The sequence below is a fragment of the Cajanus cajan genome, chromosome 2, assembly GCF_000230855.2.
Source record: "Cajanus cajan strain Asha chromosome 2, NIPB_CcT2T_4, whole genome shotgun sequence".
Classification (NCBI taxonomy): Eukaryota; Viridiplantae; Streptophyta; class Magnoliopsida; order Fabales; family Fabaceae; genus Cajanus; species Cajanus cajan.
The window spans coordinates 51,582,425-51,654,102 of NC_138518.1; the positions used below are offsets into that span (position 1 = coordinate 51,582,425).

Consider the following 71,678-nt stretch of genomic DNA (forward strand, 5'->3'; position numbering starts at 1 on the left):
GTAGTACTCCAAGGGATAGATCTAGATTGTACAAGCTATCTAGAAGATTGTTATTTATGATCTTAGTATTAATGCCTAAATACTATGTAACTCTCTACTCTCCACAAGTTGAGTTATACATTGTTGCAAATGGGTTGATACCCCTATTATCAGTTATAATATAATTCCTTTGCAGTCCAAAAAAAAAAAAAATCCATTTTTCAAGTGTGTAGAACAGAAAAAAGAACTTTGCTAGATAAAAGCTTCAAGCTTGCACCTAGAGCTGTCAAAATGGGCCAGCCCAGCCCGTTTGACCCGGCCTACCTCAACCCACTTTTTAAGTGGGTCGACCCAACCCGGCCCACCAAATTTATTATGCAAATTTTTCTAGTCCAGCCCAGCCCACCACGGGTTGGTGGGCTAAACGGGCCAGCCCACTAACCCACCTTTTTTTTTATAAAAAATTATAATTTAAAATAATTTTCAATATAAAATAATCTCTAATCTAAAATAAAAATTATCAAACTAAGTATCATGGATACAACATTAAACTTAAATTAAAAAGTGTAAAATTTTAAAAACTCGAAACAAAAAAATAAAAATACTTTCATGAGAGTGATTATTCATCAATATTAAATTTTATTGGAGGTTTAGGTAGATAAATTTATAGTAATTTCATATTGTTTAACATTAATTTTATCTTTATCTATAAAAAAAATGATATCTTATTAAAATAATACATATATAATAATAAATAGTTAAATGAGTTGTTAGTAAGTTGTTAGTGGGTTAGGTTGATGGGTTGATAGTGGGTCAGGTGGGCAGCCTGGCCCACCACGGGTTCAAATTGAGTGGGCCGGGTCACATTTTTTGACCCATCATAAGTTTTTTCATTTTTTTGGCTCGGCCCGTTTTCAAGGTGGGCCGGGTTGACCCACGGGCTAGAGCCCACTTTGATAGCTCTACTTGCACCCAATATAGGGAATGACATTTTCAGCCAGTCCTTGAAGCCTCAAAATAAGTCACGTTGTAGGAAAGACCTGTCAATGTAAGAAATTGGTTAACGAATAATAAGTTTGGTTAGGCAAATAAATGCTCTAAACTTTTTTGTTCCACGTCTCACTTGTGAAACTCGTTGATAAATAGATCGATATGTAGATTCAATGAAAATTTGAAATTATTTTTTTTTCTTCAAAAAGAAAAAACCTACCAAATTCAAAAGATTTGTTTTTCCTTTCTATTTTAAGCTAACCAAAGAATCCCACATGGTTGTCTTTTATAAGAGCAACTCCAATGGGAGTTGCTTCTCCCATTTCTTGTTTCAAGCACCTGTTTCTTCCCATTGGAGAACTCTGACGTGTCAACAAGAGTTGCTTGAAGAAGAGAGAGAGTTGCTTCCTCAAGCAACTGTTCCTTACTGGATTTTGGAGGGGAAGAGATTCGCGGAGTCACCATGACCACCTCGTCGGCATCTTCCACGACCACCTCGTCAGCACCATGAAGTTCCTCATCAACAACATGCACTCCTTCATCGACCTCGTCGCCATGGTGACGGAGAGGTTCGGGTTCCCCGCACTGGAGAGAAGATACAACAGCGGAGGAAAAAGGAAAACGAACTATTTGAAGAAAAAGTAAAAAAGCACCGTTGGAAGAAAAAGAGACGTTGGGATTAAAGAATAAATAAATAATAAATAAATAGATAAATAAAATAAAATAAAAGTACCATTGGAACTTTGAAGTAGCCATTGGGTATTTTTTTTTAAAAAGAAAAATATCACTATAAATATTCATCAACTCAATTAAAAAATTTGGACCTCTTTAAGTCTCTTCTACTTTTATTCTCTTTCTTGATTTTATCTTGCTTGTTTTGCTCTCAAAAATGGATCCTAACCAATACAATCATCAAATTTTTTTAAATTCTTTCCAAAACCAACCACCACCGAAGAGTGCAAATTCTCAAATTCCTCCGCAATATGTTATGTATCCACCATCTTATTTTAGTGAAAATTATCAAAATCCACCACCTTATTGATCAACACCACAATATTATATGTTTCCAACACATCCACCTAGTGGTGATAGTTCTCAAGGACCACAATTTTTTAGTCAACCACCTCCTCTCACCAATCCAAATGCATGTTATAGGCATTCTACTCTACACAATATTGACACTCCTAATAGTGAACCTGAATCACCAATTGGGCTCGATGGAATTCAACTAGATGGAAGAGCAGGAAATTTGTCAACAAAAAAAATTCATGTTCCATTCACAGTTCAAGAAGATATTACTCTCGTGAGGTCATAGGTCAATACGTCGAAGGATCCAATCATAGGAGTTGATCAAACGTTACGACAATATTGGTCGAGAATCACAGAATCATACAACAACGATGAAGACCGTGGCGAGTTCACAGAGAGAGAGTCGACTCAAATAAAAGCACGTTGGAATCGAATTCATCCTGTAGTTCAAAAGTTTATTGGTTGCTACAAACAACCAATTAGTCAAAAGAAAAGCGGGAGTTCGGAGAAAGATGTCATGGCATTCGAACATAAGATTTACACTCAAGATACAGGTAAAAATTTTGATATGGAGCATGCATGGTTCATTTTGAGAGATGAACCTAAATGGAAATTTGATTTCGTGCAACATAATTCAAAAAGAGGGAAGGTAACGTCTGCAAGTGGTTACTCTTTGTCTTCTAGCACAAAGACACCCATTGAACTTGATGAATATGAGATACCAACGCCAACATCCCGTCCGATAGGACAAAAGGCAACGAAAAGGAAGGGTAAAGGAAAAGAAACTTCCAATACTAATGTTGTTGATTTTTCTGGCATAGAAAATGCAATAAATGAGAAAATGCCTATGCATCAAGATTAATTAAGTTGAAGGAGGCAAAGAAAGATTTTTGGCATATGAAACCATAATGAAGGATACTTCCAACATGAATGAGATCGACTCAACGTGAAGCTCATGAGAAGTATTGTAACTATTTTAAACAACAATATGGGTTTTAATTTCTTTTGGGGTTTAGGGAAGTATTTGAGTTTTAATTTCTTTTATTATTGTAATTCAAATTCTGTTGTTATGAAACTAGTCATTGTAAAACTAGCCGTTGTAAAACTAGTCGTTGTAAAACTATTTATATGTAGACTTTGTCATCCAATCCTACTCATTCTCACATCTTCTCACACAAAATACCTATCTATTCTTCTTCGATTTTTAGATAGATACGTAATGGATCAAAACAATAATTTAGATAATCCAAACATCAATTTAGATGATCTTTTGGATCAATTCATAGATGATGAACTACACGACAACACCAACGAAGAATTGATCCGTTTGATGATAGAAACCTATCAACAACGACTTCCCAACACCACAAGGTCAAACAAAACAAGGAGGGTAGTTCATCGAAATCGTGAGGAAGGTCATGAATGATTGTTCAATGACTATTACTCTAAAAATCCAGTATACACAGAAACTCAGTTCTAAAGACGGTTTCGCATGTGACGACATGTGTTTCTCTGAGTTGTAGATGTTGTAAGCAATCATGATGAGTACTTTCGAATGAGGCTCGATGCAACACGTAGAAGGGGCCTATCACCATTATAAAAGAGCACAACTTCTCTTCGTATGCTGGCTTATGGGACACCTGTTGACTTTGTGGACGAGTATATTAGAATTGGTGAAACTAGTGTAGTGGAATGCTTACAAAGATTCATGAAAGGAATTTGTGAAAAATTTAGGGGTGAGTATCTGAGACGCCCTAATAACGAAGACATTCAACTACTACTATGGGTGGCAGAGGCACGTAGGTTTCCTGGAATGCTAGGTTCAATTAACTGTATGCATTGAGAATGGAAGAATTGTCCAGTTGCGTGGAAAGGTCAATTTTGTCAAGGTCATCATGCCAATCCAACAATCATTCTTGAAGCTGTTGCATCACAAGACTTGTGGATTTGGCATGCATTTTTTGGAACTATAGGTTCAAATAATGATATTACTGTCTTAAATGCATCTAATGTATTTAACGAAGTTCTTTTAGGAACTGCTCTGACAGTGCAATACACCGTGAATAGAACCCAATATAATATGGGTTACTATCTAGCAGATGGCATATATCCAGACTTTGCTACATTTGTCAAGACCATCTCCATGCCACAGGGGAAAAAAAGGAAATTATTTGCCGAACGACAAGAATCAACGAGAAAGGATGTAGAACGTGCATTTGGAGTGCTTCAATCTCGATTCGCAATCATACGAGGTTCGACACATTTTTGGGATGCTGCAATAATGAAAAATATAATTTATGCATGTATCATATTGCATAACATGATTATCGAGGACGAGCGAGACACCTATCAAAATTATATTGATTATGATGGTGTAGATGATGACATGTCAAGATCTGAAATATTTATAGGTGTTCATCCCAATTTTAGAACAACATACCTTCAAAGGAGAGCATACATTCATGATAAACGAATACACCGCCAACTTCAAGCAGATTTTATTGAACATATTTGGGAATGTTTTAGAAATAATAAGGAAAAAAATTAATTTCATATAATGTTTATGCATTTACTATTGCTTTATTTTATTTTTAATATCTACTTATTGTGTATTTTTTCTCATAATTTATTTTCTTTCATTGTAGTGCAGTTGTCCTTTTTAATAAAAATTTAAATTTGGTTCATAAATAATTAGAAAAACAATTCTAAAAGTTGAATTTCTTAAAGTTTCTTACTATTAGAGTAAATTTGCTTAATGAGTTGCTTCCATTGGAGATGTCCCAAGTATCCTTCACCTTTGTCCTTATGTCACCCGAGGCTCAATGATCATCGTCCCTTACTTTGAAGTAGACCCAATATATATTTATTTTATTTTGGAAATGTTGGGGTCACTCGAATAAAAGACTCACTACTCAAAAATTTGGCACCAACGGGATACCTACCATATGGAATCAGGATGGGTTATAGGCATAGGTATTCGAGGTTGGCTCAAAATGATAAAATGGAGAGAGGTTGTTAGAGGTTGCTTGGGTACATTAAGCAGTTACGACATAGAAGTTACTACGTTAGGTGTCGAAGGGATAAAAGCACGTGGGACAGGTGGTTACGAGGAGTTACACTAAAAGCCAAGCGGTTTACATAATGGATAGTGGTTATGCACCCACGATGAGCCCACACAAGATTAACCGCTCTCGATCATTTCTATAAATGGAAGAGGCAATCTTGTGTACAAGGGTCAAAAGAATCATACTTGTACTCTCATAAGCATTCACCGCTTGCGCATATGGCTTCTGTGCATGGAATTGTTTGGTATGACAACTTCTTGGCCATATTTTCTTTCTATTTCTAGGATTAATTTAGTTTCGTTTAGTTCCGTAGTGTAGTTCGTAGTTCATAGCCTGCTATTCTTAAAATCGTTACACTTTGTAATCCGCATTTATGTGATTTGGATAATGATTTGTATTGTCGATCTATGTATCACTCACTCAATTTATATAAGTGTTTACATGCATGAAAATTATTGTTTTATAATCGTTGATGAATATCTGGAAATAGGTTCCTATTAGTTGCGTTAATTCTGTCATTGTCTCCATTCTTAATAGGCTTAATTTCGTATGTACCTAAATTGAAACAACTTTGTGCTAGTTCAAATAAAAAGAACTCATAAACGTAACTTCCCCACAAACAAATTGGCACGCCCGGTGGGACTTGTTTTGTATTTGAAACATAATTGAAACTAGTTTTAGGTATGTTGTATGAGACTTAGGAGTGGAAGAACCATGTCTACATCTAGAGAGGTGAATAACGATGTTCCAGTAGATATGGAAAATAGAAATTCAAATCCTAATTTGGAAAATGTAACTGTCTTAACAACGGGGGCAAAGCCGCCTCCTGTAGTACCTAAAAATGTGGCTAGACAAATAACTGTATCTTAAGAATTTTTAAATGCCACTCGAGAATACCCATGGGGTATGCCTCCAAATTGGCGAACCACCCAACCCATACATGTCGAGATGCCTTTGCCTTATTTAGGGCTAAATCCACAACTGCACGTATCCCCACAAGGGTACAATCCTGCTCCACACGGAATGGGTTTTGTTATGCAAGATCCTTACGAACATGTGGGTACTAGGCAAGAAGGGTCTCTGGTTCGACAAAGTAACTATGTCCCCACAGGTATAAGTAATCAAGCTATGATAGCCCTTCGACAACAAATGGACCATAGTAATCATGACATTATATGAGTTAATAAACAAATTAGGAGATAAAGTGAGAGATAATTAGCCTTCGAGATGAAGTAGAAAATCATGTTGGGAATGGAGGTTTTCCCCAAAATCTAGGTAGGCCTCATAGGAACCGCGAGAAAAATTTAGATCAAGTTGTAGAGAGGATATTAAACAGGCATGGGTTCAAGATAGGACGAAATGAGCGTCCTTATTTTGTATCTGCCTTCCCAGAATACATAACCCAAGTAGAACTGCCTAGAGGGGTAAAAACCCCAAAGTTCTCGAAATTTGTGGGAGAATTGAATGAGTCTACTGTCGAACATATAGCAAGGTATTTAGTCGAATGCGGGGATTTAGGGAACAATGAATATTTAAAGATGAAGTATTTCCCAAGTTCTTTGACTAAACATGCGTTTACATGGTTTACAACTTTACCTCCTAATTCGATAAATACTTGGGCTCAATTAGAATGAAATTTTCATGAGCATTTTTTTAAGGAGAAACTAAAGTGAGTCTAGTTGATTTAATGAACATAAAAAGGAAAAATCATGAAACATTAGACGACTATTTGAATAGGTTCAGGCAATTAAAATCCCGATGTTATACCAACATACCTGAACATGAATTGGTTAAAATTTCTACTACAGGGTTAGATTTTTCAATTCGTAAAAAACTAGTGAATGAAAAGTTAAGGGATATGGCCCAGTTAGAAGAAAAAGTGAGAAGGATCGAACAGATTAAGATAGAGAAAGAAAAATTAAGAAAGTTCGATAGGTTCATTTGAAAAGAAAAAGTTGCTTATATAGAGAATGCAGAGATCAGTGAGGACGCTAATTATGAGGGTATGAGTGAGGATTTCGAAGTAAACATAGCTGAATTACGTCCTGGTCCTACATATCAATGTCAGATGGTAAAATCAGGAGATAATTTAGAAGGGGGCACAACAAAATGATATAGTTTCGATGTAACAAAAGCTGATAAAATATTTGATATTTTGTTAAAAGATAAACAGATTGTACTCCCAGAAAACCACAGTGGCCGAAGTGGATGTTGCAGAAGAAGCCATAGTAACAACGAGAAGCAAGAAGAGCAGCAAGAAAAGCAAGACCGGAAAGAGTTGGAGAAGAAAGAGATCCGTGTGCATAATGAAATTGGTAAAAGTAATTTTACCCTAAGTGAGACTTTTAAACAATGCTAACGGGCCTAAGTAAAATGGGCCAACAGGTCAGATCAACCATCAAACGTTTCAAATCACGCTTCAAATCAACGGACAGGAGTATAGAAAAACGCGAATGGGCCCCGTCAAATTTATGAGGGGTAGTAAAATTTTAAATACAACGGTAACCACATTTAATGGTGCTTCAAATTAGGTTTCTGTCGAAAAGTTGAAATATGGAGTTTGTTCTTTAGCCAAAAGGAGAAATCGAATCAATGTCTATCGAAAAGGAATAGGAATTCAATCTTCCCTCGCCCTGGCACAAGACTAAATTCCTAGGGGGGCATTTGTTGGGGTCACTCGAATAAAAGACTCACTACTCGAAAATTTGGCACCAACGGGATACCTACCATATGGAATCAGGATGGGTTATAGGCATAGGTATTCGAGGTTGGCTCGAAATGATAAAACGGAGAGAGGTTGTTAGAGGTTGCTTGGGTAGATTAGCAGTTACGACATAGAAGTTACTACATCAGGTGTCAAAGGGATAAAAGCACGTGGGACAGGTGGTTATAAGGAGTTACACTTAAAGCCAAGCGATTTATGTAATGGACAACAGTTATGCACCCACGTTGAGCCCACACAAGATTAACCGCTCTCGATCATTTCTATAAATGGAAGAGGCAATCTTGTGTACAAGGGTCAAAAGAATCATACTTGCACTCTCATAAGCATTCACCGCCTGAGCATATGACTTCTGTGCATGGAATTGTTAGGTATGACAACTTCTTGGCCATATTTTCTTTCTATTTCTAGGATTAATTTAGTTTCGTTTAGTTCTATATATGGCTTCTGTGCATGGAATTGTTGAGTATGACAACTTCTTGGCCATATTTTCTTTCTATTTCTAGGATTAATTTAGTTTCGTTTAGTTTCGTAGCGTAGTTTGTAGTATTCATAGCCTGCTACTCTTAAAATCGTTACACTTTGTAATCTGCATTTATGTGATTTGGATAATGATTTGTATTGTCAATCTATGTATCACTCACTCAGTTTATATAAGTGTTTACATGCATGAAAATTATTGCTTTATAATCGTTGATGAATATCTGGAAATATGTTCCTATTAGTTGCGCTAATCCTATCATTGTCTCCATTCTTAATAGGCTTAATTTCGTATATACCTAAATTGAAATAACTTTGTGCTAGTTCAAATAAAAAGAACTCATAAATGTAACTTCCCCACAAACAGGAAAGTAAAGCAATGCAAACAATAGCTCTACGGCTCTAGTGCATATTTCGCAGTCAAACATTACATAAAGTGCTACGTGCTAAGCAATGACGAAATCTTCTGGGTTTGTATGAAACAATGAATAGAAAAAACCCATGTTAGGTATTGCCGAAAGGGACCGCGTTATGGAAAGTACTAAGCAATTTTTAATAGCGCAGAAACAAGTATACAAGTTTTCACCTAAAGTATTTTTTTTTCCAATCTATTCCACATATTAAATCATTAGAATGAACTAGAAAACAACATTATCTTGAGTTTTATTAGTAAATGATAAAATTTAGTATATCATGCATATTTTTGTCCAACGTAAAAACTACTTTGATTACTTCAACCACAAATCAATTTTTCATTCAGAATTAATTTTCCAACGTAAATAGAATATTTATATATAATAATTAAGTGTTACTTCAATATTTTTTTTATAATCATATTATTAATGTGAATTATTAACCGATTTTGTAAATAAAAATTATTTAAAAAAAAAAAACCTCATTAGTCACCTTTATATTTTCTTCTAATTTGAGATTCAAAATTGAAACCTTAATTAACAGAATTGATATCGGTTCCACTCAAACCGACAAACATAACTTCAGTTGACGTAAGGTGAAACTAAAAGTCATCACGTTCAAAATCTCATTTATAGGTCAAAAATTTCATCCTATTTAATTAACTCAATCAAAGTCTTAAAAGATGCAACTTGTAATTGTCAACTTTACCCAGTAAAGGTGTGCGTTCAAATTAATTTATATGTTGAGATTAAGATATTTTTTATTTAATAACTTTCTGGAAAAAGAAACCATTTATTTTAAAAAATAACAATACGAGTTGTTTTAAGCATCAAAGCCGCCCTCAACATGATGCCAATTCACCAAACCCGCCGGCGAATTTTAGTTGTCTATATAAAGGAATAAGGATCATATTCAGTAGCCGTAACCAACAATTAACCACAACAAGAAGAAAACAACATATTATGAGTTCAGAAAATTGTACACAAAGGAAGCATTATGTTCTGGTGCATGGGGCATGCCATGGAGCTTGGTGTTGGTATAAGCTCAAGCCACTCTTGGAATCTGCAGGACACAAGGTCACAGTGCTTGATCTTGCAGCTTCTGGCATCAACATGAAGAGAATAGAAGATGTTGTTACTTTCTCAGAGTATTCTGAACCTTTGTTGCAGCTATTGGCCACACTTGCCCAAAATGAGAAGATAGTTCTAGTTGGCCACAGCCTTGGAGGACTCAGCATAGCACTTGCAATGGACAAATTCCCAGAAAAGGTAGCTGTTGCTGTTTTCTTAACAGCTGTAATTCCAGACACTGAACACAAACCATCCTATGTCTTGGAAAAGGTTTGCTTCTCATCCACTTCATCATGCTAAAAAAATTCCTCATTTTTTCCACCCCACGCAAGTGCTACCATTGAAATATGTCATCACATATATAGATTATCTTCAAACGACTCGTTAAAATTTTTTTAAAAAAAATACTCATGCCACCTAAATCGTTATGGACATTATATAAAATAGTCTCAAAAACATAAAAAAAAAATACAAAATAATTCTATTTACATAAATAATTTTAGAAATTACCTACAAAGTTCAAAAAGTCATATACAATGAAAAAGAAAATAATGCACATGTAGTTTGACTATTTTGAGCGAATAATTCGACCTTTTGCAAACAAAAAGACGCCAAAGACACAATTCAGTACTGTCTATACAAAGTACCCTCTGGAAAAAAAGAAGAAAAAAAAACATCATGGGTTAGGAAATTGTATGGATAGGAAGCATTATGTTCTGGTGCATGGGGCTTGCCATGGAGCTTGGTGTTGGTATAAGCTCAAGCCACTCTTGGAATCTGCAGGACACAAGGTCACAGTGCTTGATCTTGCAGCTTCTGGCATCAACATGAAGAGAATAGAAGATGTTGTTACTTTCTCAGAGTATTCTGAACCTTTGTTGCAGCTATTGGCCACACTTGCCCAAAATGAGAAGATAGTTCTAGTTGGTCACAGCCTTGGAGGACTCAGCATAGCACTTGCAATGGACAAATTCCCAGAAAAGGTAGCTGTTGCTGTTTTCTTAACAGCTGTAATTCCAGACACTGAACACAAACCATCCTATGTCTTGGAAAAGGTTTGCTTCTCATCCTAATCTTAATACTTAAACATTTCGTCAGTTTTCAAACCCCACGCATGTGCAAAATGTGATAAAATAAAAGAATATGAAAACTCATCAGTTTACAATGGTGCAAAAGTATTTGACTTTGTACTCATTTGCTGATATTTTATCATATAATTATTTTGTAAAATTGATCTATTCTTAGATCAAAATATTTTCACATTTAAAAATATGAAAATAAAAATTGTTGTATTGTAATTAATGTTTAATTTTAAATCTATAATCAAGATATTCACCATATTTTTTAATTCCAATACAAGTTAATTTCATATATATATATATATATATATATATATATATATATATATAATATAGAAAATATCAACCGTTAAATTATAAATTCATATATATCACATCTATATTTATATTAAATTTTATTAAAATTGAATAATAATTAAAAATAATTTAAATATTTATAATTTAATATATTTTAAAATACATATATTATCTTAATTTTGATTTATATGAATGTAGTATCAATTAAAAAGTAATCTAATAAATAATTTTTTTTAGTGACAAGATTTAAGAGAAAAAAACGTACATTTAACAGATGTAATAATTTTTTTTTATTTTTAATATAAAATTATTAAAAGATGTAATAATTAATAAAAATTATATCGATAACATTTAATCTCTTTGTATGTATATATATAAATTTTAATTTTATTAGATAAAACCTATATAAAGTAATGGAAGACAAATCTAACACAAAGTATTGGTAAACAATTATTTTTGGGCTAAATTATAGAAAAAATACACTTGTCCTTACCATTTTATTTTTATTTTTTTTACTTCAATAGTACTACGAGAGTAACCGAGCAGAAAATTCGCTAGACAATTGTCGTAACCGGGATCACGACGGGATGACGCTAACATTTTTATTTTTCAATGGAGCCGCCACCAATATTTTATTTTAAGGGAAAAACATTAGAAAACCCTTTAAAAGATAATCTTTAAAATTAAAGTTAGGTTCGGGAGTCGATTACGTGTAGGGAAGGTATTAGCACCCTACAACGCCCGTAAAAACAGTACCTTTAATTAATTGCGCAAAATTATATGAATTTATAAATATTTAATTTATTCCTCAAAAACGTATGTGACATATATTTTCTTTAATCTAAGATGCCCCCTTTTTTTATTTTTTATTATTAGAAAATTATAGAGATTTGGGTTAGCAAATGGCTAATCAATAAACCCTTCCAATAACATGAAAGATAGAATTGTTATTCAATCCATGTTATTGACTTTATTTGTTGATACTAAAATATGTTTAAAGTGTAGGACAATGAATAAGTATTATATTAACTTTTATGATTTACATGATATTAAAGAGTAGAAGTTCTACTCAATTAATATCATTAACCATAAAAATAAATGTACATAAGAAAAATTATGTTTATATTTTTATTTAAAGAAATAGATTTTGCACAAGGATCCAAGTTAGCAAATGGTTAATCAATAAATCCCTTCAATAACGATAAAAATAGAAATGTTATTTAATTAACGTTATTGGTTGCAACAGATCTTTACTCTTTAGAAAGAAATTTCATATATGAGAGTTTAAGCTAGCAAATGATGACTAGTCATTAAACCCCAGGACCTAATAATGTTAAAGATAAAAATGTTATTCAATTAACATTATTATTGGTCGTATATTAAATATTTTTTTTTAAATAATAATCTTAAAGGCAACAAATCGTATTCACTATATACAAACAATAAGCAAAAATAAATAAACAAACAAATAAAAATAAAATAATAATAATAATAAATAAATAAATAAAAGAAAAATTAAGAGAAGAAACGATATCAAATGAGTTGAATCTTTGAATATAATGATCAAGAAGGTGCTTTTTGGCTACCTTTCACACTACAGAGGTGTCTCAAAGATTTTAAGAAATACAAAAGAGAGGGGGAAGAGAGAGAAAAAAAAATTCGAGCTCTGAAGAGTACTGGACGAAATTTTTCAGGTCCTCGAGAAATGAGCCCCAGCTGTCTATTTATAGACTTCGGGAAGGGGTCCAGAACGGCCCGTTCCAAAATCGGAACGGCCGTTCTGGACATGGCCGTTGTGTGAAAAATTCGTATACTGGAACGGCCCGTTCTGAAATCAGAACGGCCCGTTCCAGCATTGAGAATAACACCCAATTTTTTAGACCGGAACAGCCATGGAACGGCCCGTTCCAGATGTAGGAACGGCCCGTTCCTTTTTAGGAACGGCCGTTCCAATATTGGAACGACCCGTTCCAATTTCGGAACAACCCGTTCCAAATTAGGGTTTTTGGCCTTTTTGGAGCCTTGGAACGGCCCGTTCTGGACCTTGGAACGGCCCGTTCCGGGCCCAAAAAAAAAATACTTAATTTGTGCTTTTGGGCCCTCTAAAGTCCTGTCTTCTTGTCGACATGTTTCGGGATCCTTCCCTTCATAGTAGATGTCTATTTCATCACTTTTGTGAGTCCGGATAAAATTGATTATTCACAGTTGCCCTCTTTATTTATTTCTTATTAAATAATCTAAATAAGGTAATTTAGATCATTTATGATAAGAAAGAAATAAAGATGTGAATTAATTTTATCCAGCTATTGTTGATGAAGTAAGTTCTTGAAAGATTCAATGCTTTTGCTTGAAGCTAGTCAAATGCTAGAATGTTGTGTTGGAATCATCAAGTGCTAGTGCTGGATCATCCGAATGTTAATGTTGAATGCTTGTGCTTGATCAACCGAATGCCAATGTTTGATGGAGTGGTCGAATGCTTGTGCTAGATCGACTGAATGCGTATGCTGAAGTAGTTGAAAGCTTGTGCTTGATGAAGTGGTCAACTGCTTGTGCTGCATCGACTGAATGCTGGTGCCAATTCAATCAAATGCTGGTGCTGGATTGATTGAATGTTGATAGACTGAATGCTACTGCTGGAGTGGTCAAATGCTTGTGCTGTATCGACCGATTGTTGGTGCCAATTCAATCAAATGCTGGTGCTGGGTTGATCGAATGTTGATATTGGATCGACCAAAATGCTTGTGATGGATTAGTCGATGGGTCGCGCCAGGTAAATACTGGGCTTATAAAAAGAAATTGTAACTTGTGCCAGGTAAGTACTGGACTTTATACAAAAGAAAAATGTAACTCGTGCCAGGTAGATACTGGGCTTTAAAAGAAAAATATAACTGGTGCCAGGCAGATACTAGGCTTTAAAAGAAAAATGTGATTGGTGCCAGACAGATACTGGGCTTTAAAAAGAAAAATGTAATTGGTGCCAGACAGATACTCGGCTTTAAAAAGAAAAATGCAACTTGTGCCAGGTAGATACTGGGCTTTAAAAGAAAAATGTAATTGGTGCCAGGCAGATACTGGGCTTAAAAAGAAAGTCATATATGAAGTAAGTGCTTAGCCTAAAAACTCTACGTCATAAGTTCTAGGAAGCAAGAGATGCAAATGAAATGTGATGTGATGCAAAAAGAATGTTATGAGACACATCTTTCAAGACTTAAACTTTTGTTTATTTTCGTTTTTATTTTTGCTTTTGCTTTATTTTTCAGAAATTCCTCATCGTGACACACAGTCAAGGATCATGGATGAGTGAGGTCTTTGGATACTTTCGTCTTGAATGATAGTTGGCTACTTCCTGTGGGTTACCCTTAAGCTGTTGTAAACACTTATGAGTTGAAACAACATTATCCTGTTGGTTGCGCTTTGTAACATTTATCAAGAAATTATCAAGCATACTGTGGCTTTTAAAACTCATAAAAATAATTTGTAATGCCTTGAATTTTCCTTTTTTAGATGTAACATGCATTTCCTTTCAGTATATTATCATAAAATGCAAAAAGAATTGGCAACAAAGAGGTAGGATAATCTTATTTAAGAGAGTAAGAATGTGTTTATAAAGGAAGTCATTGTATGACAAGAATGGAAAATAAGTACAATGGTAGCAATAGGAGGTAACTGTTATGTGAGTGACATTTTCCAGATGAATAATGCTAGTACTACACTTCAATAACCTTGATTGCTCGCTAATAAACTTGAGAGGATAATTCAACGTATTTTCCCCAGTTTGTTTTGCTCTACCGTGTCTGGCCCCAATTGATACCTTGAAATTTGGCGTGATGCTTATCTGCTAGATTGCTTTTTCGAGTTTTCAACCTAGCATGTCGCTTTCAATTTGCTTAGATCGCCTTTTCAGGTTTTCAATCTAACCAGCTCTCTTTTTTTGTGTTTTTTTTTTTACCCTAATTTTTGCCTAGATCGCCCTTTCGGGTTTTCAATCTAGCGAGCTTCCCCCTTTTTTTTGTTGACCCTAATTTTTGCCTAGATTGTTCTTTCAAATTTTCAATCTAGCGGGCCGCTCTAACTTTTGCCTAGATTGCCCTTTCGGGTTTTCAATCTAGCGAACATTTTTTCTTTTGTATAAATGGCCATGAAAAATTGCATTCAACTTTTCTCCTTAATGAGATTTAGTTGATCCAAACGGGTTTGGACCCATTCTGCTTCTTCTAATTTGGCTTCCGTCAATACTCTTAAAGATGGAATTTCAACCTTGATTGGAAGGACTGCTTCCATTCCATAAACTAAGGAAAATGGGGTTGCCCCAGTTGATGATCCTCTTGATATTCTTGTTTGCTGCTCATGTAAAGCAAATGGAAGCATCTTATCCCAATCTTTGTATGTCACTACCATTTTCTGAATGATCTTCTCGATGTTCTTGTTTGCTGCTTCAACTACCCCGTTCATCTTTGGGCGGTATGGGGAAGAGTTATGGTGCTGAATTTTGAAGTCAACACATAATTCTGTCATCATCTTGTTGTTCAAGTTGGTTATATTAATAGTGATGATTCTGCTTGGCACACCGTAACGAAAAATTAATTCCCTTTTGATGAACTTTACAACCACATTTCAAGTCACATGGGCATATGAAGCGGCTTCAACCCATTTGGTGAAATAGTCAATAGCAACCAGAATGAAGCGATGTCCATTTGACACTTTCGACTCAATAGGGCCAATAAAATCCATTTCCCACATTGAAAATGTCCAAGGTGGTGAGAAAACATTAAGAAAATTTGGTAAAGCATTGATGTTATCAGCATACATCTAGTATTTAGAGCAATCATTTTCCATTTCCTCACAAGTCTGATTAACTGCACAATCAAAATTATTTGATGCAACACTAGCATTATCACTTTTGAGCGCATTTTTTGCATTCTTTAAAGTTAGAATAAGATTGAGTAAAAAGATTAAGGAGAAAGGAAGAGGTAAAAGGTGAAAGATGAGTGAATGTTTTTTTGAGATTAAGGAGAAAGGAAAGGGTAAGAGATGAAAGAAGAATGAATGCATTTTATTTAATATTTAAAAGGAAAAACATGAGCCCTTATTTAAAGAAATAAATCTTAAAGCCTTGGGAAGAGAAATAAGACTGACATTACAAGAAAATTACTTAAAATTTGAATTAAAAACCAACAGGCAGCTTGACAATCTCCCAATTGTTAAGTTCCACGTTCAGTGGACAAGCGTGAACCAGACTAGCATGTTCATTCTCGCAAGAGTCTTGCTCAACAATAGCTATTGAGTTTGGAAACTCAAACCCATCACACCAAAAGCTTTCTCACAGATCACTGAGAGGGACCCCATCTACTCTCCTCAATAGAATTAACTGTCGGCCCTCCATGACCTGGTAGAGGGTTATTCCCAATGTTAGGATTGTCCTCTTTAAAGTTTAACCACCCAGCCTTAGTCAAACTTTGTACCTTGGTTTTTAGTGCCCTGCAATTTTCAATGGAGTGACCAATAGCTCCCGCATGATAATCACATTTGGCATTAACGTCGTATCCCCTAGGATATGGTGGTTCTATGGGCTTCATCGGGCAACGTACTACTAGTGAATTTTGTAGTAGGAGAGGGAACAAGTCAGTATAGGAGATAGGGATAGGGTCAAACTCAATTGGTTTCCGATCTTGGGTATTTTGTGACCTCACATGGTTAGAATTTTGGTTCCATGGCTGGGTAGATTGAGGTGGTCGTGCGGTAGGTATTGTGGGTGAAGCTTGCAGAGCTTGATGGATAGGTTGTTGAGGATGTGATGAGACGGCAGTGATATTTGGGTAGACCATGTGAGGGGTATAAAAATAAGGAGGTTGGTTGTTAGGTGACCTAGGGGAGTTGAATGTCACTGCATTTGTATCTCCTTCTTTTTTCTTTCCTGCACCATTTGAAAATTTTCTTAAACCAGTTATTTCAATAGAGTTAACCGCAATCTTCCCACTCCTCATGCCATTCTCAATCCTTTCCCCGATGATGACTATATCAGAGAAATTTGATAAAATATTCCCAATCATTTTATCATAGAACGGTGCTTGTAAAGTATCAATGAACAGGGCTACTGCTTCTCTATCAGACAAAGGAGGTTCCACTTGTGCTGCCACTTCTCTCCATCTCTGAGCATATTCCTTAAACATTTCACCATCTTTTTTAGACATGTTACGTAGTTCAAACCTATCTGGAACCATGTCAAGATTATACTTATATTGTTTAAGGAAAGCATCAGCTAAATCCTTCCAGGAGCGGATATAGGCCCGTTCAAGATGCATATACCAATTTAAAGCTGCCCCAGTTAAAGAATCCTGAAAACAATGAATAAGCAACTTATCATTGCGAGCATACGCTGCCATCTTTCTGCAGTACATGGTCATGTGATTCTTTGGACAACTTGTTCCTTTATATTTATCAAATTTAGGAACTTTGAACTTTGGGGGGAACTCTATGTCTGGAACCAAACAAAGATTGACAGCTTCACCAATATCATAGCTACCTCCTTCCACAACCTTTAGCCTCTCTTCTGTAACATCTCAGTTTTCAACATGATTATTACTATTATTATTATTATTGTCATTATTACTATGTGGTATTTGGTCATAATTTGGTGGTTATATTTTACTTCAATTATAGATAATTCACACTCCATTTATGCTTAGAAAGATATGTGTGTTGTTAGATCTAATTAGATAGTTGTGAAATTTTTTTTTTTAGAATCATTTCTCGCTGGGCTGACTGACTAGTCTCAGTGTCCGAGGCATAACTTGGGCTGTGATGGTCCAAATGATGCAAAATTGGTGTCAATGGAAATCTAAGAGAAAAACGCACAAATTTTGCAGAAATAGCCATTTGCAAAATCGGTCGTTTAGGAGGTCAAAATTGGACTTTTATTAATACAATTGTTTCTCGCTGGGCTGATTGGCAAGCCTCGGTGTTTGGGGTATAACTTGGTCGGTGGTTGTTCAAATGATACAAACTTGGTGGCTATGGAAAGATAAGAGAAAATCCTACAACTTTCATGAAGGAAATATTTTCAGATTCGGCTGTCTATAAGGTCCAAATCAGTAGCCAAAGTCGGTGCGGAAAAGAACATGGCACCAACTCCATTAATTCACACCAACTCCATTAATTCATCCCACCAACTTCTATAATTCATTCCACTAATTCATTCCACTTAGTTTTGTCTATCTTTTCTCCATTATTTTACATTTTTTTAATGTGTTTTGGAGGCTATAAATAGGCCTTCACTTCTCCATTGCAAACCATCCCAAGAAACACTTCTCATTCTCATCCTCTCTTCTCTCATACTCTCTTCTTTCCCTCTTCTTCTCTTTGAAGACCAAGGGAAAATCTAGAGGAGGAGGTTCTGTCCTAGTTTTAGCTCCGGTCCCTGTTTTAGACGGAAGGAGCCTTGGGGAGGCAGCTGTGCTATAGTCTCAGTTTCTGCCCGAGTTTCAGTTCAGAATTATCCAAGTAAGGGTGGCATTTATAAAATTAATCTAGTATGGGTAGTACTTATAAGACTTAATCTAGTATACATGAGCATGATAGGAGTAGTATAACTTTTAATATGCTATTTTGTTTGTATGAAGGTTGTTATTTATTTAAATTGATGGTTGTTATTTATTCAAGTTGGTGGTTGTTTTGGATATTTAATTTGACATGGTTATGATTATGTTTATATATATAATTATGAAGTATGTGTATGTGGTTTGGAAAAGTAAATAGGACTGAGAGGAGTAAGGTTATGGCTGGGAGATCTCTTGGTGAGATCAGGGATATAATCTTTGGAGAAAATATGAAATTTCGGAATCCCATTGTGAGGATTTCCAATTTGGAACTTTTCCAAGGATTATATAGTAAACCACTTCAGATGTTAGGTGGATTCTGAAGTACTCCTCTAAGTATCTATTTGCTACCGGTATGGGTCTGGGTCGAGTCATACCGATGGATGAGGTGACCCCACCAGGGTTACGTGACGACGTAATCCAACTGTATACTTTCCATGAGAGGTTAGGCGTGAGACATGGGTTGCTGACATGTTTCACCGTATCAACACTTGGTTTGGATAGGTGTTGAGGCCAACATTTGGTTTGGATGTGTTGGTTACATCATGGATTATACGGTGGTGTGACTTTGCTTTGGATGTGGATTATGTATACATATGGTATGGATTGTATACTAGGGTTATGGATTTCTTTAATTAATATGTATGCTATTGGTTTATATCTATCTTGGAAATACATGTTGGTTTGAACAAATAATTGTTAAATGATATTTATACTATGGTTGGTTTTATACGTGCTAACCCTTATGTTTCCATGTGGTGGAACTGTGATGATCTCACTATGTGGGGGAGCAGATCAGGTGTGAAGCCATAGGATAGCAAGGAGTCTTCTGGGTAGCTGCTTTGAGAAGTGGCTAGGCTTAGAGCTTGACCAGCACCTAGGGTGTTTCTGTTAATGGTTAATGTTAATATATTTTGGATGACTGTATGATTTTACTGAGAATGACTAATATACTTATGTTTGCTATTATGAAAACAATTTTTACACTCTAGCGTAGCTGGCTTTTGCTCTATTTTTTTTATTATAAATGCTCTTTTATTTTGGTTGGTTATTGATGTGATGACCTAAGGTGGGTCGTTACAATTTTGGTATCAGAGCCTGGTCAAGTCTCTTTAGGATTTGTGGGGAATGGTCTTGTTATGTTTCCGTTGTATGGAAACGAATTTTGAAAGGAACTTCATGAGTAACTCATGAGTTTCTTAATCTTGATTAGGAATTTCTTATGAGTTTCGTGTAAACTCATAAAGTTCTTTGACCTTTTTAGGATGACTGGTAGGGGAAATCATTCTAATTCTTCTTCAAGCATGGATGGGCGGCAAATTGCTCGAGCTATGGAGCTAATTGCTGCTACTATTGGATAATAGAATACTTTATGGTGAGCTTAGGTACCAATAGTATGAATAAAGCCTTGATAATCAACTAGAAATTATTGACACCTTAGATTTAGGTGAGACATTGATTTGGCAAGAGTTTACAATTAATGGAATTTAGGAATCTATAGTAGTAGTGATTGAATCCAAAGAGGTTGTATCTGAGAATTGAAGTTTTGATGGGAGATTGGAACGTTCCTTGAGTGTTGGTGCTTGCATGATAACTTTTATGGTTGAGGTAGTATGTGAATTTTATTTTGTGAGCTGTTTTGGTTTAGGATTGTAATGAAAAGCTTGAATATGAGTTTAAGGTGGAAAGGAGTGAGTTTGGAATGATTAAGGTATGTTAGTACACTAATGCTGTATGATATGGGGATTATTTTTGTTGAAATTTTGTTGTACCAGTATGAGTATCATATTGATAGAATCTGATTTTGTGGTCTTTATGAGAATTATGGCTTTAGATACTATCTTTCTAATGGAACTGGAATCAGGTAAAAAGCAGGTCTAGAACTCTAGTTATGACTGCTTTGGTGATCAGAAGTCTAGTTGTTAGAGCTGAATATACTTGAAGTGATTGTTGAAATTTTAGTTAGGAAGGTGATCTTTTTGAAATCTTAAAAGTTGTAGCTTATTCATTTAGCTTTCATTTAAGACAGGTTTGAAATCATTTGGATGAGTATAACTCTATAGATATATACTGTCATGATAGGCATAACAAGGATAAAATAGATTTGGTGATGTTTTGAGGTTTGGTCATTGAAAGGTTGATTAAAATGATATGCTTGGTTCATGGTGATCAATTCATATATGCTTAGGGATAGTATATGTGAAGGAAGTATTCTAATATGAATTGATATGCAAGTATGTGACCTTATGGATCAATTAGTGGATATTTGTGTGTTAATGAAAGGTTTTGATCTTAGGATGTGATACCATCATATTAGAGTTAAGTGTGAAGATATATCCAAGATAAACTTAGGCTAGATTATCTAAGTATGACTCTGATTGTATTAGGTGCGTGTTTTAGGCCATGTAATTTCTTGTGAAGGTTTAACATAGAGCTACCTAAGGTAGAAGTTGTAGTGAGAGATACCTAATTCAATTAGTAAAATTAAGAGTTTTCTTAGGATAATTTATAGGAGATTTATTAAGTAAATTTCTAAGATAGCAGTTCGAGGTTTAGGCTACTCTCATCTCACTCGCCTCTACTACAGGAATCGCTTTGCTTTCTTTTCCTATAGCTACTAAGATAGATTCGGGAAGAGTGTTGATGCATGAAGGAAAGATAGTAGCTTGTGATTCTAGGCAATTGAAAATTCATGAGAGGAATTACCTTATCCATGACCTTGAGTTAGCAATTTTAATTAAGATTTGGAGACACTACATATATGATTCTAAGCTAGAGGTTTTTAGCGATCATAAGAATTTTAAATATCTATTGACAAGAAGAGATAATTGGAATTTTTAAGGACTAGGATTTTGATCTTAATTGTCATTTGGGCAAAGCTAGTATGGTGGTTGATACTTTGAGTAGAAGACCTCTAGATATATCTTCCCTTATGGTTAGAGAGATAGATCTTTTGGTTTGGTCTAAAGATTTAAGTTTGGCTTATGAGGTTACCCTTAGTAGTATGAGACTAGGTATGACTAAAGTAACAAGTGAATTATTGAAGGAAATTGGAGAAGCATAATTAGTTGATTCATTTTGAAAACAAGACAAGAGGATATAGGACAAGGTAGTGGATAAGAGCTGCCTTCGGTATAGATGAGGTGGTAAGACTTGGAGATTGATTCTGTGTAAAACTTACGCTTAGGCACATGATTTTTGGAGAGGGTCGTAGAAATGAAAATATTATTATGGCAGATACCTTGAGTAGGATGATCTTTCGCCTACCACATTTGATGATTTAAGGGTTGGATTTGACTAAAGAACTTAGAGACTTAAGCGTGATGTGTGAGCTCACCCTTAGGAGCATTGAATTTAGTATGTTGAAAGTAACTAATGAATTAATGGACGAGATTAGAGAAGCCTAGGAGTTAAATTCTTTCTTAGTGAACCAAGTGGAGAGGATTAGTAGGGGTGGGTATAAATAGCCCTTTACGAGTGGAAATTGATGATGTTTTGGGGTTCAATAATAGGATCTATGGCCTAGTAATCTTGAATTTAGGAAGATGATCTTAAAGGGAGGACACAAGTGTTCTCTTAGTATCCATTGAGGAGCTACTAAGGTGTATCAAAGTCGTGCAGTGGAAGCATGGTGGCCTTAAGTGTAGAGAGGAATAGAGGATGGTGTGTACTCATATTTAGTATAGTATAAGTCTGAGACAGAACATTAGGTGCCTTTTAGGACTTTTGTAGCCTTTAGATGTTCCTATTTGAAAATGAGATAATGTGTATAGACTTTGTTGTGGGTTTTCCTAGGAAGTTTAGGAAGAATCTTGAACAAGATATGGATGGAGTTTTAAGGTACAAGTGCAGAATTTGTATTCCACAAGATGCAGAATTGAAGAAGTTGATACTTGAGGAAGGTCATAAAAAGCAAGTTGAGTGTACATCAGGGTATGACAAAAATGGTGGAATGGTATAAAGAGGGAGGTGGCCGAGTATGTTGCATCTTGCATTGTGTCAGAAAGCTAAGGTAGAACATCAAAAACCAGGAGGTTTATTATAGATGATGGAAGTGCCAGAATGGAAATGGGATAGTATAACTATGGATTTTGTTGTTGGATTTCCAAGGTCTATTAAGAATTGTGATTCTATTTGGGTGATTGTGGATAGATTAACTAAGTGTGCTCATTTTATTCCAGTGAATATAAAGTGGTCCTTGGAAAAGTTAACTCAGTTGTATATTAAGGAGATTGTTAGATTACATGGTGTGCTCTCCAGTATTATTTCTGATAAGGATCCTCGTTTTACTTCTCGATTTTGGCAGAGTTTGCATCAGGCATTAGGGACTAAGTTGAGACTCAGTTCTGCTTATCACCCACAGACTGATGGACAGTCTCAGAGAACTATCCAATCTTTGGAGGATTTGTTGAGGGCTTGTATTTTGGATTATCTAGGGAGTTGGGAAGAAATGTTACCTTTGGTCGAGTTCACTTATAATAATAGTTTTCACGCAAGTATAGGAATGACACCATTTGAGGCTCTATATGGGAGGAAATGTAGAACACCTTTGTGTTGGTTTAAAGAGGGAGAACATGTATTTTGAAGGTGACTCCTACCACAGGTGTGGGAAGAGCTATTAAAGCTAAGAAGTTGAATCCTAAGTTTATTGGGCCGTATCAAATTCTCAAGGGGATTGGATCAGTGGTATATCAGATTGCATTACCTCCATTCCTGTCTAATTTGCATGATGTGTTTCATGTTTCACAACTGAGAAAGTATATTCACGATCCGAGTCATGTTTTGGAATCAGAGGCAGTACAATTTAAGGAGAATTTAACTTTTGAGAAACAGCCAGTCTCAATGATAGATAAGAAAGTTAAACATTTGCGGAGAAAATCTATCAATTTGGTAAAGATTATTTGGAATGAGGTTACTAATGAAGCCAGTTGGAAGATAAGATGAAGGATCAAATCTCTTTTCAAGTAAGTGAATTTTCGAGGACGAAAATTTTTGTTGTTGGGGAGAATTGTAACATCTCAGTTTTCAACATGATTATTACTATTATTATTATTATTGTCATTATTACTATGTGGCATTTGGTCATAATTTGGTGGTTATATTTTACTTCAATTATAGATAATTCACACTCCATTTATGCTTAGAAAGATATGTGTGTTGTTAGATCTAATTAGATAGTTGTGAAATTTTTTTTTTTAGAATCATTTCTCGCTGGGCTGACTGACTAGTCTCAGTGTCCGAGGCATAACTTGGGCTGTGATGGTCCAAATGATGCAAAATTGGTGTCAATGGAAATCTAAGAGAAAAACGCACAAATTTTGCAGAAATAGCCATTTGCAAAATCGGTCGTTTAGGAGGTCAAAATTGGACTTTTATTAATACAATTGTTTCTCGCTGGGCTGATTGGCAAGCCTCGGTGTTTGGGGTATAACTTGGTCGGTGGTTGTTCAAATGATACAAACTTGGTGGCTATGGAAAGATAAGAGAAAATCCTACAACTTTCATGAAGGAAATATTTTCAGATTCGGCTGTCTATAAGGTCCAAATCAGTAGCCAAAGTCGGTGCGGAAAAGAACATGGCACCAACTCCATTAATTCACACCAACTCCATTAATTCATCCCACCAACTTCTATAATTCATTCCACTAATTCATTCCACTTAGTTTTGTCTATCTTTTCTCCATTATTTTACATTTTTTTAATGTGTTTTGGAGGCTATAAATAGGCCTTCACTTCTCCATTGCAAACCATCCCAAGAAACACTTCTCATTCTCATCCTCTCTTCTCTCATACTCTCTTCTTTCCCTCTTCTTCTCTTTGAAGACCAAGGGAAAATCTAGAGGAGGAGGTTCTGTCCTAGTTTTAGCTCCGGTCCCTGTTTTAGACGGAAGGAGCCTTGGGGAGGCAGCTGTGCTATAGTCTCAGTTTCTGCCCGAGTTTCAGTTCAGAATTATCCAAGTAAGGGTGGCATTTATAAAATTAATCTAGTATGGGTAGTACTTATAAGACTTAATCTAGTATACATGAGCATGATAGGAGTAGTATAACTTTTAATATGCTATTTTGTTTGTATGAAGGTTGTTATTTATTTAAATTGATGGTTGTTATTTATTCAAGTTGGTGGTTGTTTTGGATATTTAATTTGACATGGTTATGATTATGTTTATATATATAATTATGAAGTATGTGTATGTGGTTTGGAAAAGTAAATAGGACTGAGAGGAGTAAGGTTATGGCTGGGAGATCTCTTGGTGAGATCAGGGATATAATCTTTGGAGAAAATATGAAATTTCGGAATCCCATTGTGAGGATTTCCAATTTGGAACTTTTCCAAGGATTATATAGTAAACCACTTCAGATGTTAGGTGGATTCTGAAGTACTCCTCTAAGTATCTATTTGCTACCGGTATGGGTCTAGGTCGAGTCATACCGATGGATGAGGTGACCCCACCAGGGTTACGTGACGACGTAATCCAACTGTATACTTTCCATGAGAGGTTAGGCGTGAGACATGGGTTGCTGACATGTTTCACCGTATCAACACTTGGTTTGGATAGGTGTTGAGGCCAACATTTGGTTTGGATGTGTTGGTTACATCATGGATTATACGGTGGTGTGACTTTGCTTTGGATGTGGATTATGTATACATATGGTATGGATTGTATACTAGGGTTATGGATTTCTTTAATTAATATGTATGCTATTGGTTTATATCTATCTTGGAAATACATGTTGGTTTGAACAAATAATTGTTAAATGATATTTATACTATGGTTGGTTTTATACGTGCTAACCCTTATGTTTCCATGTGGTGGAACTGTGATGATCTCACTATGTGGGGGAGCAGATCAGGTGTGAAGCCATAGGATAGCAAGGAGTCTTCTGGGTAGCTGCTTTGAGAAGTGGCTAGGCTTAGAGCTTGACCAGCACCTAGGGTGTTTCTGTTAATGGTTAATGTTAATATATTTTGGATGACTGTATGATTTTACTGAGAATGACTAATATACTTATGTTTGCTATTATGAAAACAATTTTTACACTCTAGCGTAGCTGGCTTTTGCTCTATTTTTTTTATTATAAATGCTCTTTTATTTTGGTTGGTTATTGATGTGATGACCTAAGGTGGGTCGTTACATCTTCTAGCATTTGTAACTTTTTGCTAGACTGAACATGCTCAATTCCTGAGGTTGGTTGATATCCCCCAGAAGTTTGGTGAGGATTCCCTTGGTTGGTGAAATTAGAATTTTGGGCTTGGTAGGGAACTTGATGTTTGTAAGAGGTGGCATTCATGAGTGGAACCTCATGTTGGGTTGGTGGCATTTGTTTAGGCGGTTGGTTCACCAATGGTTGGTGCTTATCCGGAGGATCCATGATTGTTGGAGGTGTGTAGTTGGGCGGAAAGCCATATTGTGGCCATTGGACCTCTGGAGGGTCAACATGTTGGTCGGGATTGTTAAGATGTAGAGTTAATGGTTGTGCTGGGGCTGGGGTAAAGCCATGTGGATACGCAGGAGAGGTTGATGATTCTCCTCTAGCTACTGGAGGGGTCCCTTCCATGTTTTTCACTTGTATAGATTGCAACATCTCTATAATTTGGGCCATTTGTTCCTTCAGTTGATTGATATCATTTCTCATTTCTTCGTTGCGTTCCTCCATCTCATCCATGATCTTGGCCTGAGAGCATGTTCTATAACGATGCCGAGGAAACACTTTGTTTTTTTTTCTTTATTGCTTTCAAAATACAAAGTAAATTTTTATGAGTATAAAAGAAAAAAGAAGACACAGATTATTATTATTATTATTATTTATTATTATTATTATTATTTATTTAATTTTTTTGAAAATATTGGTTTTGTATTCAAATTAAAGAGTGATTCCCCATATCTTAACGCTAGAGGCAAAATCTCTTAGGTTATACACGGTTGACACTTATTTCAAGGGAGCATTCACTCCTCAATGGATAAGGTCATCTTACTAGCAATGCAGCAGTACGAACCACATTTTCAAACAAGGATCAATCATTTCAAGATCAAAATGTGATTAACAATCACTCAAGGGAGAATTCTCTCCTCAATAAATGATGTCTAAAACAAGTTATCAAGTCAAATGTGCTATCATTTTAGCAGATCTGACCTACCCTTTGGAGATCATTTTTTTAGCACATTTATCCTAATACTCTTGCTTAACACTGATGCATTGCTCGTATGATTTTGAATTCCCTCCATATTGAATACTATCAATTATTTTAAGGTTTAAAAGAAAAGAAAAAAATGAGATGAAGACTTAATTAAAATGTGACTTACTATGCCCCTAATATGCATGTATGCATGACTTTTTATCATCTATCCTTTATTTATTAAAAAATTTATTTTAGGCAAGAAAAACAACCTAAAAAATTGATATTGGATATAAATTTATGATGCATGAATGTATAACATATTTTTTTGTTAGTATGAACATATATCAAAAGAGGGATAGAGAGTACTGCGATGTGACCTATTACGGTAAACCTAGGGAAGAAAAATTTCTAAGGTTAACACCCTACTTTGGAAGGTCATTAAGTCCACCTATTAGTGCATGGTTTTGTGGGTGGATCTAAAAACTTCTCAAGAATTATTGGTCCCCAGGTTGCCCTTATCATATAAATAAGGACCTAGCGCATGAACCAATCACAAGTAGGGAACATACCCTCTCAATATGATTAACCCATGCTACTAGTAACAACCTGAGTAGTGACTCAACAACGATCAAATGAGCATCAAGCCCCTCAATAACAGTCATCAAGCCACTTTCTTTTCTATGCTCGCACAGGCTCGGGTATAGAGTCCAAAGTGTGTGAGGTACAAGTGTTAGTGGGTGTAGAGATGCAAATAAAATAAATAAAACTATAATTTAAACTTAAATTCAAACAACACATGCGTAGCAAACAAAAATAACAAAACAAATAAATAAATAAAAAATAAAATAAAAGGAAAGGGAAAAAAATTAATATTTATAAATTCATAATTTTGCGCAATTAATTTAATAAGGCCTGACTCTCAAACTTCCCCAGTGGAGTCGCCATCTGTCGTAACCGGGATCACGACGGGATGACGCTAACATTTTTATTTTTCAATGGAGCCGCCACCAATATTTTATTTTAAGGGAAAAACATTGGAAAACCCTTTAAAAGATAATCTTTAAAATTAAAGTTGGGTTCGGGAGTCGATTACGTGTAGGGAAGGTATTAGCACCCTACAACGCCCGTAAAAACAGTACCTTTAATTAATTGCGCAAAATTATATGAATTTATAAATATTTAATTTATTCCTCAAAAACGTATGTGACATATATTTTCTTTAATCTAAGATGCCCCCTTTTTTTTATTTTTTATTATTAGAAAATTATAGAGATTTGGGTTAGCAAATGGCTAATCAATAAACCCTTCCAATAACATCAAAGATAGAATTGCTATTCAATCCATGTTATTGACTTTATTTGTTGATACTAAAATATGTTTAAAGTGTAGGACAATGAATAAGTATTATATTAACTTTTATGATTTACATGATATTAAAGGGTAGAAGTTCTACTCAATTAATATCATTAACCATAAAAATAAATGTACATAAGAAAAATTATGTTTATATTTTTATTTAAAGAAATAGATTTTGCACAAGGATCCAAGTTAGCAAATGGCTAATCAATAAATCCCTTCAATAACGATAAAAATAGAAATGTTATTTAATTAACGTTATTGGTTGCAACAGATCTTTACTCTTTAGAAAGAAATTTCATATATGAGAGTTTAAGCTAGCAAATGATGACTAGTCATTAAACCCCAGGACCTAATAATGTTAAAGATAAAAATGTTATTCAATTAACATTATTATTGGTCGTATATTAAATATTTTTTTTTTAAATAATAATCTTAAAGGCAACAAATCATATTCACTATATACAAACAATAAGCAAAAATAAATAAACAAACAAATAAAAACAAAATAATAATAATAATAAATAAATAAATAAAAGAAAAATTAAGAGAAGAAACGATACCAAATGAGTTGAATCTTTGAATATAATGATCAAGAAGGTGTTTTTTGGCTACCTTTCACACTACAGAGGTGTCTCACAGATTTTAAGAAATACAAAAGAGAGGGGGAAGAGAGAGAAAAAAAATTCGAGCTCTGAAGAGTACTGGACGAAATTTTTCAGGTCCTCGAGAAATGAGCCCCAGCTGTCTATTTATAGACTTCGGGAAGGGGTCCAGAACGGCTCGTTCCAAAATCGGAACGGCCGTTCTGGACATGGCCGTTGTGTGAAAAATTCGTATACTGGAACGACCCATTCTGAAATCAGAACGGCCCGTTCCAGCATTGAGAATAACACCCAATTTTTTAGACCGGAACAGCCATGGAACGGCCCGTTCCAGATGTAGGAACGGCCCCTTCCGTTTTAGGAACGGCCGTTCCAATATTGGAACGACCCGTTCCAATTTCGGAACAACCCGTTCCAAATTAGGGTTTTTGGCCTTTTTGGAGCCTTGGAACGGCCCGTTCTGGACCTTGGAACGGCCCGTTCCGGGCCCAAAAAAAAATACTTAATTTGTGCTTTTGGGCCCTCTAAAGTCCTGTCTTCTTGTCGGCATGTTTCGGGAGCTCCTTCCCTTCATAGTAGATGTCTATTTCATCACTTTTGTGAGTCCGGATAAAATTGATTATTCACAACAATGAAATATCCCATAGAGGAAACAAAACAGTATTTGCTTTTGGTCCCAAATACTTGTCCAACAAACTCTACCAAGCCTCCCCCATTGAGGTACGTATACTACCTAGTGTAACGCATGCTAATTGACATGTGCTTAGACTTCAGAATAACTTTTTGTTTTCAAGTATTCAACAATAAAAATGAGGATCGGATTGCAGGATATAGAATTGGCCAAGAGTTTGTTAAGGCGAGGGTCTCTCTTTGGCGAAGACTTGTCCCAGCAGAAAAACTTCTCCAAACAGGGATATGGGTCAGTTCCTCTTGCTTTTATCGTTTGCACTGAGGACCTTGCAATTTCTTTGAATTTCCAGCTCTGGATGATTCAAAATGCCGGGATTAATGACGTTGTAGAGATTGAAGGAGCAGATCATATGGCTATGATTAGCAAACCAAAAGAACTATGTGATTCTCTACTGCAAATAGCTACTAAATACACATGATCTATTCATGAAGAATCTTTTAGTTGTTTTTGTTGTGTGTGAAATTGATTTGTGTACGAATTATAAGATCTCGCTTTATACCATTAAACATACCAATAAAGGTAGTCTCTTCATAAATTTTATTCAAGCTGTTAATATATAAAAGGCTTAAATATATTTAAACTACTTTGAATTAGGTCGATTTTCAGATTACTACTTTTTAAATTTTTTTTTATTTAAATTACTTGATTAATATTTTTTTTCCAAATTAGTACCTGACGTTAGTTTCCTCTGTTAAATGATGACGTGACAAACGTACTGCCTTGTCATCGCCCAACGTTGTATGCCATGTCAGCACACAATGGCCACCTCATTTTTTAGGTAAATTGCCACGTCAGATTTGCAAATTTTTTAAAAAAATTAGTTTCGCGCATATGTTGAAAATTTATAAACTCAGAAACCCATTTATCTTCAACCTTCAGGAACTCACAAAATCATGTTTGAAAATTTTTCCTTTTTGATTTTGAAAATATTGAAGTTGTAATTCGTTTTGATTTTCGTTTTCATTCTCCTTTTTCGTGAAGCTGCTCCGTTTTTGTGTTTCTTCAATTTGGAAACGCGCATTGTACGTGGTTGTTTGTTCCTTGGGTTAGAAGTTTGAAGCACCGTTCTTCGATGACCATTTGTGGAGGTGAGATTTTTTACCCATAAATAGAGGTAGTTGTTGTCATTGTTGAAGCATTGCCAAAGTTGTTCTGGACGAAGCCCCTTGCCATTCTCCGTCTGTGTTGAAGGAAAGTGGTTGGTTATGTTATTAGGGTTTACAATTTGATAGCCTTTAACTGTTCTGTTGCTAAGGTTTTTTTGACTCAAAGATTTGGTTTCTTTGCAGTTGTGTTAATGGGTTTCAATTTGAAACTTTATCAAGGGAGTCGTTTTGAGTTAGACCCCGTGATGCATTATGTTGGAGGTAGCGAGCCAGTGCATGTGAAGAATATGGATATGGATAGGTGGTCCTATTTTGAAGCCGTGGGAATTGTAAAAGAAGACTTGGCATATGGAGAGCATTCTGTTAGGTTGTGGTGGAAATTTGGTCCTTCTGATTTCAAAGAGATTAATTGTGATAGTGTTGCATTAGACATGGCAAACTTTGCAATTACTAACAATGTGGAAGTGAAAATGTTTGCAGTTTGTGAAGGTGGAAATGAAGGTTTTGTTGGGGACAATTTCTGTAACATTCGGTTGGATGATTCAGAGGAGGATAGGGTTGCTGGATTAGATGATGAATTTGATATATAAGTTCCTCAATTTGGTCGAGTCAAACTTACTCGAAAGAAGACAGTTGCAAGGAAAAAACATGATGATACTGAGGAGGAGCAGGAAAATGTTGCTCATAGTGTTCACAACCCTGACTTAGAAGGTGTCATAGTTGAAGTAGTTTGGGGTGCTGAGGATGAAGAGCCTGTTGAAATGACTGGCCCTGAACGTGACTTACCAAGTGCTATGCAAATTGACGCACATAAAAATCCTACTATTGCTGCTGGGAATGATGTTGGTGATGGGGATGCTGCTAATGATAGGGATGGTGCTGTTGACAGAAATGCTGGGAATGATGCTGGGAATGATGTTGGAATTGATGCCAATGTTGTTGTTGGAAAAAAAAGAAAGAAAGGAAAAGGTGGTAGAAAAAAGATCAGAATAGAAATACAGAGAATTATGGAATGCATCACAAAGGTTTTGTAAATGCTAGTGAATTTTATAGCTCACAGAGAGTAGAAGAAGATATTGAGCATGGGTATGCTAGTGAGACTTTGAAAAGTGATGACTCTGAGGAAGATGGCCTACGTAGGAAATATGAGCGGTTTAACATAGATTTGTTGAACAAAGACTTCAAGTGGAAGTTAGGATTGGAATTTGGTTTTATTAAAGAATTTAAAGAAGCAATCTTAGAGTACAATGTGTTGAATGGAAAGGAGATAAGGTTTGACTTTAACGACAAGAAGAGAGTCAGGGCAAGGTGTAAACATTGTGTTGAGTACTCTGTGTATGTGAGCAAGGTCAGCAATTGTGAGACTTATAGGCTGAATACTTTGCATGATAAACACGCATGTGGAAGGGTTTTTCATAAAACATGTGCAAAGTCTTCCTGGGTTGCCAAGCTTTTCATAAACAAAATGAAAGCTACAACTAGTGACATGGCATTGAAAGATATAGTTGGTGAAATTCAAGTCAATTATTCGACTGGAATATCAATGTCGAGGGCATGGAGGGCTAAACAAATAGCAAAGAGGTGTCATTGATGGTGACTTTGTAATGCAATCTAAACAACTTTGGAGGTATGCTGCTAAAATTAAACAAAGAAACCCTGCAAATACATGTGTTATCAACGTTCAGAGGCCATGTTTGAATATATCACCAACATTTAGAAGTTTCTACATATGCCTCGAAGGTTGTAAATCAACATTTAAAAAGGCATGTCGCCCTTTTGTAGGTGTTGATCGATGCCACCTAAAGACAAAGTATGGAGGTCAACTATTGATTGCTGTTGGTAGAGACCCAAACGATCAATATTTGCCCTTGGCATTTGCTATTGTGGAAACTGAGATGAAAGAGTCATGGAGATGGTTTCTGAATTTGCTTTTAGAGGATATTGGTGATGCACAAACCAACAAATGGGTTTTCATGAGTGACCAACAAAAGGTAAATTAATTCATACCTGCTGACTATAATTGTGTAAGTTTTTGGTAATATTTATACTAATTGTCATTTTGTACAGGGTTTTCTACAAGTGTTTGAAGAGTTTCCTGTCCCAATTGAACATAGGTTCTGTTTGAGACATTTGTACAATAATTTCAAAAAGAAATTTGGAGGAGGTGTGCAACTAAGAGACTTAATGATGGGTGCTGCCAAAGCAACATATGAAGAACTGTGGAAGTCTAAGATGCAACAAATTAGAGATCTGAATGAGGCTGCATATTGGTGGTTATATAACCTTGACAGAAAAGCATGGTGTAAGCATAAATTCTCCTCTCATACAAAGTGTGATTTATTGATGAATAATTTGAGTGAGGCCTTTAATAGTACCATACTTGTTGCTAGGGATAAGCCAATCATAACCATGTTTGAGTGGATTAGGATGTACCTCATGAATAGGTTTTCAAACCTTAGAGATAAGTGTAAAAATTACACAGGTCAAATTATGCCTAAACTTTTGAAGAGGCTAGATTGGGAGGTTGAAAAATCTGGGAATTGGGTTGCATGTTGGGGTGGGGATGGAGATTTTGAGGTGAGCCACTTACACAATGGTGAGAAGTTTATTGTTGACATAAACCAAAATTATTGTAGCTGCAATTTCTAGAATTTGGTAGGCATTTCATGCAGGCATGTAGTGGTTGCGCTACAATTTAGAAAGTTGAACTTCATGAATTATGTTGATAGTTGTTATTCTAGGGATACATATATTATGTGCTATGCAAACAAGATTTCAGCCACAAATGGGCAGGATATGTGGCCTAAAAGTCAATTTGATGAGATTCAACCACCTAAAAATAAAAGGGGCCCTAGGCGACCAAAAAACTGAGAAGAAGAGAACCAGGTGAAATTGACCCAAATGTGACAAAACTCACAAGGGACTTTGGAAAGTATAGGTGTAAGAGATGTGGTGTTCTAGGACATAACACCAGAACCTGTGCAAAGCCAGCACCAACACAACAATCAGCCAATCAAACACACACTAATGAAACACCAGCACCAGATCTGAATGTTGGACCAGATACACAACATGTTGCACCTGAAGGAGTTACCACAAGAAAGAAGGTATATGATATAATAATAACAAATTCATTTCTTATATACAAATACTAATCTTTTACCTTTTTGTAGGGAAGAAACATGAGACCAAAATTGGTGCCAAGAAGACCCTCCAAAGGAGTAACCACAACAAAAAAGCAAGTAGATATAAATGATGAGATGATGCAACAGAAACATCAATTGCAGAAGGACCAATTCTAGAAGGACCAAGTGCACCAGAAAAAGAACCATAGCAGGAACAGAGGAGAAAGGAATACATGTTTTTTTAGGATTACTTTTGCTGCAAAATGTGTATTTAATCATGTTCATCTTTTGGGGACTGTCGCAACCCGAAAATTTCCGATCTTGCGACCTATGATTTAGACATCCTTTTAAAGATCTCATCAATTAAGGAATGCCCGGACACCAGACTAATCCTTAATTAATGGTTTTGAAAATAGGTTCATGGAGTCGCCACCAATATTTTACTCAAAACATTGGAAAAAGAAAGGTTTTTAAAAGTCCAATAATGGCCTTGATAACCAGAATTGGGTTCGGGAGTCGGTTACGTGTAGGGAAGGTATTAAGCACCCCTACAACGCCCTTAATCGGTACCCTATGACGAAGTTAACATTATAAATAATAATAATATAAATATTAAATCCCCTTTTATTGATGACTATTTACATGCTTGAAATTTAAATTAAACAATTGACTCTAAAATATCTACATGATTATTTTTATTATAATGATGTTTATCAGAAATAAGAAACAAAGATAAAAATAAAGGAGAGAGAAGAAGATTGACTGAAATACCTCGTATCAAGCTTTGTTAATGGTGATTCTAGGTGCTTTGTGGCGACCTTTTCACACTACAATACCTCACAAACTCTCAAGAAATACAAGAGAGAGAAAGAGAGAGAAGGAGAGAGAAATTTCGAGCTCTGGACGAAATTTTGGAGTCCCCCTTAACTGCTGGCCGAGATTCTCTATTTATAGGCATCAGATGTGGGCCGGAACGGCCCGTTCTGGATTCGGAACGACCCGTTCCGGATCCGAACGTTATGCAGTACATTTGCACCCTAGAACGGCCCGTTCTGAAACCAGAACGGCCCGTTCCAGGGGACCAAAACGGCCCGTTCTGATTTCAGAACGGCCGTTCTGGGGTACAGATTTTAAGCCCCCTTGATTGGTTCGGAACGGCCCGTTCTGGTCTAGAACGGCCCGTTCCAACCTATATTTTTTTAGGCTTTTTAGAAGCCCAGAACGGCCCGTTCTGATTGAGAACGGCCCGTTCCAGACTTGGGAACGGCCCGTTCCGATTTTGGAACGGCCCGTTCCGGGCCACTAAAAAATTGGTTTGGGCCTTTGGGCCCTCTAATGTCCTATCTTGTTATTTGTATGCCCCCCGGACGAAATTGGGTGTCTACAGCTGCCCCTCTTTACTTGTCCTTTGGAATAGCTGTGTTGCTTTTCCAAAGGCAAGTAAAGACGTAGACATTTCGTCCGGGTCTTCTTCCCGTCTCTGTGTTGGTGCTTCTGCGTTGCTTCCCTTGGACAGGTGTATTTGCTCGTATCCTCACCCTTTAGAGCAGTTGAGCATTGATTGTGTACTCAAGGTTGATAAACTGTACACCTGATCTTCAGTCTTCGAGTAGAAGCTCCATTGTTTCTCTTGTGATAATGTGTGCCTTTATTTGTTGCTTGTTGAAGAGGGAGTATATTATGAGCTCAGCCTCTCCAGGCTGGACTGATATTTAGGGCTTCAGCCGGCCCACAGGTGGGAGCTCGATGGCAATCCCGATTTTGACTTTGAAGAACTCGGCGGTACCCTCATTGTCATTCACTGATTTCAGAGGCTCAACGGCGGCTCTCGATCAAGCTTGGCTGATTTTAAGGCTTCAACCAACCTATGGTGGGAGCTCGGCAGCATCCCGGTTTCAATTTCGAGGAACTCGGCGGTACCCTCGTTATTGTGGTAGTATTTTCGTAGCCTCTTCAGGCCGTAGTATTTTCGTAGCCTCTTCAGGCCATAGTATTTTCGTAGCCTCTTCAGGCCGTAGTATTTTCGTAGCCTCTACAGGCCGTAGTATTTTTGTAGCCTCTACAGGCCGTAGTATTTTTGTAGCCTCTACAGGTCGTAGTATTTTCGTAGCCTCTACAGGCCGTAGTATTTTCGTAGCCTCTTCAGGCCGTAGTATTTTTGTAGCCTCTTCATGCCGTAGTATTTTCGTAGCCTCTTCAGGCCGTAGTATTTTCATAACCTCTCCAGGCCGTAGTATTTTCATAGCCTCTCCAGGCCGTAGTATTTTCATAGCCTCTCCAGGCCGTCTGCTGGTGTTGATGATGTGATTTCCCCTTGACGAGGATTGTTAATAAGTGGTGCCCTTGTGTTGGTGGGCAAAGGAGTAGATGGTTGACAGAGATTCTGGTGTTGCCCCTGCCATGTGAGTATTGTGATGCCTCTCCAGGCGCCTTTATTGTGGGATGGCTGGTAAGTTTTTGGTGTTGTTCTTGTCAAGGTGAGTATTGTGATGCCTCTCCAGGCGTCTGCTTGTGGTAGGGTTTTTTCTGAATTTCATTTTTATTTAGCTTTGGCTCTTTCGTGTTTGAAGCTTGCCTTTTTTGCTATCATATTTTGAATGCTTCGGCTTTTTTGACATTTTCGAAGCTTGCCTTTTTCTCATGTTGCTTCTTTTTTTTTATTGTCATCATTGATGGAGGAATCTATTCCTATGATGTTGTTATCTGCTGAATCTTTATTGATGAGTATTATTTTGGAAGCCACTCCTGGCTTTGGTAGGAAAACATTCCTGGTCTTGGCACTTTCATGAATCTTCCATTATTCGGTTGAGGAGTAGGGCGCGATGGCCTCTTCATGCTTATGAGTCTGCTTATTTGGTTGATTCTATTCCACTATTGATATGTCTTTGCTTAGTGGGCACATAGAATCACTTCATGTTGTCGTTTGCCACTGCTTGGCTCATGCTCGGCTATTTTACTTTGACGAGTGTTTTGTCCTGATGGCTCCTTCTGACCCATAACAAGTAGAATGCATGGATGCATGGATGCAATGAAAATGCAAGACAGGAATGATTCTTTTATTTTTTGTGTAACGCCCTTCCATATGCCCCTAACTTATATGCATGCGATGCAGTTTATGCTCATGTGTTTGTTCCTAAAGATGCAATTTATTTTTGTCGGGAAATTAACCTCTACGTGTTAAGGTTAATGGTGACGATTCCTTTTTATCCATGTCGTTTGTGATTATCGTCGGGATATGTTCTTTTGAGCCCAAGCTTCAATGGCTCCTTGACTATCCAGTCGATGTGTGGTCAAGCGTCTCTAACCTCTATTTGAGGACATCTCGGCCTTCCCTCCGTGAGTATTCACTGTGCATTTTCCGTGTATCTTTTCGGTACCATTTTAATGCCATAAGGGTTAAGAGAAAAAGAAGGGATGTTTGTATTTATTTATCTTTTTTCAAAAGGGTTGTTAGAAAGGATTTTTCAAAAAAGGGGTTTTTAGAAGAAGGGCTGGCCAAGGTAGGCTTTGGTGTTTAGGGTTATTAAACAAACGTATTTGCTGCAAGGAAGCTATTATTGTGTTTTAGCCTTTTTGGAAAGTGGAGTGATGACTTGGGTTTGTGCTTTGTTTAGATGATCCCCTGAGCTGCCTTTCAGTTTTCAAACTCAGGTCACTGCTTTGACGTCCTAACTTTTGCCTAGGTTACTTGAGATGCGTTCCCTAGCGGACATTTTTTTTATCATTACTTTTGCCTAGGTTACCCTTTTTTGATTGTGGGTTGCCTAGCAGATCTTGCCCTAACTTTTGCGCAGCCCCCTTGGTGGGTTTCCTGCCAGGCTTTCATTTTTTCAGCGTTTGTGAGGTATGGGATGTCTTTATTTTATCAAACCCTAGTCATGTCTGGATTCATGTGATTACTTTGTTATCCTTTCCATGCTATTATCGAGTAACATCTTTGTCGCAAATACAACTTGTTTATTAAGGGTTGATGGATGAGGTCTAGAGTGAATATTTATAGGGAGAAGAGAAATGAAAGAATGTTATGGCATTTAAAATAGTACTTCCAATTTACACGTGCCCCTTTAGCAAAGCTCGAAGGCCCGGGCATGCCCCGAGTTCGTGATTCATACACAGAGAGATAGACAGAAATTGCCCCCTAGAGAGTCATGAATGATTTGATAATTTCCAAAAGAAAACCTTTCCACTTGTTTGAACGTCGGTGTTTTGCATTTGGAGTGAAACCTTTGTGAATTCTTGCTTTCGAAGGGAATACTCGAACCACCTTTCAATTCCAACTCAGATAGACATTTCTTATTTTTATATATCCCTACTTTTGCATAGGACGTATCCTATCAGGATTTTGATTTTTTTTTTCACCCTAATTTTTGCCTAGGACGCCATTTACGGGTTTTCATCCTAACGGGTTTTTTGTATGCAATGTCTTTATTCTTCAATTGGGTTTTGTCATGTAATTCCCTAAAAAGCAAGGATTCGTCCATTCTTGACCATTCCTCTTATCCTGACAATTGTTGTTTCTGTATGAGAAAGTCTCATGTTTGAATCGTCAATTTGGGCGTGTGATGCCCCCAATTACTGATAAGTGTTCCCCGATTTGATGTGTCAGGCTCACATTTGATTACAGTAATTTCCATTATCCGACTAACACGCACAAATTAGATTTCCCTTTTTATTCTTATTTATTATTTACAAAGAAGGCGTGTTATCTATATGAAACCTAGAATAGGATACAAGGTCACTTGAGAGATTCAATGAATATGTGCCTTCCATTTCTAATGAATGCAAATGCTAAACTAAAAAATGCATGATATTTGTTTTTGCCTAAATTTTATCATTTTTTTTTGTTACTAAAGGGGAATGATGCATGATTTTTGCTATATATATTTTTTAAAATAAACTACCCTATATGATGCTTTAGAGTTAGGGTATACAGAAGAGCGTTAGTTTTAGTTTTTTTATTGATATCTGTTTGTTTGTAATTTTTATCTATTTGAAATAAATAAACACAAACAAATGCAATGCTCAAACAAATGTACACCCGCGAACAGTCACGTTTAAATCCTTGGTCTGTGGTCCCTGCAAGAAAAGTGCATTGTATAGGACGGTTCTAATCTCACTGGTCTTAAGGTCCCCAAGGTGCCCCCATTATAGGGACCCAGTATCTCTGTCGCCGTCACCTGGCAAACTCTAAGATTTGTCGCAGTATTTCGGGCTAGAGTAACCGGTTATCACCTTGAGTGTGATTTCCGACAAGGCTTGCAGGCTCCAAGGCCAAACTTGGGCCGGTCGTACGTCAACCACTCCCTATGTTTATTACCCTCATGCCCCCGGGTGTAAGGGGAACTGTTGTGTGCAAAGGTTTGTGTACAATTTTTATTTCAAACAAATGCTGAATTTAAACAGGCAAACAAATATTAAAGTCAAACAAAGAAAATAAACAAGGTAAAGGGGAAAAAATATTTAAATTATTATTTTTATTTTATTAACTTCATCAATTAAATGGGCCTGACCCTCTTTAAACGTCCCCAGCGGAGTCGCCATCTGTCGCAACCCGAAAATTTCCGATCTTGCGACCTATGATTTAGACATCCTTTTAAAGATTTCATCAATTAAGGAATGCCCGGATACCAGACTAATCCTTAATTAATGGTTTTGAAAATAGGTTCATGGAGTCGCCACCAATATTTTACTCAAAACATTGGAAAAAGAAAGGTTTTTAAAAGTCCAATAATGGCCTTGATAACCAGAATTGGGTTCGGGAGTCGGTTACGTGTAGGGAAGGTATTAAGCACCCCTACAACGCCCTTAATCGGTACCCTATGACGAAGTTAACATTATAAATAATAATAATATAAATATTAAATCCCCTTTTATTGATGACTATTTACATGCTTGAAATTTAAATTAAACAATTGACTCTAAAATATCTACATGATTATTTTTATTATAATGATGTTTATCAGAAATAAGAAACAAAGATAAAAATAAAGGAGAGAGAAGAAGATTGACTGAAATACCTCGTATCAAGCTTTGTTAATGGTGATTCTAGGTGCTTTGTGGCGACCTTTTTACACTACAATACCTCACAAACTCTCAAGAAATACAAGAGAGAGAAAGAGAGAGAAGGAGAGAGAAATTTTGAGCTCTGGACGAAATTTTGGAGTCCCCCTTAACTGCTGGCCGAGATTCTCTATTTATAGGCATCAGATGTGGGCCGGAACGGCCCGTTCTGGATTCGGAACGACCCGTTCCGGATCCGAACATTATGCAGTACATTTGCACCCTAGAACGGCCCGTTCTGAAACCAGAACGGCCCGTTCCAGGGAACCAGAACGGCCCGTTCTGATTTTAGAACGGCCGTTCTGGGGTACAGATTTTAAGCCCCCTTGATTGGTTCGGAACGGCCCGTTCTGGTCTAGAACGGCCCGTTCCAACCTATATTTTTTTAAGCTTTTTAGAAGCCCAGAACGGCCCGTTCTGATTGAGAACGGCCCGTTCTAGACTTGGGAACGGCCCGTTCCGATTTTGGAACGGCCCGTTCCGGGCCACTAAAAAATTGGTTTGGGCCTTTGGGCCCTCTGATGTCCTATCTTGTTATTTGTATGCCCCGCGGACGAAATTGGGTGTCTACAGGGACCGTATTGTGCCTTTTTATGACAATGAAATTATAAACAATGTGTATCGTGCAGTGTCCACCTTTTGGGACCACAATTTTGTGTCTTTCTATCTCAGCATGCTATGTACAATATTCAAGTAGTCAAATGAAAATTATTAAATTTGTAGGTACTAATGTATGACATAACTTTTGGTTGTGTTATGCAAAAACTACCATCATTCAGGTAGTATTATAAAAATTGTTAATATTTGAAGGTAGTAAGTTGTATAACTTATAAATATGCAGGTAGTAATATGCGATGCTATATATTTCGAAATACTAAGTTACATAACTTAGTGTTTCTACAACAACAAGATATGAAATATTGATTTCAATTGAATACTATTTTAGTTCAAAACATATTCAAAACATACTTGTTTATAGTGCAGATAAACCTTCATTATTTTTGCAAATCAATTCAATTAAATATAGTTCACAATTGCATTCAAACCATTAAACTACATTCAAACCATCAAATTGCATTCAATTACAAACTGTTAAGAGTGTACATTTTTGCTACCAACATTGACTGCTATTATAATGCTTATAACTGTCATGAAAACCTAAAGCACTATCACTACAAATCCTAACATCTTGACCCTATTTCTCTCAACTAAAATCTTTTTCTTCTTGTGTGAAATTTTCAAATTCAATAACGCAAGTTGTTCATGAACAACAGAACATTCTTCCTGAAGCCCTGCAATTTCTTTTTTGCTTTTTGCAATTTTCTCTTCATTTGCTTTTTCTACATCCATTAAAGTACTAATTCTTAACTTCAACTTTTCAATTTCGCGAATGTGACTCCCTAAGACAGATTCACCCACAGATGTGTTGTCACCATCTTTAACCCAAAGAAAAAAATTGCAACATTTAGGTTCCTGCAACCAAAAATTTAAACAAAATTGTTATAAACAAAGGAAAACCCTAAACCCTAACCCAATAGATGCCATTTGCAAAGCACAAAATTAAAACCAACTTACGTTCCAATTACGACATCTCCAAAACCTTTTACCAGGATTATCTTTGCTATGGGATGTCAAAATGATAGCGGGTTTCTTACATTTACAACTGATGGGTGTTCCTGTAGAAGACGAGAACGATGAACCACGGAAGGAACTCATTTGATGAAGACAAACCCAAACCCAACTTCCGTCAACGACGAAGACAAACGAAAAACAACCCTAACCCCTTCTCTCCTTCTTCTCTTTCTTTCACAGTTCTTCTTCTTCACCCACGAGAGAGTTCTTCTTCTTCTTTTAGGGTTTTTTTAATTTTTTGTCAGACCCCTCTTTCAGTTTCTTATTAAGTCTCAAACGTGAAGAATGAGGCGACCATTATGTGCTGACATGACATACAACGTTGGGCGATGACGTGGCAGTCTGTTTGCCACGTCATCATTTAACAGAGGAAACTAACGTCAAGTACTAATTTGAAAAAAAAAATATTAGTCAGGTAATTTAAAAAAAAATTAAAAAGTAGTAATCTGAAAATCGGCCTAATTCGAGGAAGTTTAAACATATTTAAGCCTATATAAAATTGTATTCTTGTTTATATTCACTATATCGTGAATAAATGAAATATTTGTCAAATAAATGTAGGTGTCGTTCTTATTAAAAAAATTGAATTATAAACAATAATTTAATCATAAAACTATTAAAACTATAAACATGAAGTTTTTCCTATATGCTCTTTGTGAATAATAACGTGGGTGTGATTATTGTTGGGAAAGATAATAAATAATAACAATTAAGCATAAATAAAATTGAATCTTTTTCTATTGTATAAACAATAATAAGTTCTAGGAGTAATAAGATAATTTTATACCTATAACAAGATGCACAAAAAATAAAAATAAAAATTAATATACACCAAATTTTAATGGAAAAACCGTCAATTAATGTGAGGTAAAAACTTATGGAACCTAATCCATTAAAAATTCACTAATAATAATTAATAGATATATCACAAGTCCTCTTGAAATCAACAAGAATTACTAAAAATAGTTCCTCACCAATATGGTAGATGACAATACAAGAAAATCTCAAATAGGTATTATGAATATATACATGTAGGAATTTCCTGAGATGGATTGCACGTTGACTATCATAGTACAAAACTTGTTTTTCTTATGAAAGTTTCAACTCTTGTAAGAACTTATGCATCGACAAGAGTTCCTTGGCAGCTTCTTTTATAGTAATATATTCTACCTTTGTAGAAGATAAAACAACACATTTTGCAATTTATACTACCATGACATTACCCCCTGTAAAAGTCATCATATAACAAGAAGTAGACTTCTTGGAATCCACATCACCAGCCATGTCAATATTTGTGTAACCATTCAACACAGACTCACCACTTCTAAAACACAAATAGGCTCTAGAAGTATCTTTGAGATACCTAGGTATCCACTTCACAACTTACAATGCTTTTTAGCTTAATTAGAGAGAAAATGACTAACTACACCAACAACATGAGCAATATCTTGTCTTTTACACACCATCATATTCATCAAGTTACCAATTGTAGATACATATAAAATCTTCTACATTTCTTATTTATATTTCTCAATTGTAAGACATTGCTTAGAGCTTAACTTAAAAGTGACCTACTAGTGAAGTACGTACTAAAGACTTGGAACTGCCCATATTAATCTCTCCAATACCTTCTCAATGTACTTTTGTTGTGATAATCACAATTTACTATTCTTCCTGTTACGAATAATCTTCATGTCAAGGATTTTCCTTATAGGACCCAAATCCTTCATATTACAAAGAACTTGTTCAATTCTATTTTGAAATTTTGAATCTCTCTCATGTCATTATCAACAATCAACATGTCATCCATATAAAGCAAGATAATAATAAATTTTTAATCCAAAAATATCTTCACAAACACACAATGATCAGAAGAGGTTTTGTCATATCCATGATTCATCATGATGGAATCAAATTTTCTATATCATTTCCTTGGAGCTTGTTTGAGCCCATACAAGTTTAAACAAGCTCTTCTTCAATTTGCAAACAACTTTTTCTTTTTCTTTGATTATAAAACCTTCAAGTTGCTCTATGTAAATTTCTTTCCCTAAGTCATCGTGGAGGAAAACATTCTTCACATCAAGTTATTTAACCTCCATGTTCAAATTAGATGCTAGGCCAAACACAACTTTGATTGCAGACATCTTGACCACTAGTGAAACTATTTCTTTAAAATCAACTCCTATCTTTTGACTAAAATCTTTCATAACCAACCTTGCCTTGTACCTTGGTCGTGAGCATTTCTCTCAAATTTCAACCTTTCCTTGTACCTTGGTCGTGAGCCTTCACCAACTCAAATGTATGATTCTCATGTAAGGATTTCATCTCCTCTTGTATCGCTTTATACCATTTATCTTTCAATATAGGGAAATATTTTTGTGAAATTAGATTTTCTCAATTAAGGCACTATACGTAGTTCAGGAGGAATAAGCCTTACTCATTCATGTCGCCACCCGCCGAAACGGACCTTGGCATTCGCGACGATGGTCGGACTCTTTTAAAGTTTGGAAAAAATGATGGTTTGTTAGAACGACTTATTCTCAAACCGAGACCTCATCGAGCTAACAATTTTATTTAAATGACTCTCACCAATCCATGTTAATCCCAAGCGGGACCCTCCATGGATTAGTGGTTTTCGTAAAAAGAAGGGTTCTTGGAGTCGCCACCAATATTTTACTCAAAACATTGGAAAAAGATATAAGGCAATTGATTTTCATAAATCAACCTTGGCCATTACAACCAGAGTTGGGTAAGGGAGTCGATTACGTGCGAGGAAGGTGTTAGCACCCCACAACGCCCCTTTCGAGTTTCCTATGACGGATTATTTCATAAATAACAATGTAAAATTACTAAATTACCCCTATTTATTAGAAACGATTATAGATTAAATATTTACATGATGAAAGCTCTAAACATGTAATGCGACAATCAAAAATCAATAAAAGCGGTAAAAGAAAGGATTTAGAAAGAAACCTCCGAAGCGGGCTTTTATATATATCAGAACAACGTTAGGAGGCTTTTTGGCGCTCCTTCCCACTACACGTCCGCTCGCTCCTTTCCCCTAAAGACAAATTTTTACTATGGAAATCAAAAAAGATTTCCCTTCGACTTGTTAGAATCTCAAGCTAATGGCTCATGACTCAAGAACTTCGTCGGATCGGCTCCCAGAGAGATTTCTAGGGCAGAGAATAGCTCAAAAACCCAAGAATACTTAGCAGGAGGGTTGAGGAATGTGTAAAAAGTGTGGGAGGACGTGCCAATGACGTCCTATTTATAGGATTGAGGCGCAATACGGCCTGGGAGGTCAATACGGCCCGTACTGGGTTTTTGAACTACAGTACGGCCGTATTGAATTTGGTACGGCCGTACTGAAGTTCAAAAACTTCAGTACGGCCGTATTGAGTTCACTACGGCCGTATTGCAGTTCAAATGGTTCAGTACGGCCGTACTGAACCTCTGGGAGGGCGTATTGAGCTCCAATCCTCGCACACCCTTATTCTAAGCTACTCTAAGACTAGACTTACAAAGAATCATCCTAGGGTCTTCCAGGAGTCCTTCCGGCTGACTTTCCTTCGGTCTTCGAGAGTCTTTGAGTCTTATTTCCGACCCGGACAATTTTAGGGGTCTACAGCTGCCCCCCCTTTACTTAGTCAAACGGATTTTTGGTGTACCGGTTGATAAGTAAAGGAGTTGACCCAATTGTCCGGGGAACATGCCACCCTTCCGACTTGTAGTGTCTTCAGGTGGGAAAACTGTTGAGTAGCCTCTCCAGGTTAAGTATTAGTCGTCGCCTCTCCAGGCTCGTTGCATACTTCGGTGTTTCTGACAACCTCGGTAGCGTGAGTTTGCCCTCTCCAGGGTCTGCATGCCTCCATGTTTCTGACGATGTTGGCAGCTGCATACCTCCGTGTTTCTGACGACGGGGTAGTTGAGTATTAGTCGTCGCCTCTCCAGGCTCGTGCATACCTTGGTGTTTCTGACAATCTCGGTAGCGTGAGTTTGCCTTCTCCAGGGTGTGCATGCCTCCATGTTTCTGACGATGTTGGCAGCTGCGTACCTCCGTGTTTCTGACGATGGGGTAGCTGAGTATTAGTCGTCGCCTCTCCAGGCTCGTGCATACCTTGGTGTTTCTGACAACCTCGGCAGCTGCATACCTCCGTGTTTCTGACGACGGGGTAGCTGAGTATTAGTCGTCGCCTCTCCAGGCTCGTTGCATACTTCGGTGTTTCTGACAACCTCAGTAGCATGAGTTTGCCCTCTCCAGGGTGTGCATGCCTCCATGTTTCTGACGATGTTGGCAGCTGCGTACCTCCGTGTTTCTGACGACGGGGTAGCTGAGTATTAGTCGTCGCCTCTCCAGGCTCGTGCATACCTTGGTGTTTCTGACAACCTCGGTAGCTGCATACCTCCGTGTTTCTGACGACGGGGTAGCTGAGTATTAGTCGTCGCCTCTCCAGGCTCGTGCATACCTTGGTGAGTCTGACAACCTCGGCAGCTGCATACCTCCGTGTTTCTGACGACGGGGTAGCTGAGTATTAGTCGTCGCCTCTCCAGGCTTGTTGTATACCTCAGTGTTTCTGATCACTTTGGCAGCTTGAGTTTGCCCTCTCCAGGGTCTGCGGTTTGCCCTCCCCAGGGTTGCATACCTCCGTGCTTCTGGTCACTTTGGTAGCGTGAGTTTGCCCTCTCCAGGGATTTGAGATGATTTTGTCTCCACAGTCCATGATGTTGTTTCGACGGTTGTTTTCGATTTTGGTGCCGCTGAAGGCTGGATAACGCAGGGATCCGTCTAGGAGATGTGCAGTTACTCATAGGTTCTTGTGTCCCAACTTTCCATTGCGTAGTTGGTGCCCACTGGGGGAATTCTGATTCCTTGGGGATGTAGACACAAAGATGCTCTTTCTGATGTGAGCGGTGCCTTATGGTTGGCTGACGTCCTTTCGACGGTGGTGGAGTATCCCGGTTATCCTTATTCGGGTGACTCTTTTTTATTTTTCTGGTTTTGTTGCCTCTGTGTAGGCTGTTATCCGCTGGGGGATTCTGTCGTATTGATCTTGATTGGCCTCTTCTGTTAGGCGGATTATCTTGACGCTCGGCGTGTATCTGAATACCGAATTTCACTTGGGGAATGGGTATTAATCTTTTTGGATTTTCTCTTTTTGAAGCAGTGCCTCTGAGTAGGCAAATGGGAATTGAGGATCTTGTGTATCCCAGAGTATTATTTAGACAGCCTCTGCAGGCTTAGCTTCACTCGTCGCTTGAGTTGGAAAGCCATCTTCCACTGAGGAAGTCTGAGTTCTTTGACTTGGATGTTTTCGTTTGGATGATCATGCTTCCATTAGGGAATCTGGCTGATCTTGCTCTGATAGCTTTCACTGAGAATTCGGCCTAAGAGTGCAAGTTGAGATGTCTCTAGGGAGTATTATTTCGGCAAGCCTCTCCAGGCTCAGTTATTCTGTATGATTGTTTGATTTTCTGAATTTTTCCTTTTTTTTTGTCGATTTTTGGCTTTTTCTGTACAGAAATTGAAATGCTAAAGAGCTTTGAATTCAAAGTGGAGAATTTCATTAAATGAAAATGGATTTGTACAATGAAAAGTGGGGCACAGCCCGATCCATCAAATAAACAAAAAGTAAGAAAAAGAGGTCGGTCTTCACTCCTCTGCCGGCGGATCCTGTGGAGGGTCTGGGAAGCGACGATGCAGCTAGACTGACAGGCTGTCAAAATCCTGTCTGAGGGCGTCGATACTGTGCTGCGCCATGTCGAATCGAGTGTCGATGCTCTGTTGCAACGCATCGAAACGAGCATCGAAGTAGGCCCTGTCCTGCTGTGAGGTGTCGGGCTCTGGCTGCGGGTCCACATCACCTGGGAGCTCGATGTTCTCGAAGAGCTCGCTGAAGGTGTCGTGTGTGGTCGCTCGTACAAATTGCCTCCCTGCCCTGGCAATGATCTTCATGTTGATCAGGGTGGCAGCATTGATGGGCTTGGGCGCCAACTCCCCTGCATCTATGCCATCGGGGCACCCCCAAGTCTCGGCGAGTCGTGAAAGGAGCGTGGAGACCATGATGTATCCTCGCCGAGCGTCACTACCCTCTCTTGTCCCCAAATTCTTTATGTGCTCGAGGAAAAAGAATCCGGGGTTGGCCCTCTGTCCGGTGACCATGCAATAAAGAGCCAGCAGATCCTGTCGCGTCACTGACTCGGGGCTCTTTGGTCTGGCATGGATGGAGCCGGTGATCAGCTTGTGGTAGATCCGTAGCGCCGTCGGGAGCCGAGTACCCTTCACTCCGGCGTGGTAGTCCATATGACCCGTGAGCTCTCTCCACATCTCGTTCGGGGTCAGATTATCGGGACACTCGCAGATGGCGTCCCGATACTCCAGTTGATCAGCTCGCTGAAAGAAGCCGGCCTGGACGTTGAATTCGTCCAGTGTTAAGGAGCGGTATCCTCCCCTCATCCAAAAATCCACTGAGTAGACTGTCGCGCCAAAGCTGTTCGTCGACTCAATGACGCCGACGGTAGCCAGAAACTCCTTCGTCGCAGTCGGGAAGATCTGAGGGTGGGGATCAAGGAGGAATCCCCATCCTATGGCGTTGATGTAGCCTCGGACCTCATCCTCCCATTCCATCGCCCGGAGAATGGTGAAGTCGAGCACCCTTGACGGCTGGAATATGAATGACTCAAGGAGCTCCAGCCTCTCTTGATGCCGCGCGGTCATTTCGAGTTGCGCGGGGACCCTGTGCCTCTTTCTTGATGACTCGGCCATTTCTCGGAATTGGGGGGGAGCTCAGACTCACTCACAGATAAAGTATGCAGAGGGATGAGAATGCTGTGCAGAATGAGAGGGGGAAGGGGCGTATTTATAGAAAAAAGTAGGTCAGTACGGCCCGTATTGAATTCAGTACGGCCGTACTGACCTTACCGTTATTGTACAAAATGGGGGCCAATACGGGCCGTATTGAATTCAATACGCCCGTATTGGTGTGACCGTTATGGCCAATACGGGCGTATTCAACTCAGTACGCCCGTATTGAGTTAAAAATATGTGCATAACCCTAATTTTAATACGGGCGTACTGAATTGGATACGGCCGTATTGAGTTTTTTTTTTTTTTTTTTTTTTTTTGTAAACAGAGAATAAGTGATCTTCCAGTACACCTATCATCTGTATGCATGTATGCGGTATGATGCACCTAATTCTATTTGATTTATTTTTTCAAAAGAATTAACCGATGCGTTTCTTTGCTTGGATTTTGCCATTCCTCTTAGACGGGCTGTGCGCTGCCGATTTCTGTAACCGAGGAATGATGCGTGTTATATTGAGATTGGTGTCATCAACCCAGTGATCCTTCCCTTCCTTTAGAAGATGTATCAACCCTCCTATTGACCACTATATCTCCATGTTTCCGCTAGATTACTCTAAAATCGTTTGGGACAAGAGAAAAGAAAGGAAAGATATTTTTTGTTCGGAAGTTTGTGTTTTAGAGGGGATTATTATTGTTTTGAAAATGGTTTTTGTAAGAATGGCTGGCCAGGGTAGGCTTATGTGTTCAGGCTTGTTTGATTAAACACTTATGAAGTTAAGGAAGTCTTGTTATTGACGTTGTGATTTGACAACTTAGATAGTTTCCCTTGAACCTTTCTTTTTGGATTCAGCTCATGGTACCATCATGGATTTCTTTTGCTTTTTGATTGTCCTTATTTTTTCCTAAAACACCCCTTTGTGGCGTCTCAGCGGACCTTTGTTTTTGTTTATTTTTGCAACCCTAACTTTTGCCTAGGTCACCCTTTCGTGGGATTCCTAGCGGGTTCTTTACTCTTATTTTTGCGCAACCCCCTTTTTGGGTTTCCTGCCGAGCTTTTTTTGTTTTTAGGATTTTTGTTTTTTTAAAGGATTTCTTTTTTATCCATGATGGCACTTGTCGAGGCCAAGGAATGGTGCTCCAAGTTGTCATACACACTTCCACATAAAAATGATGCGGGTTTATTGTTATTAAGACAATTTCAACTTCATTCATGCTTATTCAAACAGGGTTAAAAATAACGTGGTCTAGAAATTTATTGTAAGCAAGAAGAGAAGCAGTAAGAATTAATAAAGAATGATTTTATTATAATCCTAACGGAAACATGTGCCCTATCGAGGCTCGGGGGTCGGGCTGTCCCCGAGGAGTGATCTCTAATAGTCATCAGGTCTATACATCCCTATCGGAAGAAGAAGAGCACTTGATGACGACGACCGGCCTTGACGCTTGTGAACCGGCCTTCCTAAAGATCTGGCTTAAAGAACGTCGAGAAGGATCTTGGTTCCTTTTCGTCCTTTGATCTTTATCCTCGGATTCTTTATTTTCCTCGATTTTCTCTTCTTTCTTTTTTTTTTTTCTTGGGAGCTTTGTCATGAAGATCTTCGGGAGTGTAGATCCTGCCACTCCTAGTCATGCCCCCAAGTCCAGCGATGTTAGAGATATCGCTGTCGGCAGAAGAATGGATGTCGTATATCCATGGCACAGCCTTATTCGATTCGTAGGGAAAAGGTCTTGGAGCAGTGATCTTCAACGGTATCGGACCTTCCCCTTTATTCGTCTTGATTACCAACAACGGAGTTGATGTGCGTTCGCTTGGCGCGGTTGTTGGCTTACACTTAATAACAAACGGCGTACGATCCATTCTGAACATACGCATCGATTAATCCTTTCTTTTTATTTAATGTTATTAATGAATTACTAGGAGAGATGTATGCAATGCACTCCCCTAGATCCGTCCATGATCTACGATAAGAATGCATGATATGAGATGATGGCGTTGAATATGCATGCATTGTGTTTATTCAACTAAGCATTATCATGTTTTAAGGATGTCCCTAAGATGATGCATGATAATTGCTTGGTTTGGATGAATAACTTTTTTTTCTTTTTCTTGGGTATTTTGTTTTTGTATTTATTTATTTATTTTTTTGGGTGAAAATGGAAACTACCTATATGAATGTGATGAAGGTAGATGTTAACACCATGTAAGGGAAGATTCTTATTCCTATTTATTCTTATTATTTATTATTTATTTTTTTCTAAAAAAAAAAAGGAATGTTGTATGTTTAAAGAATGCAATGTATGCTCAAACAATGTCACATAAACAATGCACAAACAATTCACTCATCCACGAACAGTCACGAGCGAATCACGAGGTAGGGGTATCCTGCAGAAAAGTGCATATTCAAGGAGGTTCTAACTGTTCTCACCGGTCCAAGGCCCCCAAGGTGCCCCCATTATAGGGACCCAATTCCTCTCGTCGTAAGTCGATGGAAAGTTCCAACGCACTGTCGGACTTGAGTTCATGGTTATCACCTTGAGTGATGCTTTCCGACAACGGTCTACGGGTACCTATAGACCCATTCGACAACCAGCCGTACTAACATCCAGTCCCTATGGCTTTCCACTCATGCCCCCGGGTATAGAGGGAACTGTTGTGTGCAAAGGTTCGTGTGCAGTTTATATTTCAAATAATTGCAAAAATTTTAAACATCCAACAGTTATTGAAGCCAACTAGGTAAAACATGTTATCATACAAGCGAGGGGTAATGAAGTAATTTTAAACTATTATTTTAGAAACAATCCATCACTAAATGGGACTGACTCTCGAGGCTTCCTCAGTGAAGTCGCCATCTGTCGCCACCCGCCGAAACGGATCTTGGCATTCGCGACGATGGTCGGACTCTTTTAAAGTTTGGAAAAAATGATGGTTTGTTAGAACGACTTATTCTCAAACTGAGACCTCATCGAGCTAACAATTTTATTTAAATGACTCTCACCAATCCATGTTAATCCCAAGCGGGACCCTCCATGGATTAGTGGTTTTCGTAAAAAGAAGGGTTCTTGGAGTCGCCACCAATATTTTACTCAAAACATTGGAAAAAGATATAAGGCAATTGATTTTCATAAATCAACCTTGGCCATTACAACCAGAGTTGGGTAAGGGAGTCGATTACGTGCGAGGAAGGTGTTAGCACCCCACAACGCCCCTTTCGGGTTCCCTATGACGGATTATTTCATAAATAACAATGTAAAATTACTAAATTACCCCTATTTATTAGAAACGATTATAGATTAAATATTTACATGATGAAAGCTCTAAACATGTAATGCGACAATCAAAAATCAATAAAAGCGGTAAAAGAAAGGATTTAGAAAGAAACCTCCGAAGCGGGCTTTTATATATATCAGAACAACGTTAGGAGGCTTTTTGGCGCTCCTTCCCACTACACGTCCGCTCGCTCCTTTCCCCTAAAGACAAATTTTTACTATGGAAATCAAAAAAGATTTCCCTTCGACTTGTTAGAATCTCAAGCTAATGGCTCATGACTCATGACTCAAGAACTTCGTCGGATCGGCTCCCAGAGAGATTTCTAGGGCAGAGAATAGCTCAAAAACCCAAGAATACTCAGCAGGAGGGTTGAGGAATGTGTAAAAAGTGTGGGAGGACGTGCCAATGACGTCCTATTTATAGGATTGAGGCGCAATACGGCCTGGGAGGTCAATACGGCCCGTACTGGGTTTTTGAACTACAGTACGGCCGTATTGAATTTGGTACGGCCGTACTGAAGTTTTTTGAACTACAGTACGGCCGTATTGAATTTGGTACGGCCGTACTGAAGTTCAAAAACTTCAGTACGGCCGTATTGAGTTCACTACGGCCGTATTGCAGTTCAAATGGTTCAGTACGGCCGTACTGAACCTCTGGGAGGGCGTATTGAGCTCCAATCCTCGCACACCCTTATTCTAAGCTACTCTAAGACTCCTAGACTTACAAAGAATCATCCTAGGGTCTTCTAGGAGTCCTTCCGGCTGACTTTCCTTCGGTCTTCGAGAGTCTTTGAGTCTTATTTCCGACCCGGACAATTTTAGGGGTCTACAATTCATTAACTTGTGGCTCTGGTGCATCAACTATATTCTCCATATTTTCATTCACGTATTCCTTATTATTAGTGGCCTTGGTAGGAGGTTCTAGCTCAACATTAATATCCCCATGAATAACCTGTTTTGACTTCTCCTTCTTACGGATCCCAAAACTTGTAATCAAAACATCACAACTATAACCAAAGAAAATACATTGTTTAGACTTACCATCTAGCTTGGATCTTTCATCTCTAGGGATATCAACAAATGTCTTGCAGCCAAACACACTTAAGTAGCTAAGGAAGATATATTTCCCTCTCCTCACCCTCTCTAGAACATCATTATCAAGAGGAACAAGGGAGAAAGGTTGATAAGTCCATTACAATTTTCAATGCTTCACCCCAAAAGGCTTTAGGTAATTTGGCATGAGAGAGCATGCATATGATTATATCATTAATCATGTGATTCATTTTCTTTACAGCCTCATTATGTTGAGGGGTCCTTTGGAACTGTCTTCTCAAGCTTGATGCCATGGTTCCTACAATTGTGTTCAAATGGACTGTTATATTCACCACGTTATCTGCTTTGACGCACTTCAATAATTTGTCTATTTACTCTTTCAACACTTACATGAAAATGTTTGAACACATCAAATATCTGATCTTTGGATTTTAAAACAAAAACCAACACTTTTTTAGAATGGTCAACAATAAAAGTTACATCTTTAGATTTTGATGCAATATATCAATCAAAGAAATTATTCTCTTTTGATTTTTCACAAATTCAATTTATGCTCATTAATAATTTCATTCCATTTAATTAAATTTGTTTAATATTCAACATGTCATTAATTTGAGTTAAACTAGATTCTGTTCTTTTAAACAAAGTTCAAGTTTGAGAGTTGTGATAAAGAAAATAAGATTAGGAGACAAAATTCTAAACAAAGTTTTAAAACAAATTGTTTAACAAATATTAGTCATTAGTAAAATAGACTATTTTTTTTTCATCAATAACATGTGACAAAAAAAATATTTAATCAAAATTTAAAATATGTAACTTCTTTAGTTAAGCTAAAATACGTGTGGTTGAATTCATTTATTTTAATATTGGAAGTTAAATTATTTAATTAATATTTTTAAAAAAAAAACGTTATAAAATAATCATGAGTATATATTTGAATTTCGGTCAATAAAAAACATCGCGATCTAGAGCTTTCCAAATTGTAATCCACGCGTTTATCATTACTTTTGTGGTCGGAAAGAAAAAATTAATATGTACATAGTTAATAATTTGACCATTTAAAATCCAATAAGTCGATTTTGGCCAACATGACGCCAAACCCGACCCATTTCAGTATCTATATATAGCAAATGAAGAATTAGGAATACCAGCTAATTATTAAAATATCATGAGTTCAGGAAATTGTATGGATAGGAAGCATTATGTTCTGGTGCATGGGGCATGCCATGGAGCTTGGTGTTGGTATAAGCTCAAACCACTCTTGGAATCTGCAGGACACAAGGTCACAGTGCTTGATCTAGCAGCTTCTGGCATCAACATGCAGAAAATAGAAGATGTTGAAACTTTCTCAGAGTATTCTGAGCCTTTGTTGCAGCTATTGGCCACACTTCCCACAAATGAGAAGGTAGTTCTAGTTGGTCACAGCCTTGGGGGATTGAACATAGCACTTGCCATGGACCAATTCCCAGAAAAGATAGCTGTTGGTGTTTTCTTAACAGCAGTTATTCCAGACACTGAACACAGACCATCCTATGTCTTGGAAAAGGTTTGCTTCTCTGCTTCTCTTGAACAAACTGTACTTCTCAATTTTTACACCCCACTCAAGTCCATATGTTGTGAAATGAAATAGAAATATTAAGACTAACAAATTTAAGTATTTGTATCCACTTAGTAATATTTTAGTATATGGTTATGTTTAAACTGTTTTTATTATACCCAACACATTTACATCTTATTATTTGCTGACAAAGAAAAAGGTGGGTAAATTTCACTTATCCTTGCTTTTAATTTTTTTCTTCAACAGTTCATTGAAAGTATCCCAGCGGAGAATTGGTTAGACAGTGAATTCTCCCAGAGTGGAAACAAATCAATAGTTGTTTTTGGTCACAAATTCTTGTCCGAGCAACTCTACCAAGCCTCCTCTATTGAGGTAATTACATGTCAACCCTCTACTCTATGTTATTAAAGTATTGAATATATATAATGTCCAAAATGTGACAAGCTTTTATGTCTGCAAAAAATAAAAATATGGATTGGTTTTGTAGGATCGAGAATTGGCCAAGACTTTATTAAGGCCAGGGTCTCTCTTTATCGAGGACTTGTCCCAGCAGAAAAACTTTTCCAAACAAGGATATGGGTCAGTTCCTCTTGCTTTTATTGTTTGCACTGAAGACCTTGGAATTCCATTGAATTTCCAGCACTGGATGATTCAAAATGCTGGTATCAATGTCGACGTTGTAGAGATCAAAGGCGCTGATCATATGGCTATGCTTAGCAAGCCACAACAACTATGTGATTCTCTCCAGCAGATTGCTACCAAATATGAATGAAATTATGAAATTTGTTGTGTTCAAAATTGACTTATACTTGAATAAAGTGATATTCTTGCAGAAATTATTGGGAATTTGCTTTCTTATTTTTAAAATAGAATAATGTTAATATTTAATTCTTGTATCATAATTTTTTTTTATGTAAAAAGTTTCTAAATAAAATTAGATCGTGTTTCCACATCGTTAAAATAATAAGAGAAATAAGAGTTTATAAAATATTTATATTTCATTGATCAAAGGCTTTTTAGGTAATAGCACGAAATAAAATTATGAGAGTGAAAATCCAAAGTGAACGATATCTTATCGTTTTAAAATTGTTTGTGCAAATATCCTAGATATTCTAAAATAACTCAACAAAATAATAAATAAGATATAATTCTCCTCAATAAATATATCTCCTCTCTCCTCTTGATAAACATATTCCCTCTCAAACAAGTACAAACAATGATGTATCAAAACCACTGATTGAATACGATAACAACTAATAATCTCATGACCTATACATACAAACAATAACAAGAATACTATGTAAAGACATGTTCCCTTGAATGAGAAGATTGTTAGGATACAAATAAGGTGACACATCGTTAAAATAAGAAAAAACAAATAAAAATTTATAAAACAATATATTTTGGTCAAAGATCATTTGGACAATAAAAAAATAAAATCATAAGTATTGCAACCAAAATTGCGATGGAAAAGCAAAAAATTGGGATAAAATGAAGTCATTACCAATATTTATTTTTAGAAAAATATTGGAAATATTTCTTAAGAGTCATTTACATGTAGGAAAGATATTAACATCCTACAATGTCTATTAAAAATGGTTATTCTTAACTAAATGTGCACAATTAATATTACTTTAAAATTATTTTTTAACCCTTTAGAAAACTAAATTATTTAGCCTTTATTCTTATAGTGTTTCATTTTCATATTTATCATTAAACAAATTTTATTATATTTAGAAAAGAGAAGATTTTTTTTATAAAAAAAAAAAATTAAGTTGACAATGGGGTTTTTTTACTTCTATATATCATCAAGTGTAATGAGAAAATCAAACTTAAATAATTTTTTTAGTAAAAATATTAGTGAATTAAGATTTTTAATTTTAATTTTTTATTTTACGAGTTATTTCGATAACTAAATAAGAATGAGATATAAAATGGTTATTACAATTAATATTAAGTTTTTGCAATAATCAAGCAGAAAGGAGATCCAAAATAATTAATTTTATCATTTAAAAGATTGTTTAATATACAATAAGGCTTTAATGATAATGAAATATGAAGGAGATCCACAATGATTATCATTATAGGTTTTTTTTATTAATACTTATTTTTAGACACAATTTAATATTTTTGTAGAAAAATTAATCTCTATAATAAAACAATAAGGAGATCCAAAATGATATCACCCACAAGTTTGTCATTTGAAAGATTGTTTAATATTTGACGACATTTTCATAATAATTATATAAGAAAGAGATTTAAAATAATTATCATTAGTAGTTTTCATTGGTATTTGTTTTTTAAGCTATTTACTAATTTTGATAAGATAATTTGCAATAAGTAAATAGGAAGAAAATTCTAAATAATTATTACTAGAATCTCAAATTGTTAAACTAAATAAGAAGAAGATCCAAAATAATTACCACTTATATTTATTCCTGTAACACTAATTTTTATAGTACTAAATTTAATACCAAATAATATCTTTCTTGTGGCTTACTAACACAACTATAAAATTAATAATATTTATCATAAATACGAAAGAAAATTATACATGAATTAACATGCACATAGTTAGATTTTATATACATAACATACTATTCTAAAATATTTACAATAATGCACTTATTTACAAACTATTTATTTTTATACTCTTATAATAATAATTACATAGATTGAAATAAATTTACTATTAGGCTAACATGATTGGCCGAGGTAGGTAGAAGGTAACTACTATAAGACCATCAATAACGGTGAGAATTTTCAGGTTTGGAGAAAATATGAAATTTGATAATCTTACGCCGTGAAAGGTAACCAAATTGGCAACTGCATGGACAGGAACATCCATCTGTTTGTATTATAATTAATTTAATTTTAAAATAAAGAAAAATAAAGAGTGAGTACAATTATCCAATAAATATAAATAATTAAATAGAATTTACAAAATTATTTGTAACCAAAATTAAATATATAATTTAGATTTTACTTGTCATAATAAAATTTAAATTATTCTTATAGTGACTAGTCAGGATAAATGAACTTTATCATAATCTCAAATAACAAAAGTGTTTTTCACCTTTAGATTTTTAGTCATTTAAATCTTCAAGGTTAAACTTCCAACTACAAATTAATTCAAATTTTTCATTCTTATGACTATAGATTAACATTTATCTTTATAATGAATAATGATATAATAATAAAATGAGCATAGAAAAAATTAACAAGGCTAGGTTAGAGTTAAAATTAATATAAAAATAATTAAGGCAAATAAATTGTAATATTTTTAATTATTTAGAATTTAGTATAATATAATTTACAGAAATATGATGTATTAAAGAGTATTAATTTAGTAAAAGATAGTTATAAATGACATAAATTAATTAAAAAACATAAATTAGGAACACTTCATTAATTAAACAAGATTAAACAAGTAAACAAGGTTAGAGACACCTTACTATATAAATATTCATAAATATAACTTAAAGTAAATAAATATAATAATATAGAAAATTTAAAAGGGATAAAAATCTCATCCTTTTACCTTAAAAGAGTGTAATCGTTTTAAAGATAGCTTAAAAGAAATTCTTTCTTCACTTTTCTCTCTTGTGGTCCTACTCTGTTTTTCTTACTCAAATGCTCTCACCCTTTCTAAAATCTTCTACTGAATGGTCCCCCACCTTGTTACTATTTATAGGCAAATTTTCATTTTGGATTACTCTTTTCGTGTTTAGTTGCTTAGAGATAACAGTTAGTAATATGAGATAAGCTGATAAGGTTTTGGACGTATAGTAGCAACAGATTATCTGCTGCAGATTTTTTTGTATAAATATATATATAATAATAATAATTTTTATAATAATATTTCCTATTTTTTCTAACCATAAATATATACACATATATATAAAATTTTAAAATAATTTTATTACTTATATTAAACATTTAAAATGTAACAATTTAAATATATATACTTTATAATTAAAATATTATTCTAAAAAATATTATAAATAGAATTTTAAAATTTTATAATATAATTAAATCTTATATATTTCCATTTTAATTTTACTAAAAATATTGTAATAAAAATTATAATGTACTATAATTATATAAAAATATTGTACTTAATTTCTATTTGTTTTAAAATATGGTAACTAAAGTTTAGATTATTATTTTAAGAATAAGATAATATTAATAAAAATTAAGAATATTATAATATTATATAAAAAAAATTAGGATATTACAATTATCAACAAATATTTTGGAAAATCTTAAATACATAATATTATATCAACGAGTTAGTTTATTAATTACTATACGAGAAAGAAAGCCATCATGCCAAAACGTAACATGCTAGTAATATATAGAAATTCATTTTATTCTATTTATATAAACTTATTAATACTAAATAATAAAATCACATTTTCATCTCCCATAGATCGGACGTGTACAACACATAATTTTGAAAATAAATATCATGACTACAACAATAAAAAAACCACCTTTTACAAATCCAAAGTAATAAATAAATAAAAACCACCTTTTACAAATCCAAAGCAATAAATAAATAAACCTATGTAAGAGTTAAAATTCATGAACCCAACTGGATATAATGCTACAATGTTGACATAGGTCCTATATTACCCCAAAGAAACATGTTGGATATATATATATACATATATCTACACGGCTATAAAAAAAATTATATTTAGTAACCAGTCGTATACAAAAAAAGGTAGAACATAAAGCCACGTATGACGTAAATATAGGAGATAGCTAGTAAAGCATGCAAAAGAGTAATCGATCATGAAACACATGTACAATCTTAACAATGAACTTAACCACATAAAGTAGCAAACGGTTACATAATTAACAAGTGTAAAATAAGTAAACTACCTTAAATGCAGACAGATCGGGTAATTAGTTTTGTTTTTTCACAACCCGAAAATAGTGCTTGTAGTCATACCAAGGTTGGAATCAACAATGATCGTGCTTATGCCAACATGAGTTGTAGATGGTGGTTAGACAAGTGTACGTAGTTTCTCCTCCCTTGCCTCTGCTTCACTAATTTCCTTTTTTTATTTTCCTCCATGATCTTTTAAGATTACCATTTACTTTTCAGAACCTTTTTTGTTCATCCCCTTTTCATTCTTTTGTTCCACTATATATAGAGTCAGAAATGTTGGCTCTTTCCATTGTTTATCTAGTGGATTAAGGACTTCTTTCTTAACTCCTTTTGGCCAAAGGATTGAGTGCCGTATAATGGTTTACTTGTACTTTACCGTTGGATTGTAAATCCTAAAGATGGAGCCAAATATAACATCTTAGCTTCCTAGGCTCTCTCTGCACTGTGACTTAATTATTTCTGTTGCAATCGGGGTTTCATTTCTCTTTTAATTTCATTTATTTTTATTTCATATTTTTTTAATCTAAAATGAGCTTAAGATAACCCAGTAAAAATAATAAAATAAACTTATCTGATCACGAAATCAAAAATGTGTAAAAAGTTATGTTATTTAGTAGCCCAAGATAGGGTCCAAGAAATATTATCAGAAACATTATAATAATATTAATTGAATTACATTTTGTGTTTATTTCAAATTGAGGCATGATGAAACTTTTTTTTTTAATTGGTTAATTAATCAACAATTGTACTACTATTAATAAATCAACCTAAACGATAATTGAATTTAAAAGACGTTGAATGACCAAACAACTAAATTGATTTTTCAATTATTTGAATATCAGATTACTTAAACTTTTTTTTTATATAGAATTAATCTCTACATGACTAAATAGAGAATATTTCAAGAGAAGACATTTTCAAGTAATGACCAAACTTTGGGAACATCAAATTGGATGGTGACTTTTAAATTAATAAAAAATTAATCAATAATTTAATCAAAGGAAAAGTGATTGATTACATAGGTGAACCATAACCTATATTCTCTCAAACTTGAATACAACACTCTTAATTACTATTATTTTTATTTATTTATTTATTTGCAAATTAAAATCCAAACAATTGTCTCACTTGGACTACATCATAACTCCATTTAGCTAGTACAACAATAGGTCATTTGGGTTCAATATATGGATTTAATTCATTGTTACTATTGTGATACATTTGGCCTTAAGAATGCTATAAAATAGTGCAGCAAGTTTCTAACATCGTAGTTGTAAATAGATTGGTTAGTATTAACTAATAGGAGTTTAATATGATCAAGATGTTTATTTTATAGTGATTATTAATTTTCATTTTTTTTATTATTTTTACTATTTATTTCTCTCATATTTACTTTCCAAAAAGTCTATTTTATTATTTGACCCTGAAATAAGACTTTTAACAAAGGAGAAACCAAATGATAATGACAAAGGATCCAAACTAGACACTTTAGGATTACTGTGCAAGATCAGGCAGTAGACTTGAGGATATGCATCAAGGAGTAGGACCAAAAGAAGACCATGATGGCAACGTATAAGGGATATGCATGAGTCTAGGAGCTTGAGTTTGTGTTAGGATGCTCAATCGTCATGGATCTATGGTGTTTACCTTCTAAAGTTGACATGAAAGAAAAACAAGCAAGTCATGAAAACATGTCCTCTTAAAAAATAAAAATAAAAAGTCATAAACTCTTATCTTGTCAAGGAAACTAATTGCAATCTAGACGACTAAACCCTAAACCCTAACCCTAATACATGATGACTTGTTGTTGTCTGCTAAATTAAGAAAGATAATGGAATGAGACACATTTCCTCTCATCAAAACTACAAAATAGTAATGAAATTAATTTCTAAATAAAGTTACAAAACAAAGATTAGGTGTAAACTCCTCTCAATATAGGGATATTGCTAGGTTACCTAGACATTCACAATTGAATCCATTATCCCTTTTAGCCTCCTAATTTATAGGTGACAATTTGGATATATATATATATATATATATATATATATATATATATATATATATATATATATATATATTCCTCTACAGATATTCTCAACCAAATTAGTAGAGCTAGTATGCATTGAGAATGCTAAGCAATTGTTGCGGGTCTTCTTCACTGCGTTACGAGTCATCATTAAATTTTAGCCCCTATCTCTTCTAAAGTTTTCGTGGGCAATACCAATTTTTCTCATACATTTCCCTGGTCAACCCATTAATTTCTTTCGTAAAACATGACATTTCACAAGGTGTTAATCATCACTAAGAAACGAGCTTTGAGTCGATCAATGATGCCATCAGGACCAACCTTGACTGTGAAGATCCATCGACATCCAACCACAGACTTCCCAGGAGGCAAAGAAACAAGATCCCAAGTACCATTGTTCTGAAGAGCACACAATTCATCAAGCATGGCTTGTCTCCAACCAGGGTGGGCCAAGGCATCACCTACATTTTTAGGAATAGACACAGAGGAAAGAGAAGAGAGACAAGTATATTGGGAGGGGGATAACCGGTGATAACTCAGAGTAATATAATGAGGGGAAGGATTACGAGTAGAACGATTACCTTTCCGGAGGGCAATAGGGAGGTCAGACTCAAGTGGTGGGGCCGGAGGAGACGAAGGAGGTGGCACCGAAGTAGAGTCGGGTGGGAGTCCAATGGGAAGGCTAGAGCGTTGCCGACGATGATAAACTTGAAGTGGAGGCGGAGGCGGAGGTGGGGGGTTGGGTGACATAGCAGACACAGGAGGAGTATCAAAAATATAAGAGGTAAGGGGCAATGACAGGTGTAGGAGAAGAGGAAGAAGATGAAAAGTAGAGGGAAGACTCAAGAAAGGTGACATCAGCTGAAATTAAGTAGCGACGAAGGGAGGGTGAGAAACATTTATACCCTTTTTGAGACCTAGGATACCCTAAAAAGACACATTTGTGAGACCGAGCGGATAGTTTGTCAAGACCAGGACTGTGATTATGGACAAAACATGTAGATCCAAAGACGCGAGGTGGTAGAGGGTGGAGAGGTTGAGTGGGAAATAAAATAGAGTGAGGTATTTGGTTGTTGAGGACAGTAGATGGCATTCGATTGATGAGGTAGCAAGCAGTGAGGACAGCATCACCCCAAAAAGGTTGAGGAACGTTACCATGAAGTAAGAGGGTGCGAGTGGTCTCAATTAGGTGTCTATTTTTACGCTCAGCCACCCCATTTTGTTGAGGGGTATATGCACAAGAAGTCTGATGAAGAATACCATGGGAAGCCATGAAGGCTTTAAAGGAGTGAGAGAGGTATTCACGAGCATTATCACTACGAAAAGTACGAATAGAAACACCAAATTGAGTTTGAATTTCATTATAAAAGGATTGAAATATGGAAAATAATTCGGAACGAGATTTCATTAAAAATAACCAAGTACATCGAGAGTAATCATCAATAAAAGTGACAAAATACTGAAATCCTAAAGTGGACTTGACCCGACTCGGCCCCCAAATATCAGAATGAACTAAAGCAAAAGGAGACAACACTCGGTTGGGGACTCTCGAAGAAAAAGAACTACGACTATGTTTGCCTAATTGACACGACTCACACGACAAATGAGACAACTTAGACAGACGTGGTACAAGTTGTTGAAGCTTGGCAAGGCTAGGATGACCTAACTGAGCATGGATGAGGGAAGGGGAATCTGCCACCAAACCAACAGGAGCAGAGGTGCGTAGGTGATAAAGGCCATGAGACTCACATCCGATGCCAATCATGATGGAATAACACTAAGGCCGAGAAGACCAAGAGGTGATATATTAAAGGAGGCAAGAGGAATGGGTTAGTGAGGCCACTTTTGGACCTTAGCTCCTAAGTTCTTTTTAATCATAGAATTTATTTTACTTGTATTTCCAATTTTACCCTTGTATTTTGGGGTGTTTAGGACTTAGAATTTATTTTCCCTTGTATTTCCCTTTTTACCCTTGTATTATGGGGTGCTCTAGATGATTAGGGTTTTTAATTTTGGGCTAGGGTGTTAACTAGAAGGGTGACACATTTTTTTTGGTGTTCATTGGATCTATTTTTGGTGTTAGAAAGGCTTAGGCCCAAGTGGAGGGCAAAGGTTGCATGGTCTTATCATGCACCTAGATATAGGCAATCTAAACCCAAAGATTCCATCCTTGGCCACCAAGTTGCATTTAGGGTTCATTTGCATTTCATTTGGAATGCATTTGCCTACTCCAAATGCAACCCTAGATGCCTCCCCTCCTATAAATACCCAACACCCCACACCTTGTAAATACTTTTGGATATTGAATATAAAGAGAGCCTTTTGTGCCTTTATATCTTTCCTTAGTCACCCTTGGCTAATCCGGCCACCTCCCTCCCATCTCCACCTTGAGAGAAACAACCCTAGAAGTGGCCTTCATCATCATGAAGTGAGCCAACCCTAGAGTACCCTTCTCAAGCATTTCCTCAAACACCTTCTACCCAACCTCCATTTTCATCCATTCTATCATCATCCACCCTAAAACCTTGTGCCACCTTTGAAGAACTTGATCCTTGGAGTGAGGCATCATCTTCCTTGTCCATCATCTCATGTCCATGCAAGTGAGGATGCCATCATGTGGTATCTAGAGCCTTGGTTCTTCAAGGGTAACTTTTCCATCTTTGGTATTTTCGGTCATGTCATTTGTGTCTCCTTGAATGTCTAAATTGTTGTGCATGATTGAGTCATCATCTTGTCATATGTCATGATTCTTATTCCTCTTTTTCATGTATTGATTCATGCCTCATCATTCTTGTGAATCATCTTGGTGCTTTAGGCTTCCTTGCTAGGGTTCCTACCATTTTTTCTTTAAAATTGAGTTGTTGGAAATTTTTGGGCTGCATGATAAAATGATGTTTTTCATTTTATAATCCATATGGTTTTGTCATAAGCTTGTTTTCTTTGAACTACCTTGAAAGAAATTCCAAGTTTTTATGTTTAGCGTTTGAAATGAACAAAAAATGACATGCACGCCACTTGTTTGATAAAATGGCCGTGAGTCCTTGATGTGCTTTAGAGAGTCAATCATGCATGCTAATTAGTTCTAGCATGTTCTACATTCCTAAAATATCATGTGTGATTAATTTCTTTGCACATACTTGCTTTAAAATTTTCGGCCACTTTGTGTATTCCTTAGTGCACTTAACATGCCTATGTATTGTTTGATGTTTTGAGTATGAAAATTCCTTTTATGTGCAAGTTCTTGTTGCACATTAAAAACCTTAAGAAGACACTCAAAACTTGTCTCTTTAAGCCATTGTAAGTTGCTAAAAGGATACTCCAAGGACTTACTCATCAAACTAACAAACACAAGTGTAAAACCCAAGCAAAGGAGAACTATAAAATTCAAAAAAAAAAAAAAAGAGTATTGGCTGGACTTTTGGACCTCAAAACCGTGACCTAGTCAAGTGTCAAAAGAAACAAAAGAAACAAAATCAAAAGAATCAAAGACAAAAGAAAAAGGGAACCTTTGCTAGACTTGTGGAGTTTTGGACCAAATTTTCATACCTTGGCACTTGGAGTTATTCTTGGACTTTTGGACAATGCTTATTGACTTTATGAGACATTTAATCAAACACATTAAGTGCATTACTTTCTTTTAAGCCTATTTGATAAATTCTATTCTAGTGCCATTCTAGGACTTACTCTTTTGTGTGCTTGCCTTTTGTTAATGTGCCTTAATTTTAGTTTTTGAGTCTTTCTCTCTACTAGATATAGGCAATCTAAACCCAAAGATTCCATCCTTGGCCACCAAGTTGCATTTAGGGTTCATTTGCATTTCATTTGGAATGCATTTGCCTACTCCAAATGCAACCCTAGATGCCTCCCCTCCTATAAATACCCAACACCCCACACCTTGTAAATACTTTTGGATATTGAATATAAAGAGAGCCTTTTGTGCCTTTATATCTTTCCTTAGTCACCCTTGGCTAATCCGGCCACCTCCCTCCCATCTCCACCTTGAGAGAAACAACCCTAGAAGTGGCCTTCATCATCATGAAGTGAGCCAACCCTAGAGTACCCTTCTCAAACATTTCCTCAAACACCTTCTACCCAACCTCCATTTTCATCCATTCTATCATCATCCACCCTAAAACCTTGTGCCACCTTTGAAGAACTTGATCCTTGGAGTGAGGCATCATCTTCCTTGTCCATCATCTCATGTCCATGCAAGTGAGGATGCCATCAAATCATCCGTCCCGAACTCCGGTCCTGTAAGAAAATAGAATCTTTAGTAAAAGAGATAAGACAATCAAGAGAGCGAGTAAGACGACTAAGGGATAATAGATTAAAGGGAGACTCTGGGACATAAAGGACATTGTCAATGGAGAGAGAAGGAGAAAGGTGGACAGTACCAACACCATGAGATGTGGCGCGAGAACCATTAGCCATAGTGATAGAGGGTAAAGAAGCAGAGGTAGAAAGAGATGAGAAAAGAGACCGATTACCAGAAATATGATCGGTTGCACCAGAATCTAGGACCCAAGGGCCAAGAGAGGTGGAGTGAGTGAGACCAACAAACGAAGGACCTGTGTGCGCAACAGAAGTAGTGGAATTGGAAGCTTGACGTTCTTCATACCATTTAAGGAAGTCATTGAAGAGAGCTGGGGCCCAGAGCCAGAACTATCAGAGGGGGTAGCACCAGATGCAGTAGAGACAGGAGAGGCAGTATGGGCAACAGCAGTAGTAGGGCGAGGGGGACGACCATGTAAGACATAGCAATGGTCAATTGTGTGGCCCAGTTTGTGACAGTGATCACACTTGGGACGACCTTTGCCCGGTTTGCAAGAACGCTAACGATCATCACATTGAGAAACCAAAGCAGAGGAGTCGCTAGTGGGAGCTGAAGAAGGTATGTCAGGGGAAAACTTGCAAGGCACACGCAACAGAGTAGACCAAGCCGAGTTCAAGGTAGGCACGGTCGGAGATCCCAAAATCTGATCACGAATGGAAGAGTACTCATCAGGAAGCCCATACAATGCCATCAACATAAAGAATGTTTGGCGTTGCTCTAGTTCCTTGGCAGGAGTGTCAGCAGGAGGCAAAAGTTCATTGAAGTCATGTAGGAGGCCATGAACTTTGCCCAAATACTCAGCCATGGAGCCATCAAGACGTCGTGGGGAGATGATATTCTAGAGGTTTTGACACACACCATAGAGACGTTGAGTATCATTGGTGTATAACACTCGGGCTTGTTCCCATACATCAACACATGTCTCATGGGCACGAAAAATTTGCTTTAAGGAGGGATGAATAGTCGACTTAAGGACACTACAAATTTGAGCGTCAATTTTCAACCAACGAGGACGATCCTTCTCATCAAGAGAAGCAGCTGTTTGGGTAAGGTGAGCAACATAATCCTGTCCCTTAAGCCAAAGTTTGATATCTGAAGCCCAAGTATCATAATTGGTGCCATCTAACTTGTCAATGGAAAGAGGGACATTGACATAATTAGTGAAAATAGCAGAGTCAGGCCGATCAGCGGAAGAGGAAGCCATAGATGCTGTAACAGGAGAGAGAAACAGCAATAGGAGAGAGAAAAACGGCCCGATAAGGAAGAGATTCGGGACAAACGATGGCCGATCACAAAACAAATCATAGATCTGGGTAGAGGGGGTCTGGGCGAGTCCGGCACCGGTGATCGCCGCCGGAAAAGTTGCCGGACGCACCACCACGCGCGGCGACCGACGGAGAGGAGAGAGAAACTGCGCGAGCATGGAACCGGCGCGTGGGGGCGCGTGCGGCCTCCGTTTGCCACGCGACTGGCGACGTTGGGTTTGCCGGAGGAAGGCGAGTTGGATGGGGGGGTCGCCGGCCGGAAAGGCGGCGGCGGCGGTGGCGGACGGCGGCGGCGAAGAAAAAACCCTAAAAAAAATAGGAAAAAAATTGCCGGAAGGAGACACGACAGGGTGGGTAGCTGGAAAACGGAATGAGACACGTTCTCCGGGCACCGATGAACAGTGGGTCCACCGGGAGGTCAAGGATTAGGCTCTAGATACCATGTTGAGAGTAATGGTGAATGGAGAGAACATATTCCTTGTGTATTGCAAAGCACAAGATGTGTTTAAATACAAAGTAGTGGGCCTAGGCCCATAAGATAAAAACTATAAGATAAAAACTATAAGATAAAATTATATCTAACAAAACCCTAGTAATATATCCTTCTAGTGAAAGTGTTGTTATAGCTTGACCCAGCATGTACTCCTAGACAACTCAACCTTCGGGTAGGGATACATGTGTTTTTATTGGCGCTACATGCATATAGTTTAGGAAAGTCTAGTCTATGTTTGATCATAACATTTTTCTTGTGTTTGAACTATGTTTTAATTGATGTCATGATTGAATGAGAGATAAAATGAGTTGAAATTATGATATGGTTTGATGAAAAAACTAATTATTGGTTTTATATAATGTTGTGTGTGACTACTCGACCTTTTCTACATCAATAGCCGGAGTGAAATATGTTCCCACTCCCCCATTTTCCTTGTGGATGTTTTATATATGGTTGCAAGAGACTTTCTTTTACGGGGAATCTAGTTGATTGAAGGAACAACTTTGATACTTGTGATACCGAGGATCCTAGATTATGTTTCATGCTTTATGTTTTAAGAATTATAGTTTACCTCCTATAAAACATTTCTTTAATTTTGTAATAGTTAGGCATTGTTTTAGCTTTATTTGAATTTCAAATGTGATTCTCTTTATTTTTAGTTGAAGTTATTCCAATACCATATTTCTTTTTCATGATTATTATATTTATTTAATTATGTATACAGGGTAGAGGGTGTCACAATACTAGCTGCGAGGACATGATTAGGGTTTTGTGCATCTCCCAAAACTCTTAAAAACTCTTCTATGTTTTTCTCTCTTAGAAAGATGCATAGGTATGACTAGGTTAACCTATTTATTAATAGACTATCGTTGACTAAATTTGCCTCCTTATTGGTTGTTCAATACAAGTCCAATATCTTGTCCATTTGATTAAATAATATTTAATTTAATAATTTCGTCCCTAACATTTACTCTATGTGTGTGATCTCATGGGTTCTCACTTAACTAGCAATAATATTTAATATATATCATTGTATTAAATATTATAAACAAATATTAGCATCTAACAATGTGACATTGTCACTCAATTAAAGAGAATAAATCAATTATCTAATTTTAACCTTCTCACATGTAACCATAATTATGGTCCATATGTCTTTAATTGAACATAATACATAATAGTCACATCCTTGTTAAGTCTAATCAAATGTTTCTTGGTACCCAAGTAGACGTTCAAACATAAATAGACCCAATATCCAATATTGGTTGATTCCTGCAAAGCCACATATATTTCATGTATCACTTTATCGAAGGCCCAAGACACGTCTCTTGTTATGCATGAGGGGCAAATCTTCTCCACACCACTCACATCTTTCACATGATGCATTGCAGATTCAATTAACTACATTTATAACCACTCTGTCATGAATAATATTCGATATCATCAAAGCCTACAACTCTTACATATTGGAATTGTAAGGATTTCAAGTCAAATGACTACTCTACTATAGTCTTCATAAGAAACACTTATGATACTTGCATAATATTTTATGAAGCTTTATCATAGTGGATCCATCCAGTGTATACATTTATCCCAAAGTCGTGATACATGTAATAAACTGTAGGCCACGAGGATTGATTCTAACAATTATGACATATGTTACAATCATGTCACTTAATTAGTGTCATTAATCAACAACAATTACAAAGTTATGGAAATTCCTTTCTTTTGCTCTTATTCCCTCTATTTTCTATTATATGTAAAAAACCAACATACATTTTTTGTTTTTAAATAAAAGCAAATTTTAACTATTTTTATCTTATTTAATGAAATTATTCCTAAAATATTCATCATTTAATGCATGACCATTTTATGAAGAATATATAGAATTAGTAGAATTTAATATAGATAATTAATTTTCATAATATACGTATTTTTCTTTTTTTTACTTATAATAGAGAATAAAAGGAATACATCATAACTATTATGACATCTCATTTCAACTAACGTATAGACATGCTCCTAAGAGACATTAGTACATTACATCATACACTACAAAAAATGTGTGATTTGTAGATGTTATTTTGGTTGTTTCTAGAGGTTAAAAACCGCCACAAATGGTATTACCAGTAACCGTCAAATCTACAGTCGCAAAAAACGGTTTGTGGCGTATATTTTGTGGATGCTGGTTTTAGGTGTCAGAAACCGCCACAAAATTGTTTTTTTTTTTTTTCATTGCTCAGTTGTGTTTCCTTTGAAATGAAAACTCTGGCACCTTTTAGGCGATTTGGGTTTGTCTCAGTTCATTGAATCAGTTTCTATAAATTTATCTTCAAATACATGATCCTATTTTATACATAAGCAACAATATCAAAATAGAAGCACGAGCACAAGTGCACTAGAGAAGCATAAACAAATAAGCATATACCTGTATAGCTGGTCCAGCTGCTGTGTCCTGTAGAAGAGTTTGAAAATAGTCATTTTCATGGGGCAGTGACCCATTGAATTCATTCTTACATAAGCTATCAGTAGAGTAATGAACTAATGACAGTAAGGGAGTGATAGCTTCAAATCTGAGTGCCTCTTGTGCTTTGATTCATTAGTGGCGGCATATCTCTTGATAGCTCTTAAACTCGCCCACCTATGCAAAGTAAAATACATGGAATTCAGCACATGATAAATTTTAATATGAAATTAAAATAGAAAAACAACAACTCACATGTTTGTTGTATCGATAAGTTTGAAATTGTCCTGCAACTTCAACACAACAAACATGAAAAATAAATGAAAATAAAAAAGAAAACACTATTGCTATAATATTCTCACGAGTCTTGTCAGCAAATCACAATAAAACTTTTATAACTATTGCATAAGATGAAACAAAATAATACAAATGCACATATGTTGTCAGAATATATATATATATATATATATATATATATATATATATATATATATATATATACTTACATGTTTATCTTGGTTTCGAGCAATCTCTCGATGCTGCATAGATTATCAAACATAGTGTTAAGCCAAAGTTGTTTCCCAGTGTATGTCTTAAATTTTTTGGATTAAAACTTTTGCAATATATGCTCATATAATAGGTTAAGCTTACACACACATTGAAGACCAGTTCATTAAGCATCAAGCAATTCCAAGACTAGCACAAAATATTGAAGAGACTAAAGGGGGCAAGTAACAATGAAGGGAGAGAAAATATACCTTAAACTTCGTTGTGGTTAAGATTAAATTAAATGATTGGCTTGGGGTCACCTGGGAAAAAAGGAAGAAAATGAAATAGAAAACTCATATATACCTTAAAAAGGGAAGTGGCAGCATTTTATTTGGTAGATAAAATTTTTCTATTTAAGAAGAGTGAAATGGCACGGTTAGTAGATAATACTATAATCCAATTTGCATGCTAGATTAGTGAATGCAAAATATTATGGAATCCTAAAAATGGAAAAAGGGATCCCATGAATAAACCGTTACCCCTGAATCGTCCAACTCTGCATCCACAAGGATTTAGCAAAAGTATTCTAGTTGAAAATAAGGAATAATAAAAGAAATAGAGGAATTCTATTACTTTGCCTAACAATACATGAGTTAGTTCTCTATTTAATAGAGTAACATATACCAATAACAATGGTAAATGCTTAGTGGTTACAAATGAAGGAATAATAACACCCTTAGTAGCTCATAGTTGTGTACTCTACAAGATGATTCATTTTCCAGAATTCTTATATAAAGTCTAGAAGTTTTCATGCAGGGGACAGGTGTTTTGCCATGAATATTATATACCTTTTGCACACGACCGGGAAGTGCAACCAAACGACTCTTGATCTGTCTTACACGTTCAAGATTGAGTGTGCTCAGTTGAGAGGTCAACTCATCTAAAGCTGGGTAAGCCTCTTTCTCCAATGTTGAAGTCTAATATAGACACAAGGCATAGAGCTTGTAAGCATAAAGAAAAAATCATGTTAAAGATAAAGAAAGGAAAGTTATTCACACAGACGCACAATAAAAGAATTCAATATCAGCCATCAGTTGGTCACCAATTCTCCCCCCAGTCAACTACAAAGAATTCAATATCAGCCTATTTACTCAAAAAGTAACCAATAATTACAAACATAAAAGAACTGTTTGTGCAAAAACTAGAGAACGCAGCTTCAAAGACAACAAAAGGGTAGATCCAAGTTGGGATTTGAAAAACATACCTAAAGTTTTTCACACATGTAACTGAAGGCAGCAAGATAAAGTAAAAGTAAAACACATAACGCTTACAAGAGTACCATCACGACCAGCCAATGGTGAGTCATTTACACCAAAAGTCATGGAAATTGTTGGAGGGTCCCATTCAATTGTGGGCAAAGCAGACATAACCTGGGACATTAAAAGATTTACTACAATCACCAATTACATGCTAAAAAGGTTCTCAAAATACAAGAATATTTTTCATAAAAATTAAGTACAAGTAAATTTTATAAACATACAAATCAATTTATGCCAATATTATATTTATCTACATATTGGCTTAAAAGAATTGAAAAAATGCAAAGGCCAC

General features: G+C 36.3%; 5 protein-coding genes and 1 pseudogene across 10 annotated transcripts in view; 5 read left to right on the top strand and 1 right to left on the bottom strand.

The window, feature by feature from the left end:
• Positions 1 to 3,217: 3,217 nt before the first annotated feature.
• On the top strand, positions 3,218 to 4,546 carry LOC145955021 (uncharacterized). Its single transcript, XM_083069719.1, has 2 exons — positions 3,218 to 3,388; positions 3,851 to 4,546. Exons 1-2 carry the CDS (start codon positions 3,218 to 3,220, stop codon positions 4,544 to 4,546), a joined length of 867 nt encoding a protein of 288 aa, XP_082925845.1.
• A 4,963-nt stretch (positions 4,547 to 9,509) lies between these two features.
• Positions 9,510 to 26,518, top strand: LOC109817684 (putative inactive methylesterase 20). 4 transcript variants are annotated; one of them, XM_083068382.1, is made up of 5 exons: positions 9,510 to 10,019; positions 10,634 to 10,804; positions 14,386 to 18,625; positions 19,515 to 24,678; positions 25,568 to 26,518. In XM_083068382.1, exons 1-3 carry the CDS (start codon positions 9,642 to 9,644, stop codon positions 14,455 to 14,457), a joined length of 621 nt encoding a protein of 206 aa, XP_082924508.1. In that variant the 5' UTR covers positions 9,510 to 9,641; the 3' UTR covers positions 14,458 to 18,625; positions 19,515 to 24,678; positions 25,568 to 26,518. The 4 variants fall into 4 exon arrangements, with proteins under 4 accessions (XP_082924508.1, XP_082924511.1, XP_082924509.1 ...); XM_083068385.1 differs by having other exon boundaries at positions 9,512 to 10,019; positions 13,612 to 18,625; XM_083068383.1 differs by lacking the exon at positions 14,386 to 18,625 and having other exon boundaries at positions 9,512 to 10,019.
• A 3,091-nt stretch (positions 26,519 to 29,609) lies between these two features.
• Positions 29,610 to 29,909, top strand: LOC145955022 (norfluorocurarine synthase 2 pseudogene; annotated as a pseudogene).
• Positions 29,910 to 32,201: 2,292 nt separating this feature from the next.
• Positions 32,202 to 33,899, top strand: LOC145955023 (uncharacterized). Its single transcript, XM_083069720.1, has 4 exons — positions 32,202 to 32,588; positions 32,665 to 33,193; positions 33,559 to 33,704; positions 33,771 to 33,899. The coding sequence occupies exons 1-4, from the start codon at positions 32,202 to 32,204 to the stop codon at positions 33,897 to 33,899; spliced, it is 1,191 nt and encodes a 396-aa protein (XP_082925846.1).
• Positions 33,900 to 53,670: 19,771 nt separating this feature from the next.
• Positions 53,671 to 54,933, top strand: LOC109818343 (salicylic acid-binding protein 2). Its single transcript, XM_020383788.3, has 3 exons — positions 53,671 to 54,085; positions 54,344 to 54,469; positions 54,585 to 54,933. The coding sequence occupies exons 1-3, from the start codon at positions 53,708 to 53,710 to the stop codon at positions 54,867 to 54,869; spliced, it is 789 nt and encodes a 262-aa protein (XP_020239377.1). The 5' UTR covers positions 53,671 to 53,707; the 3' UTR covers positions 54,870 to 54,933.
• An 11,719-nt stretch (positions 54,934 to 66,652) lies between these two features.
• The window catches only part of LOC114914978 (uncharacterized), a 5,274-nt gene continuing 248 nt past the window's right edge, over positions 66,653 to 71,678 (bottom strand). Inside the window, exons 2-8 of one of the 3 annotated variants that reach the window (XR_014431554.1) lie at positions 71,399 to 71,497; positions 70,916 to 71,044; positions 70,337 to 70,387; positions 70,085 to 70,117; positions 69,834 to 69,865; positions 69,543 to 69,755; positions 66,657 to 68,515 (exon numbers count right to left, since the gene is read on the bottom strand). Coding sequence is in view for 1 of the 3 variants with exons in the window: in XM_083068386.1 (XP_082924512.1) it covers positions 69,656 to 69,755; positions 69,834 to 69,871; positions 70,085 to 70,117; positions 70,337 to 70,387; positions 70,916 to 71,044; positions 71,399 to 71,497 (450 nt within the window). In the remaining 2 variants the exon portion in view is untranslated. Of the gene's footprint in view, positions 69,756 to 69,833; positions 69,872 to 70,084; positions 70,118 to 70,336; positions 70,388 to 70,915; positions 71,045 to 71,398; positions 71,498 to 71,678 lie in introns of all 3 variants that reach the window. The other 2 variants (XR_014431553.1, XM_083068386.1) reach the window with 2 other exon arrangements.

What these genes read in the sequence shown, in the direction of transcription:
- LOC145955021 (XM_083069719.1), top strand. Translation starts at nt 3,218, where the DNA reads ATGGATCAAAACAATAATTTAGATAATCCAAACATCAATTTAGATGAT. An exon ending in GGTCAAACAAAACAAGGAGG is followed by an intron (nt 3,389 to 3,850) that starts GTAGTTCATCGA and finishes TGAGAATGGAAG; the next exon opens with AATTGTCCAGTTGCGTGGAA.
- LOC109817684 (XM_083068382.1), top strand. Translation starts at nt 9,642, where the DNA reads ATGAGTTCAGAAAATTGTACACAAAGGAAGCATTATGTTCTGGTGCAT. An exon ending in CATCCTATGTCTTGGAAAAG is followed by an intron (nt 10,020 to 10,633) that starts GTTTGCTTCTCA and finishes CCTTTGTTGCAG; the next exon opens with CTATTGGCCACACTTGCCCA. An exon ending in CATCCTATGTCTTGGAAAAG is followed by an intron (nt 10,805 to 14,385) that starts GTTTGCTTCTCA and finishes TTTATTTTTCAG; the next exon opens with AAATTCCTCATCGTGACACA.
- LOC145955023 (XM_083069720.1), top strand. Translation starts at nt 32,202, where the DNA reads ATGCAATCTAAACAACTTTGGAGGTATGCTGCTAAAATTAAACAAAGA. An exon ending in TCATGAGTGACCAACAAAAG is followed by an intron (nt 32,589 to 32,664) that starts GTAAATTAATTC and finishes CATTTTGTACAG; the next exon opens with GGTTTTCTACAAGTGTTTGA. An exon ending in GGTGAGCCACTTACACAATG is followed by an intron (nt 33,194 to 33,558) that starts GTGAGAAGTTTA and finishes GTGGTGTTCTAG; the next exon opens with GACATAACACCAGAACCTGT.
- LOC109818343 (XM_020383788.3), top strand. Translation starts at nt 53,708, where the DNA reads ATGAGTTCAGGAAATTGTATGGATAGGAAGCATTATGTTCTGGTGCAT. An exon ending in CATCCTATGTCTTGGAAAAG is followed by an intron (nt 54,086 to 54,343) that starts GTTTGCTTCTCT and finishes TTTCTTCAACAG; the next exon opens with TTCATTGAAAGTATCCCAGC. An exon ending in ACCAAGCCTCCTCTATTGAG is followed by an intron (nt 54,470 to 54,584) that starts GTAATTACATGT and finishes TTGGTTTTGTAG; the next exon opens with GATCGAGAATTGGCCAAGAC.